The 72,089-nt window shown below is 37.1% G+C and overlaps 1 protein-coding gene and 1 long non-coding RNA gene across 2 annotated transcripts; one reads left to right on the forward strand and one right to left on the reverse strand.

The window, feature by feature from the left end:
• Positions 1-28,405: 28,405 nt before the first annotated feature.
• Positions 28,406-41,580, reverse strand: LOC127083539 (uncharacterized). Its single transcript, XR_007788461.1, has 2 exons — positions 41,000-41,580; positions 28,406-28,773 (listed from the first exon to the last, which is right to left on the reverse strand). It is a non-coding gene; the product is annotated as an uncharacterized LOC127083539 (long non-coding RNA).
• Positions 41,581-50,186: 8,606 nt separating this feature from the next.
• LOC127087096 (uncharacterized protein YKR070W) lies at positions 50,187-54,668 on the forward strand. Its single transcript, XM_051027950.1, has 12 exons — positions 50,187-50,427; positions 50,518-50,621; positions 50,702-50,737; positions 50,938-51,011; positions 51,501-51,541; positions 51,651-51,722; positions 51,832-52,033; positions 53,259-53,354; positions 53,459-53,526; positions 53,820-54,021; positions 54,094-54,177; positions 54,255-54,668. The coding sequence occupies exons 1-12, from the start codon at positions 50,315-50,317 to the stop codon at positions 54,309-54,311; spliced, it is 1,149 nt and encodes a 382-aa protein (XP_050883907.1). The 5' UTR covers positions 50,187-50,314; the 3' UTR covers positions 54,312-54,668.
• Positions 54,669-72,089: the final 17,421 nt, after the last annotated feature.

Below are 72,089 nucleotides of genomic sequence, written 5' to 3' on the forward strand. Positions count from 1 at the left end.
TGTCCATCCTTTAACCAGTTTGTGTTTTGGATGATGAGTGTTTTGGAAGTGAAAACCAATTCACGTTTTCGGTAGATCACCTATTATATACCCAGTAACCGGTATCTCTGGTGTTTCTTACCATGCGAGTTTATTATCTACGTTCTGACGGTAATAGATAATATATCTCATGCGAGTATTCTTATCCACGGTCTGCCGGTAATGGATATTATATCTCATGCACTCTTTGGGTTTGTGTCCCCAGTTGAGTAAGATTCGTTTTCCCGTTGTGGATTCGAATGTCCATCCAGTAAGTTGTTTTGCTTTTTCAAGCCCTCCTTTCGGATGATGAGTGTTTTGGAAGTGAAAACCAATTCACGTCTTCGGATTTTATCCTATAAACAACCCAGTAACCGGTTCAGGATAATTTTCCTTTCGAGTATATTATTCACGGTCTGCCGGTAATGAATAATATGTCTCATCTGAGTATTCTATCCACGTTCTGACGGTAATGGATATTATATCTCGTTCACTCTTGAGTCAATCTTTTGATTGTTTTCCCCTCAGAGTAAGATTCATTTTCCTTGTGGAATTGAATGTCCATCCTATAAACAAGTTTGCTTTTCTAGCTCTCTTCAGGGTGATGAGTGTTTTGGAAGTGAAAACCAATTCACGCTTTGGTCGGTCACCTGTGGAATTGAAGCACAAGTAATCGGTATCCTTGGTGTTCCCTCCTTTCTGCTCCCTATTATGACCTCGGTCCCCCTGTGGAGTCAGATTTTCCTGTTTTTTGTTACCCTTGCGCCTGGTAACATCTCATTTTGCGTGTTACTTCCCCAGTGGAATTTTCTTGTGCTTCTCCCCAGGAGTCAGCTTGTGTCTCTCCAATGGATTTATTTTCCTTTGGAATTCTTTTCCCCAGTGTGAGTCCTTCACTCCCCAGTGAGTTCTCCAGGCTGTCTTCTATTATTTCCCTAATCAGAGTCGTGTCTTGTTCACGTTATGTCAGTTTTATCTTCCCCAGTTTAGAGTCGTGTATTGTCCACATATTTCTTTTTCTTTTATTATCCCCATAGAGTCTTGTTAGAGTCTCTGTTCCTGGTGAGTGTACTACTCCGATGGATCGTCTTTTCTTCTGTGTGAATCATATTCCCCACAGAATTTGTGTCTTTTGCATACATACATCTGCATCATGAGGTCTCTTAGGGACCAAAATTTGTCTCATTACTGTTATTTAAGTCCATTCTACCGCGTCGAGATGAAGATTTCTAAACTTCACTTCTCCGGCTAGAATGACCTTAAATAGGGGCATCTGTAAGACCCCAATTTTGGGCCCTAAGATCCCTCATGGCCCATATCATTCATATCATAACCTCAAGGATCATTGCATGCCTTTGTCCCCTCTTAGTGGGTAGATTGCCTTGTAGGTTTGTTTCTTGATCACCAAGCATACTTTGCATTTGTATATCTTTGCTTTCATATGTTTATCATTCAAAAAGTACAAAAATATTGTCAGTCTAACCTTGTTGCTTGCAGTTGAAGCAACTATCAGAAATTAGGTCAAAGTCAGTCATTGATCAGTCAAAGCAATGGATGATGGCCATTCTTGTGGAATTTGGGCATCATGGTCAATAATCAAAAGTTCATACAACTTGAGACATCATTTGAAGACAAGTTCTCAAGGAATTAGGGTTTGGAATTCATCAGAAATGCTCCAGTCATCCAAAACCCTAGAAAAGTCAAACTTGGTCAACTGTGGATTTAATCAGAGATTTGATGGATGGATTTGATTTGAAGGAGTTCATTCATGCTTGTATAAGCCTCATCTATCATGTCAAACCTCATCATGGAAGAAAATCAAGCCAATCAGAAAATTTTCCAGAAATAGAAAGTGGACCTGTAATTTCAACTGCCAAAAATGGAAACTTCTTGATCTTAAACTTACATCATGATACAAGCTTCAAATGAATTTTTGCCCAACATGAAAGTTGAAGATCTTGTCTTCCCATTTTCAAAAAGTCCAAGAACTCTCAAATCCCATGTGTGGTTGTCAAGATATGATCAAATCATTTTCACCAATTTTTGAACTTCAACAAGCCATATCTCCCAAACCATAAGGCCAAATTTGGTGGGGTTTTTTCCTACAAACCACATTTTTCATCCTCTTTCCAAAAATATAAATTTCATGACCTAAAACCTTGCCAATCAAAATGGCATTTTTGGACCTTTTGCATTTAAATTCAAAGTTTGACCAAACTTTGACTTTTTGAGTTTTTGACTTTTTCTTGATTTTGCCAATTGGGAAATGTTCCATATCACATTTGTGACTTGTTCCAATCCCAAACCATCATCATACCACCATTTTCTCATCATTTTGAATTAAAATGCAAATTTGGCAATTTGGCAAAAGAAGCTTCACAAAAGACAAAACCAGTACAGCATTTCATTTGTACAACCAAAACAGCAATTAGAATGTGGTCTGTACAGCCTGTAGCAGGCCCAAATTTGTGCCAATTCACACCTCCACTTCATTTGTACAAGCTTGGCCAAATATGCAAATGGTTTTCATGAGTGGGAGGCAAGTTAGCAATTCATGAACAAGTAAAAGACAGCAGAGTATTTGGTCTTTAGCAGCCTGTCAAAGCCCAAATCATGGCAGACTTGCACCCTCCATTTCACTTTGGTACAAATTAGCAAAGTTGCAAATCATGTGATAAAACAAAAACCAGCTTAACACATCATTAGTAGACCTTAAACAGCTGATATTTAAGCCTTCATTTTCTGATTCACAACCCTAGAAAACACACTGCAGCCACACGACCCAAAATTCTCCTTTGCTCTCAATTGATATTTTCACAAAACAGCAAAATTCTGCTAAAACACTCAAAACCCTTGAGTCACCTTCATTGTTCCTCCATCTAAACATCTTGGTGAGCTCCCTTGAACCACCAAATCTTAACTGCAAAGCCATCTTCATGTTCTGTCATTACCAAGTCCAACAATGGCAGTTAGAGCTGTGAGGTTTTCTATGCACCATTGAGCCAAAAGACTTCAAGCCTTCATCATTTTAAGGCATTGTGGACATCTGTATCGGGCTGCAACATCAAAACCAGCACTGCATCTCACTTTGCTTCAAAATCAAGTAAGTAATTGACCCTTTCCTTTCACCAAATCATGCTAGGTTTAGGATAGAACATGGTATGCTAGTGTTATTACGACTGGAATCGTGGCAAACGGTTGTGTATTTCTTGAGATATGCTGATCTGAAGTAGGGTTCATATGGGTTTTTTTTTTTGCTCAATGCTTGGATGTTTATTTTGTTCTGATGAATTTCCTTGCTGGATTTATGATGTATATTGTTTGATGATGCCATTGATGTATTTGACTTGCTGTTCTGGGCATATGGAAATTTTAAGTTGATTTGAAAATGATGAAGTTGGATGCCAAAACCCTGCTGCAGTTTAAAATCTCATAAACATGCTCAGAAACTCCTTTGCATTTTGTCTGTCGTGTTTGGTGGTGTTTGTTCAAAGTCACATGATGCTGTTTGCCAATGCCGTGCTGTCTACTTGATATTGTTTGTCCATGATCAATGCTTGAAATGCCATGAATGCTGCAGTTTTGGAATCCCATAAACATTGTCCTGAAATCCATGAGACATGTTGTTGCTGTTGTTTTGTTTTGTTTGATTACATGATGAACACGAATGCATGCTGCAAATACTCTGCTTGCTGTTATGATGAATTCACCAGAATTATTCATGTTTACTTTTGGTTGGTTGTTTATGATGAGCTTGCATGAAGAGCCTACCAATACCATGCTGCTATACCCTGCTAGTTAAATCCTGCTGTTGTGATTTTTTGCTCGAATGTTGTTTTATGATGATGTATGCATAAAGACAGTAAACACTTGTTGTTCATGATTAATACCTTAAGCTTTGCTCAGTTTTTTTTTCCAGAATCATGTCTAAATTGGCTGTTATTGTTACATGTTGCACATGATATCCGTATGATGATGAATTTGGCTTGAGGATAAATTTTGAATGTTGCTTAACCATGTTGCTGTTGTTTAAACCAGATACTTTGTCCCTAATAATGCTATGCTGTTGCAATTGTTGGTTGAATTTCTGTACTGCTATTGTTGTCTGCTATGTTGTTGTTGGCTGATGATGCATGATACTTGGTGTGCATGAGTCGTGCCCTGTTAATTTGTTAATGCTATGCTGTTTCTGGTTTGGTCGAAATTTTGCATGAAGCTGCAATGCCAATGCCCTGTTAAACCCTAAACTCATGTCAAAAATTCCCACGATTCTGCTTGTCTTGTTGATAGCTGATGATGATGATGTTGTTGTTTCATAGTTGAGTTCATTTAAGTGATCATGGCATGCTTGTTTGTTTGGTTGATATTTGAACATTGTTGATGAGCTTGGTTGTATAAGCATGAAAACACGATGCCCTGCTGTTTGAAAAACCTTTAAGCTTGCCTGTAAAGTCCACATGAGTGATGTTTGGTTGTGTTGGTTGTGGATGCTGTTTGTTCATTTTTTGTGGTTGATGCACGATGATGAATGTTGCTGTGAACCTACTGTGCTATACCATGCTGCTAACCATGCTGATAAACCCTGTTACTTTCTCCCAGAAATCCATCTTATGTCAGTTGTTTGCTGTTGTTTGTTTTGGTGTGGATGATGATAACGAATGTATACATCCTGCTGCTGTTAAACATAACCACGCCCATAATTCTCTCATGAATATGCTTATGCTGTGTTGGTTGATAATGCATGAGGTTGGTATGTCATGGTCCTGTTCGATTAGTGCTGTTGTTGTTTTGATAGTTTGATGATGATGAACTTTGAATGGTGAATGAATACTGCTGCTGTTTTGAACTTGTATGAAATGCCTTTGCCATGCTGTTGGTCTTTTTTGCTTGGTTTGATTTTAATGTTGTTGTTTTTTGAACATGATAACATGATGTTGAGCCATGCTGTTAGGAAACCCTAAGGGTTTATGTAAAAAACCAAAACATGAAGCCCCATTGGTCGTGTACTATTCCATTAGCAGCTGGCCAATCACAACATTTCGTTGTGTAGGCCAAAGCTGTGTCGTTTCATTAAGTTGGTCACGTATTTACCACTTTGCCACGGTTGACTTATGTTTGACCATCATGCCATGCCTTGTGTTCATACTTCACCCATAATTTCACCCAACTTCACAAATTTATTTCTCATTCGATTTTCATCAAAAAATTATGAAATTTTTTCCACATGTTCACAAATGAGTCTAATATTTAATTGTGAATTTTAATTAATTTTTCATGTTCTGGATTTTAAATGATAAATGATTTTCCAACATGTGTGCATAAATGGTACCTTGTGCCATTTCATTTGTGAAATACTCATGTCATATCCTTTGAGCCTGAAATTTTTTGTGGTTAATCTACACACATTGACCTTCATTTCCATATAAAATTTGTGCATTTATCATTTGTGGATTGAGAGTTATGAATTTTTGAAGTCATGTGTTGCATTTGGTGTCACAACATGAACATGCATTTTCCCTAATTTTGTTCACATGCTCCCTCTTATCCAATTGACCCCAAATTTTGCATGAATCATCTATCACATGTCTAGTTTGTGTATGATTTTTCTTGGAATTAATCTTGCTGTTTTCCATTTGATTGAGAATTTTCTTCCATATGTGGTCATTTGTTGACTTTTTGTGCTATGCCTTGCCAAATCCTTTGTGAAATTCTCAAATCTTATTGTATGACCATGAAATTTCATATATGATAACTATACATCTCAAGCTTTGCATTGGTGTTAACCTCATTCATTTCTTTTCTTTTTTCAAATTGATATGATTTTTTGAAGTTGACCCATGTTTGTTGACTTTCACCATGCTTACTTAAACTTGGTTTGACTTCATGATTTTATTTGACTGCCTTCCTCTCATCCAAATGCAATGAAATTTTACATGTATACCATGTTAGATGTTAGGATTGAGTGTGTTATTTATTTCATAATTTTTGGAATTGTTTGAGTTGACTTTTGATGCAAGTCATTCTGTTGACTTTTGTATGCTTTCCTTTGCCATGTTTTGACTTCAAATATCCATGAAATGACAATGATGCATGATTTGAATGTGGGCCCAATTGTGATTGTTTTCTAATTGGTTGACTTTGACTTTGAGTTGACTTTTCCTTGCTGCCTTGACTTTTTCTTTCATCTTTGACCCTAGGCTAGCCCTAGTGGTCCTTTGGACTTATGTTGAGTTCATTTGTTTCAGGTTGAGCACCAAGGCCCCAAAGACCTTTCAATTTTGATTGAGTTGGTTTGTTTTTCATGTGCTAACATTTTGTTTTGTAGGTGACTCATATGCTTGAGTCTTTGTGCCTTGCACAATTGGTCCCTCTGTGGTTGACTTTTGGTTTATTTCCTTTGATTTTGACTGTTGAACTGTTTGCTAATAAGTTTGACTTTTTCAGGTACTTTAGTTGCCTAAGTTCTTTGAACTTACTTGCTTGCTTTGCTATTTAGCATTCGCTTTGAGGTATAATTACTTCTTCTTCATGTAGTCTGGAGACCCGGTCTGTTATTTGACCGGGCAAACTGTCTGAAGTCCTCCTTAAGAGGCAATGCCTGTGTGTGTTTAATTTTGTCCTAAGCAGGAAAAGTCCTTCAAGTAAGGCAATTGGTGGAAGGTAGGGATAAGCAATCTATCCCCCACTATTCAGTGTGTCCTCTCTTTGCTCCCATTACATGGTTGAAGCAATGAGATAAATACCCAAGATCCAATCGAGTCAATAATGTGGAGAGAGTCCCTACCTTCTGAACTCCCACACTTTCTTTGATGCTCTCTCTGATTTGAGATAGAAGCAATGAGGCACACCCCTCATCTCCTTTTCATCTGCTTCACCTGAGCCCCTCAATGGCCAGGTTAAGAGCGACCTTTACCCATTACAGTGGACTTTTAAAGTCAAACCCTCTTGTGTGAGCCCCATTGTTTGGCTATAGAGTGTGCTGTTTGATATTTATTGATTGATTGATTGCTTCATGTGCACTTGCTTGCCTGTATGCTATGCATTTATCATCATATCAATTGCCATTAATGCATGATCATCTCATTTGTTTTGTGATGCTATCATTGTTGTTTGCCCATTGAGGACAACTGTAAGTCCATTGCTTTGGCATTTGCTCCTGTGATATGGAAGGATAGAGTGTAAGACCTCATTGGTCACTCATATCTTCTGTTTATCTGTGTGTATGTGAGGATGCAGTTATAAGTCCCTGTAAGTTGGCATCTGCTTTCCTGTGATCATAGTTTGTTTTATCTGTTTGTATGAGAGGTTGCAATTATAAGTCCCTGTAAGTTGGCATTTGCATTCCTGTGATCATATTGTTGCTTTTGTTCTTGTATGTGAGGATCCATTGTAAGTCCCTGTAATGTGGCATTGGATTTCCTAGGACCATACTGTGGAGTTAACCTAAGTCCAGACAGATTGGCAGTTGACTTCCATTTCTCATTCTTGTTTTCTTTTGAGGAGATTAGTGTAAGACCATTGAGTGGCGTCTGACATCCAGTTTTGTTTTAGGAGATTGGTATAAGACCATTGATTGGCATCCGATATCCGCCTTTTCTTTGTTTTGTTTGTTTGTTATTATCCATTGCTATTCCAAAGGACACACTTGAATCATCTGCTATATGATTTCAAGAAGTGAACCTTCTAAGAAGTTTTACTTTCCATCCTCATCCATTCATCATTCATTATGTCCTAGACTTTTTCACACTTTATCTTTCAAACTTGACATAAGTGTTGTGCAAACATCTTCATGTTTTTCTAACTAAAAACCTGGACTCAAGTCCTTGACCTTTTTTTCAAACTTCATTTCATAATACTTATTTGAATTGATCTTAATCATACTTTGACTCCATTTTCATAATCATAATCAATAACTCCACTCATTCACTTGTTTTGGCTTCGTCCATTAATGTTTTCATACATGAGCTATAGGTTTGATTTATCTTAGTGGTTGATGTTAATCTCACCTTCTGTCTTTAGTGATTGAATTGTAAGTCTTCCTCGCCTATTATAGGGTTAACCCCTCCCTGGCCAGTTGAAGCTGTTCTCACATGGTGGACGTTGTTGTCTGTATAAGGTTGAGTTTTCTCCCGTGGATAACGTAAGACCTAGGGTTTGTGTTTAAAATTGAACCTAACCCACTTTTGGAAATCTTTTAGCCGAACTACGGCGTTCTGATCCTTACCTTTGATGGAAGGTACGTAGGCAACGGGTTCATCCGTTCGAACCCAATAATAATAAAACTTGTATATTCTTTTCTCACCATCCCAATCATGTTTGCACAATATTTTTGTCATAACAAATAACAATATTTTACAACAAGTGTGAAAAGGGCTCCCTAGGAGTACCTAGGACGTAGTGGGTGCCTAACACCTTCCCATTGCGTAATTTACCCCTTACCCAGACTCTCTGATCTTTTTATTAGTTTTCTACGTGTAAAACTTCTTAGGCTTTTGTTCGCTTTTTAGCCAGTCCTTTGGATAAATAAAAGTGCGGTGGCGACTCGAAAATTTTCAATGTATCTCATAGCTTATGATTTAACCGATAGATCATATAGCGACGAATACACCGCTACAATACTGACAAACCCAATGCAGGATCATCGTAAATTAAGCTCTCAGCTAATATGCGATGAAATATTGTCTGTCATTGGCGACAATCCATCGTTAAAGGTGAGTACAATAATCTCGCATATTAGGGAAGAGTACGAGTACACTCCATCATATAGGAAGGCATGGATAGCTAGAACAAAAGTTGTTGAAAAAGTGTTTGGCAATTGGGAGGAGTCTTACAAACAACTTCCAAAATACCTGTTGGCTCTAAAACAATATGCTCCCGGGACAATTGTCAAGATGGAAACATTGTCCGCCTATACACCAGATGGTACGTGTGCTGTTGGAAATATAATATTTCACCGTCTATTCTGGGCGTATCAACCATGTATCATGGGTTTTTCTTTCTGTAAACCAATTATACAAATTGATGGTACATGGTTGTATAGAAAATACAAAGGAACGTTACTGATGGTAGTGACACAAGATGGGAACAACAATATTTTTCCAATCGCCTTTTCCCTATTTGAAGGGGAGACTGCTGAGGGATGGAGTTTTTTCCTAAGAAATCTCCGATTGCACGTTGCACCTTAGCCTAACTTGTGTTTGATCTCCGACAGACACCCCTCAATCATGAGTGCATATAATAACATTGACAATGGCTGACAAAATCCTCCTTCGACGCATGTGTTCTGTATTAGACATATTGCTCATAATTTCATGCGGGAAATCAAAGATAAGACGTTGCTGAAGAAAGTTGTCAATGCAGGTTACGCATTATCAGAACCTTCTTTCAAACACGATCGTGAGGAAATAAGATTGTCAAACGAAGATGCGGTACGGTGGATAGATAGTATTTTGTTGGAGAAGTGGACTAGGGCATACGACAACGGTCAGCGTTGGAGCCACATGACAACAAATCTTGTGGAATCAATGAACTCTGTCTTCAAAGGCATCCGTAACCTACCAATAACCGCTTTGGTGCAGGCTACATATTTCAGGCTAGGGGCGTTGTTTGAAACCAGACGCTCAAAATGGAGTTCAGTGTTGCAATCTAGACAGTTGTTCAGTGATGCTTCAATGAAATTCATCAGACATGAAGTTGCCAAAGCAAACATACACGTGAAGTTGATATCCTCGTTAAGAGAGAGGAGAGGGAAAATAGTCGATTAAACCCTCGAAATAATGCACACGGGAAGTGCAAGGATAAAGAACGATCTCGCAACCGAGATTGTGTTTAGAAGTCGGTTATGCAAGGGGAATGTATTAGCACCCCTCACGTCCATGGTACTTCATGGGAACCATTTGGTTTGTCTGTGTATGTGGGTATTTATCTCGTTTATTCTTATTTCGTTTTCTAAAAGAGTATGAAATAATGGGACTCTGGGGTTTTTTATTATTGTGCTCGCCAAGGATTGTGGCCCTTGTGCCTACGTATCACTCATCGGGTGATGAGGAATTAGAGCTCCGTAGTTTGGAGTAGAAAATGTTTCTGTGTTGGTTGATTTTACCTTTGAGAAAAAAGTTTTAGGAGTGATGCCCTAAGGCACAAAAAATTAAGTTTGATTAGTTATGTTTGTTTTACCTTGAATAAGGGTTTATGAAAAAAGTTTGTGATTAGATTGCACTAAAGTCTATGGGAGGAGGTTAAAATTCTAGATAAGAATCCAAGCGTCTTGCATCCAAAATAATCAGAGTAAGGGTAGGAAAGCTCCATTCTTACTCATTCTCCACCACTTAAGGCTCTTGGCGCACAATATTAATAATAGCTTTAGTGTATTTTGAATTTGATTATAAAAATTCCGCTTGACGTTGAATCAAGGGTTTGTTTATTTGATTATGAAATTTGGATAATGTAATGTATAGATAAAGTAACCAAACAAGAAAGTAAAGGGTCTCATTGTAAGGTAGACTAGGAGAAAGCCTTGTGTGTGCAAAAGTGACCTAAGCTAATAAAGGGTAATGGTCTTATAAATATGGCTCCCTAGGGTAGTGCCTTGATGTCATTCTTACAATCGGTATGTAAGTTATATATGAAATCCAAAGTTAAAAACCAAGTACCACAAAGTATGGAAAGGTCCTCCAAGCAAAGGTCCTAGGATGAGATCCTCTAAGTCCAAGTTGATTACAAGTGGAATGAATATTTTTTGGTCTTATCATTTTATCATATTTTTGTTATTTTTAATGTATGATGACAATAAAGATAAATGAAAATAATAAACATGCATGATGAGTTTATACAATTAATATGATGATGAGTACTTGAATGTAAATTATAAAGTAATTACATAAAAGTAAATAAAAAAAGTAATAGTGTTAAAGTCACAATAATAATGGTTAGTGAGAAACAAAGTAAAGTTAGTAAGGTGAAGTATGATAAGTAGTATGTACAAGTCCAAAACTTGAGGATTATCTATCCTTAGGTCAAAAGATTCAAAATATGGAGCATCAGGGGATAAATTATCACTGATACAAAGTATTGAAGGTGATTAATGATCAACTTACAATAGATTTGTAACAATGAAAGTTATGCAAACCCCAAGTTCATTTATCAATATCTTGACAAAAAGAAGACTATACCAACTCAAGGTTTAAAGTTTAATGATTTGATTAGTGATTAGGTTAGACAAGTTTACAATAGTCAAGGTATAACATAAACAAGTTAGTGTAATGGTTAGAGGGTTAGTATAACAATAGAAGCAAATTTAACCAAATGAAATCACAAGTTAAGATGTGTATGCAAACAAAGCTTCATCTATATGCCAAATGGTCCAAGTTGGGTTGATATAGAGGCAACCTATCTATGCCTCAAAGTATCACGAATGATGCATTGATCATTCATTGATATATTTGGAGCATAGAAGGTTCAAGCATCCCTAATAAAACCATAATCATGACTTAATAGACTTCATTAGTTACCTATGTTCAAGACCTCATAAGTCCATAAAAAATTGTTCAAATGAAATTAAATAAAACAAAATAAAATAGTAGAGACAAAAATAATATGAGTTTATGTTGGGAATATTTTCAGCAAAATAAAAACAAGTGGTGAAAAAAACCAAGTGAAATAGAAAATAAATGAGGTAAAAAAATAATAAAAGTAAGAAAAAAAAGAAACAAAATGGGACAAATGAACATGTTGGGGGTTGAACCCTTGACCTTGGGGTCATGAGGGGTCAACCCCCTCATCCATTGGGCCAAGCGCCCTTTGGCGATTCATAAGCGCTTCCACATACTAAAATAAAATAACAAAAAATGAAATGAAGCACGCGCATAAACTGGACAATCAGGACACGACAACGGGTACTTTCAAATTTGAAAACACGCGAAGGTATCATTTTCAACCTTTAACCAACTCAGAATCAAAACTCAAAAACACGATTTTTTTTTTCAATGTATTCAAGCATGGAATCAACACCTAAACTCAATAATGAACTAACCTTCACACTCATGAGCCATTCATTGGCTCTGAGTGAGGAGTATTTTCCAGAAGCTCGGAAGAACAAACTTGATCTAAATCAAAAATTAAATACTTGATATTGGATAATCAAAACTCAAATCATAGGGTTAATGATCACTGGATGATTTCGATTTGATTTGTAATTTAATTGAATAAAGGGTGAGTGTGTAGCTAACTGATCAGAATCAGTTTCAGAAGTGAACTCCGATGAGTTGGTGCAGCTCGGGTGAGGTGTTGGGAAGGTGAGTTAAGGTTTGGAAAAGCTCAAGTGATGTTTGTGGAAGGATTTTGGGTGGTTGTTTTGAGTTGAAATGCTTCAGAACTCAGAAATGGAATCCATATTTTTGAAGGTTTGAGTTGGTTTTATAGCAGGGTGTTTTTGGTTTTTCAAGCTTGGTTCTGGAGTGGAACATCTTCCCCTATTTATAGGGAAGGTGATGGAGTGGTTTGGAGGGATAAAATGGGTGGTTTGCTCAGAAATCACATGTGATTTGAAGCATGCTTGGAAATGGATTTTGGGGAACATGAAATGGGATGTTCTGACCTGGTTTGCTTCACCAACCAACTGGTTTTGGTCGTTAGCATCAAACAGGAACAACCAAGGGCAACCAAATGGTTTGCTATGCATTTGGACTTTAGCCAAATTGGGAAAATCTAAACTTTTCACATGACACATGTTTTCTGGTTTGTGAGCTTTCCATGCCAAAGTTGACTTCCAATTGGGCTTTGGCATGTTATGTGACATGTTACAAGTCAAAATGAAACATATTAGGATGAATTGGAAGCTTGATGAATCAATTTGCAAATTCTGACTTGTTGTGGTCTGGCCTATGCATCGTGATAATTTCCAATTTTTGAACCAAGGCCAAATGAAATTGGCTCGTGAATTTTGTATGAAATTTGTGCCAAAGGTTCCTTACCATATCCTTAATTAGATTCAAAAAGAAACAGTTAAAAAGAAGTTATGGTTTGGAAATGCAAATGTGGTAAAGTGGTGGTCTTGGTCATGTTTCTAGTGCATGCTAGGCACATTGGACTAGCTTGGCCAATACAAAAATTGAGGTCCTTTCTCAATGAATTAGGTCTTGAACCTTTAAACAAAGTTGAAGAGGGATTCAATTAGGGAATTTGGCACAAAGAAGATCTTGAAAAGCTTGCAATATGAAAAAGTTATGGACTTTGGACCAAATCATAAGTCATTCTTGCCAAAATGTGACCAACCAACTTGACCTAAAAATGTCACTTGGTGATTTCTTAATTTTTAAGGCACGATGGTGGATTTTTGGACCTCATGTGATCATATAGTGATGTAAAATAAGGCTTGGAGATTTGTGGGGTGATTTTAGGACATGTTCAAAGGTGGGTTCAATGCCTTGAAAGTTCAAAAACCATGACCAAACCAATGACTTGTAACATGAATGAAATGGTTGTTTGATTGGTGAATTATGGTTTAATATGACTTGATGGTGAATGAACGGTGGTATGATTGGATGAACAAATTGAGCAAGGCCATGAACCAAAAGATGCACAACTAAGGTTTCTTGATTCACAAGTTTCATCAAGAACCATGGCCAGACAAATTAGGGTTTTGAAATGTAAGGGATGTCTTGAGATGATTCAAAGGGTTAGGGTGTGAACAAATTTGGATATTAGGGGTCCTCTATGGTATGATCAAGGATCAAGGTGAACCATGACTTGTACAAGCCAATGGGGGTCAAAAACTAGGGTTGAGGTCCTTGGGTGACCAGATGAATCTTCATGTGTCCTCAATGGGGACTCACCATTTAATTAGGGTTTTGTAGAGTAAGTGAGATGATTTGAATGATCCTCAAAGCTTATAGGATGTTTGAGGATAAATATAAGTTTGAGGTGGCTTGGGCACACCTCAACATGATCAGAGGGTCTTGAGGCTTCATGATTGAACCACATGCCTTAAGTTTATGAATATTATGGATCATTTAAGTATGAATGCTTATGAAATGAAGTGTGATAGATGACATGATTATGTATTAGGGTTATAGAGGATGATATGAAGGTAGGGTAAATTTGAGGGTGTGACATCAGCCAAGAGGCATGAAGATCCTTAGTTGGAACTTTTGAGGGTCAGGAAACCTTTGTATAGTTAGAGCACTGAATGTGCTCATCAATAAGCATCACCATAATATCCTATTTCTTTATGAAGTTAAGTCCATAAACAACTCTTTTCATAAAATTTTCCATAATTTTGCTAATCACATGGCTCACTTTGTGGTTGTTGACTACACAACCTCGGGTGGTGGTAAGGCGGGAAAGCTTATCTTAATGTGGCCTAATCATGTAAATTTGAACATTGTTAATACTAATAAACATTTCATTGATACATATATCCTATCTAATGATAAAATTCTTGATTTTATGATAACTGGGTTATATGGCCATTATAAAGCATGTTGATAAACATAGGACTTGTGTTATAATAGTTGATCTTATCATAGTATTAACATGGACAATTGGATCCTTTTTGGAGGCTTTAACATGGTTAAGTTTTCCTATGAAAAACAAGGGGAAACCCTATAAATGTTAAAATGGATAACATGTTTACTAAAACTATAACTAAATGTAATCTCTATGATGCTTGCTACATAGGGGATCCCTATACCTAGGTTAATAATCAACTGGGTAAAATTTTATTCAAGTCAGATTTGATAGAGTTCTTGTTTCTAATAAGTGGCTTTAATTCTTTCAAAATTATCCAAACTACCATTTGCTTAGATATTCTTCTGACCATAATCATCTATTGTTTAGTTTTTCTCATAATAATACTTGCAGGATAAAGAAGTATAAAAGAAACAAAGGATTTAAATTTGAAAGGATACGGATGAGTGATGAAGAAAGCCTTGAGATAGTGAGAAACTCTTGGAATATCTTGGGGGATAATCTTTTGTTTAAGCTAGCCACTACCCTCAAAGACCTAAACACATGAGGGACTAAGAAGTTTAGAAACTTGTAGAGAAATGGCAAAGAGGCTTTCACCAGACTTACTCAATTAAGGAAAACTCCCTCAAATGCTAATAATATTTAGGACATCCTAAACGTTGAAAAAGAGCTCGACAACACCCTTAATCTGGAGGAAATCTGGTGGAGCCAAAGAGCCAAAAGCTCTTGGCTGATGTAAGGTGATAGAAACCCTAAATACTTCCATCAAAAAGCCAGTCAACGAAAGAGAAAAAATTTAATTCAAAAAATCAAGGGAGAATATGGCATTATGTACACTAAGGAGGAATATATTTTAAATGTATTCATAGACTATTTCACCAAAATCTTCGCTTCCAATTATTAAAATGGCCAAAAGGACATCTTCATAGTGGTGACCAATATAGTCATTTCTAATATGAGGGAAGAGCTTAAAGCAGACTTCACTGCTATAGAGGTTAAACAAACTATATTCTAGATGAAAGGTAATGTGTCTCCTAACCCTGATGGAATGTCAACTTCCTTTTATCAATAGTATTGGGAGATTATAGGTAAGGATATGGTAGACAAGACTCAAAACATCTTAAATAATATTGGTAATGTCTCTAACCTTAAATACACTTTTATTTGTCTCATTCCTAAGAATAATAATCCCTACATCCCTGCTGAATTTTTCCATATATCTCTATGCAATGTAACTATCATGATAATCACTAAAACCATAGATAACATGTTAAAACCTATATTGAATATCATTATAAATCTTTCCCATATTTATTTTATCTTTGGGAGACTTATTATTGACAATGACATCTTTGCGCATGAAGCCTTTCACTATCTTCATAAGAAGAATAATACTAAGAAAGGATATGTGGGGATGAAGTTGTACATGGCCAAAGCCTATGACAAACTTTAATGGCCTTTCCTTGAAGGGATCGTTAAGGTTATGTGATTCCCTAATAAGTTGGCTCAACTCATCAGGAATTGTGTTATATCTGTGACTTTTTTCTATCCTTATAAACGGAACTCAGTCTGATATTTTTAATCCCTCTAGAGGCATAAGACAAGGGGATCCCATATCTCCTATCTTTCCATCATATGTGCTAAGGTTTTTTTTGGGCTTATAAATGCTAGTGAACAAGCAAGGCTCTTAAATGGTATCAATATAGCTAAGAATACTCATGTTATCTCTCACCTATTCTTTGTTGATGATAGTCTTCTTTCCTATAGGGCCTAGGAAGAGAAGGCCTAAGAGCTTAGTAAAATATTCACCAACTATCAACAGTGTTTGGGTCAAATGATCAACTTCAATAAATCCAGCATAGTATTTAGCAATAAAGTTACTAGTGACATCAGAGACAAGTTCAAACAATGAATGCTTATAACCACTATTAATCAAATGGGGTTCTATCTTGGGGTTCCTATCAAACTAGGGAGATCTAAAAAAGTTGATTTTAACTAGATCATTGATAAGATCAGAAATAAAATAAGTGGGTGTAAAGAAAAAAAACATTTCTTATGTTGGGAAAGTCATTATCATTAAAGTGGTTGCCCAAGCAATCTCTACTTACGCTATGAGCATATACAAATTTCCTGAAAATATGTGCAAGGAGATTGATGGTCTTCTTATAAATTATTGGTGGGGAGCTAATCAAGATAGGAATAAAATCTGATGGACTAAGTGGGATAGCATGTGTCAGATGAAGACTAAATGTGGCATATGATTTGTAAATATAAAGGTTTTCAATGAGGCCTTATTAGCCAAACAAATATGGAAGCTATATAATCAACATGATTCTCTTATCTTTAAGTGCCTAAAGGCGAAATACTTCCCTAATAATACTGTCATGGAAGCTACTAGCAATCCTAAGGATATATATGCCTGGAAAAACATTATGCATAGAAAAGATATAAAAAAAATCAAGGGTGTTGTTGGAAGGTGGGTAATGTAAAAACTATTAAAGTATGGGATGATCCAGGATTCCTTATTAAAGTTGGCTTAAAGTCCTAACTTGGATGCCTTGGGATTCCCATGTGCTTTAGGTTAGGGACCTAATTTATCATGAATCCAAAAAAAGGAATCAAAACGTGCTTGACAAAACATTCCTTTCCTATGTCAAAGAGAGAATAAACTAGATTTCTATAGGAAATGATGAGGATGAAGACACTACTATGTGGATGGCTACGGTTGATGCTAACTACATTGTTAAATCAGGGTACCATCATTTCAATACTTTGATTAATACCAATAAACATGGCCCATCTAACTACAATGATAAGGAAAAGGTCTGGAAGAAGTTCTAGTCTATAAAGACTCAACCTAGAGTGGTGATGCTAACTTGGTGAATCCTCAACAACACAGTGTGGTCAGGAGTGCTCTAAATAAAAAGGGGGTGTATTTCCCTCTTTTCTTCCCTAACTTTAAGACTCACGAGGAAATAACTAATCATATATTCCTTAATTGCGAGTGGCTAAGAAAATTTGGTTTGGATCCAGGCTTAGCCTAAACCTCAACTATGAGAAGGAAGAGAATATAAATTATTGGTTTTCGCAAAACCTAAAGGACAAAGATGAGGATACCTTACATTATGTTATAGATATTCTCTACTGGATATGGTAGGCTAGGAATAAGAATATCTTTGAGGAAACATATCTCTCTATAGATAATATTATCAAATATGCTGACAATCTATTCAATCAATAAGGGAGAAAATGCGAGCAATCACAGACTCAACAAGATAATAAAAATAAAAAGGCTGATAACTATAATTCTAAGAGAAGAAAGAGTAAGGGGAAGATAAAACTTACAGCCTGCAAAAGAGATCCAATAACAATAGCATTATTAAGGCTCAACAACATGAAAGGGAATGGACCACATCATGGATGACCTTGGTGGATGATCACACTGAATTACACCGTGTTTTTGACTCGGATTTCACATGTTTATTAGGACTTTATTATCATTTTGTTTGTATTATGCTCTCTTTTATCTTGTTTTCAGATATTTAGCACTTTCAGACTCTTTTGGAAGAAACGAAGCAAAAAGACCTAAAATTAGGGTTTTTCGGTGAAATTACACACATGGCGTTGCACATGGTGGCCGCTATAGGAGAAGCCATGAGTCATCAACCCTCAACTAGAAGGTAACCGCCATGTTCCCATGATCTTCCCCATTTACACACACGGAGGGTGCCATGAAGGGATGGATGACGCCACCTTAGGAAATCATGTTCCCACTAAAGAGAAGTTGGAGGGCACCATGGTCTTTGCAAGCTACTGAAATCCTCTATAAATAGTTCGTTCCATTTCATTTTCAAATCATCCAACTTAGTTTACAACACTAAGCCTATATTTATCATTTGTAATAGAGGTAATCCATCACATCGGGGGGTTATCGCACCTTAGTGAGATTGAGTTAGGTCACTTCGAGTTGCTGTCGTCTTTAGCTTCAGGAGTCGGAGGTTTATTTTTGCACCAGAATCAAAGCCTCCATTTGGAGCAGGTTCTTATTTATCGCTTTTATTTATTTATTTGTCATCACTTTACTTTATTTATTTTCCGCACTCGTTTTACTTTATTTATTTTCCTCACCCGCTTTACTTTATTTATTTTCCGCACTCGCTTTACTTTATTTATTTTCCGCACTCGCTTTACTTTATTTATTTCCCGCACTCGCTTTACTTTATTTATTTTCCACACTCGCTTTACTTTATTTATTTTACGCACTTTACTCGCTCTTTACGCCTCACATTCTAAAACAAACTTTTCATCATAATCAATACCGTTGTGTTTGTTTGTGTTACCATGTCTGGCTAAATCTTTTAAAGGTTAGAATGTAAGGATCGCGGTTAAAGTAATTTTTCACATATTGAATCTGTAGAAATGCTTTAAAGGTTGTTTTGATTTTTAACTTGAGTTTTCTAAAACAAACTTGGTTAGTTTTAATTATTCAAGGAGAACGAAAGCACCCTGGCTTAGTTAACTAGGAATTTTTATCACTTTAAGAAAAAACTATTTTTGAAACTATTTTCGGACGCGTTGATAGATCTTAAATCAGGAAACTCCTCGGGTAAAACTTTCCAAATCAAAATCACTTTTCAACTAAGTCTATGAGTCTTATTTCTTAAAAATAAGTTTACTACTTTAGCGTTCTGCACACCTTTTATAAGTGACAATAAAATGCCTTAATTTAAGGGTAAACTCGGTTCTGAATACGCAAAAGCAACAGTTCCTGTTATATGGATTCTTTTCAAGAGTAGAAAATATTGCCTCATAAGTAGTTCTATTTAGACAATCGAAACATCACTTAACTGACGTGAAATACATTCAACGTGTCTTTACCTGCATTTATTATTTACCGTTGTTTTTCAACCCAATATCTCTTTTATACCGCCTTAGATAAACACCGTAACGATAGTAATTGATAGATTGACGACTTGGTCTCTGTGGGATCGATATTCTTTTATATTACTTTGACGCAATTCGTGCACTTGCGAATTTACACGATCAGTGGAAAAAGAAGAATTAATAAGAATTACACTACTAGTTAGGCGAAGAAAGAAAGGGGTTATGAGAGTGACAATAATAAGAGACCTACCTCCAGCATAAAGAACCCAAATCATAAAGGCAATGGAGCTACGTATAATGAGCAGCCTCAATAGAACATGCAAAAACCGGACAATGATATTAGACCCGAGAGCATAAATAACAATTATGGCACTGAAAGTAAAATTGAAGACTAATTAATTACCTTAATGAATAGGCGTGTTGGGTACAAGGGCAACAATATTGTGGGAAATTCCATCCACCATATAGATGACCAACCTTCATGCAAAAAAAGAAAAGGAAATCAAAGATATTACCATAAAAAAGAGTGGAACACCAACAAGATGATCAACATGTATGAGAACATAGACAAAATTCAGAAGAGAAACAAAGGTATTACCATAAAGAAGAGGTTCAATGGCTATCCCAAAAACAGGATCAAGAAGCGCAACAAAGACAAGCTGAAAGAAAACAAGAGACTTAGAAAACATCCAAAAGAAAAAGATAATACTGACACTAAGGATAAGCAAAGGAAGGGAGGAAGCAATCTAAGAGAAACAAAAGGAACGATAACATCAACAACAATGACCTGCACCAAGAAAGTCATCCACAAGAAAAAGAGAAGCTGATTAGAACTAAGAAAGATCACATGCAGATGAAAACAATGAGAATAATAGCAAAGAGAAACATATATCGATGTAATAGATTCGCCATAGAGGCAACTACAAAAAAGACAAGGTGAAAGAGGATCACCCCAGTTCAGAGGAAGTGAAATTGTTTGTCAATAGCGGGGGAAACCCTAAAATAAAGCATAAAAAGAAAGAGTATTAAGGCATCGAAAAAAGGGAGAACATGTATGAGGATTCTACGAAGAAATATGAGAATAGAAACATATCAAGAACAAGAACGAGGAACAATGATAAGGATACATGCAACATCACTACTAATACAAATCTTACGGTAAAGGGTGAATGGAATCTGGGTGTGATCTATCAAAATGACGAGGGAGATGTTGAAGTTGAGGTCACTTGGAATCAACAAGGCTACCACAATCCCATTGACACGCTGCAAGTGCACTGATGTGCAAAGTAGTAAAAAGATATCGAACCATAGAGACTAATGGGTTAAGTATCGAATTCCTTCCTATCAATGTATATATAGAGAAATCAAAAAAATATGAGTTTTGGTAAAATAACTTAAATGAAAAAGCACTTATCTAAAAAAATTCATCTACTTCCGGACGACCAGATTATTCGTCAATGATTCGTTACTTTTCTCTCCTATATAATTTTTTCAAATTTGTCCAAGCGCTTTTGTTGTATTGGACTCAATTGTTTAAAAACCTGTGCCTCGGTATCGACACATATTCTTTCAGACTATTGTTGATACATGAGAACACCTTACTTTTGTAAAGGAGTTGGAATGCATGAACTCGGATTATAAAATAAGTTTAGGCAAAATTCTCGTAATCAATATGTGAAGAATCATACAAAAGGTTATAAGATGATTCCCATAACCCCTAGTCCCTAATGTATTACTCACTCATGGTGAGGGCAAGCAAAATCAAATCAATATTCATCATCGAATTCATAATAAACAATTGTAATGGACACACAATTGAATAGAAACGAATAAGAAAACCTGCTTTTAATTAAGCTTTGATCCAATCTTGTTCCCTTGGAGACTTGATTACAGAGGAAAAATAAAAACAATATAGAAACCTTATAGAATAAAACTTGGATCCAAAACTCATAACAGGCTATGAGATTTATGGATAAACTAAAAATATCATAATATCTTTGGTCCAATACATATTACATCAGAATTAGATCAAATCAAATAATGCATAAGAGCCAAAATCTTTGAGGATCAATATAAAAAGGGATAGTAAAGAATTTGGCCTCGCCCTCCTGCTACGACCTGTAGCAGCTGCTACGGGTGGCCGTAGATGTCCCCTGATTTTACTATGAGGAAAACTTGAATTTTGACCTTTTTTTACCTTGCTTTGCTTGTTTTTTTATCCCTTTATGTATTTGATGCTCATTAGGCCCTGAAAATAGCAAGAACACACAACCAAAGCGTAAAACATGGTAAATGGAAGTAAAACAATCAAAATGTGATGAAATACTAAGTGAAAATGATTAGAAATAATGATACTAAAACCACTTATCATACTCTCCCATCCTTAGACCGTTGTTTTTCCTCAAGCAGCAAAGCTTGCATTTACAAGTTTTTGGATCAAGTGGTTTACTGCATGAGAAAGCATATGAAAACAAAGTCAACGGTACTCATATGTGAATTTCTATTCCGATCGGATAGGCCAAGTTCTCTTTGTAATAACTTAACAACAAAGGTATTCACAAGAACACTAACCGCGGTAGAGCCACGAACCTAAGTCTCCCTTTTAGACACCTCTCTAACTATGCTTTGGGCTTAAGTCTTTTTTCCGATTTTTCCCTTCCCCTTTCATTCGGATAATCAAGTTAAGGAAATTTATTTATTTTTGTCATCGCATACACATGACCGATCGAGAATTTTTATTTAGGCACATTTTTTTCTTTTTCTGATGAATTTAAACACTTTGTGCATTTATTGGTCCACTTTGGGACGAGTTTGGGGTTCAACCACCGTCAGGCTAAATTATCGAGTGAGGGTTACCCAACTTAGAAGGTGTAGTTGCCTTTTCCGTCTTTTCATCAATTTGGTGCCCAAAACTATTCATTTCTCAACCAATCATACATGTATGCGATTCTAAATTATGTCTGACTCTCATTTTATAGTAATCAGGGGGTACTTTTCAGAAGCCGGGTACTATAGCACAAATCTATACGTTGGACTCGCGTCCTACTTCGGGGGACCTAACATGTTCGGGTAATACCTAAGTTGTCAAACTTTTCCAATGTTCCTAGCCATAGCCTTTCATCCCTCAAACTCTATATACTTTCCAGTTTTCCCTATAACCAAAGCTTTTCATGAAAAAAAATTGCACGATCCTAGTTTGGGAAAAACTATGAAAAAGTGGTATTTTGAAGAAGATAAAATAGAAATAGCTAAAAATAAGAAATAAAACATGCACATAAAAATGCACAAAAATAAAAAAGCAAGAAAAGTAAAGAAGTACCCCCAAACTTGAACCAAACATTGTCCTTAATGTTTTGGTGGAAGCAAGAGGGAGCAAACTCATAAGAACCTCACTCGGGAGGTGGGAACCGCAACATGATTTGTTGCATCATCACTTGGACATCATCCAAGACCACTCATTTCCTAGTTTGTTCAACCTTCATCCCATGAATTTCCTATTGAGCCCACTCCCACCTACCTATTTTCATTTGAAGCGCTTGTTTCGTATTGGGTGGGAAGTGTGGGTGGAGGAACCATGTCCTCTTCCATTATGGTACATGCATGATGGTTATAATTATCAGGCTCACCCTATTCCTTGGATAAGTTACCCCAAGAGGGGACACCAGCTCGGTTGAGCCAATTACTAGGAACATCAATTCTTACCTTTCTAGGATTAGTCAAGTCGAGAATGACCTTGTTATGGATCATCACCATATAGGTGTTACTATTCATGGATATCATACCTTGATGCACAAGGGCGTCAATATCAATCTTACTCCTCCCCTCAAAAATATGGTCCTTAGCCAAATTAAACTCAAAACTAAGGTGCTCAGATATTTGGGTAGTTATAGCCCCCACCGAAAGGCCTCTGATGGTCGCACGACCAACCTTACCCAAATAATTTGCCGCAAAGGAGGAGACGTTGAGAATATGATTATTGGTCATGCAATATAAGAAGAAAAACTCCCTTTGGGTAGCGTCACCAGTGTTATCACCTCATCCGGATAAGGTGAAGGTAATCGTCTTTTACGTGTATCAGAAGCATGGGTTTTTGTGGTGGAGGATTTCGACCCCGCGGTGGTATAAAAGAGGTTGTCGGAAATAGCATAACAAAATATTTTAGCATCAAAATCCTTTTGGGTCATCTCCTGACCCATAGATGGGCCATTGGAGGATATGCCCCAACTCTTCTACACTCAATTCTTTGTTTTGGTTAAAGAGACGAAACTTGAGAGTATCATAGTAGTATCTCATTCAGTCAATCCACTTATTTCGCAACTTAAAGTCTAAAGTTCTCAAGAATTCAAGGGTGATATGATTGTCAAGAGGCATTTGACAAAATAACATGGTACTTGCAAGAACCACCGATCTTGAAACCACTTGTTCTTGGTTATTCATGTATCTTACTGTGTTAGATTAATCAATGGACTGTGTATTGGGTCAACATGATGACACGGGCCGAAAAGAGCATCCAATCTATTACTTGAGCAAGAAGTTCACCGAATGTGAGACCAGATACTCGCTATTGGAGAAAACTTGTTGTGCTTTAGCTTAGACAGCTCGACGCCTAACACAATATATGATTTGTCATATAACTTTGTTGATATCCAAAATGGATCCAATAAAGTACATTTTTGAAAAGCCCACTGTAAGTGGAAGAATTTCTTGGTGACAAATGTTGTTAACCGAGTACGACATCCAATATGTAACACAAAAAGATATCAAGGGAGCGTCTTGTCTGACTACCTTGCCTATCAACCCGTGGAAGGTTATCAATCGATGAAATTTGACTTTCCTGATGAGGATATAAGGTTCATTTGATATTGCAATATCCTAGGCTTTGAGGAAGGACCTGAACCAGGACCGTAATGGACGCTTGTGTTCGACGGTGCCTCTAATTCAAAAGGTCATGCGATAGGGGTAATTATCACATCTCTGACTGGTTTGTACATCCCATTCACCTCTAGATTATGCTTTGACTGCACTAACAACATGATAGAATATGAGGCATGTATCTACGATATTGAAGCAGTTGTTGACTTGAGAATCAAGATTATTGAGGTGTATGGAGACTCTGCTTTAGTGATCAGTCAAGTTTGAGGAGATTGGGAAACTTAGGATAAGAAGTTGATTCCATACCGAGAACACATGGTGAAGTTGATTACGTATTTTGATGAAATCACTTTTCATTATATCTCAAGGTAAGAGAATCAGTTAGCTGATGCTCTAGCTACTTCGACATTCATGTTTAAAGTCAAGTGGAAGAACGAATCACTTGTCATCCGCATTGACCGCTTGGATAAACCAGCGCAATGTCTAGCAATGGAGGTCGAATCTGACGATAAGCCTTGGTTCAATGACATCAAGATATATCTGGAAAAATAAGAGTATCCCGATAAAGCATCCATCACTAATAAGAAGGCTTTGAGAAGATTTTCTGCTAAGTTCTTCCTGAATAAGGATGTGTTGTACAAGAGAAATTATGATTCTGTGTTGCTTATATGCGTGGATAGACATGAAGCAAGCACGGTCATAAGTTCCATCCATGAGGGTTGTGAAGGTGTACATGCTTAGGGCCCACCTGGCCAAAACGATCCTTCAGAATGGTTATTATTGGACAACCATGGAGGTCGATTGTTACAACTTTGTCAAGAGATGTCAAAAATGTTAGATATTTGGTGACAAGATCCATGTTCCTCTGACTCTATTGAATGTTTTGACTTCTCCTTGGTCCTTCTCCATGTGGGGTATTGACATGATTGGTATGATCAAACTGAAGGCTTCTAATGGTCATTGTTTCATCCTAGTTGTCGTTGACTACTTTGTAAAGTGGGTTGAAGTTGCTTCCTATGCGAATTTACAAGACAGGTGGTTACACGATTCATAAAGAAATAAATAATGTATCACTACGGTGTTCCTAGCAAGATTATTATTGAAAATTCCAGTAACCTCAACAACAAAAGAAGGAGTGAATTGTGCCAAGAATTCAAAATAGAGCATCACAACTCTTTACGATACTGGACCAAGATGAATGGCGTCGTCGAAGCAGCAAACAAGAACATCGAGAGAATTGTCCAGAAGATGGTTAAGACGTATAAGGACTGACATGAGATGCTTCCTTTTTATTTGCATAGTGTCGCACCTAGAAAAAATGTGATCCCTCCCGATGGACGCGGAAAAAATTGTTAGTTCGAACAGAGTTGCCACCGAACTTTATTCATTCCAATGAAAGAATAGGAAAATATCGATAAAACCTTTAAGAGAAATAGAATAATGGTCGTCGTAACCATATTCGGGTTTGGTAGTCGATTACGCAAGGGGAAGGTATTAGCACTCCCCACGTCCGTTGTACTCAACGGGAACCTTTTAGTCCAATTTGCTATTTGAATGTTAGTTGACTGTTATTCGCTTTCTTCGAGTAATTTGAAATATTGAAAAGAGATGGATGAGAACCTCAGAAGGGGGAAAAGGGAGGTTTATTATTAGTGTGCTCGCGAAGATACAACAATCTCCTGCCTACGTATCCTTATGGTACAATAAGGAAATCAGAGCATTCATAGTTCGGGGACTACGATTTGGTTGGTGTTTTTTAATGAACGACTGTGTAGATCGCGTTCTAAAGGCTAAACGTTGGCTTATCTACTCTCGGTTGAGGCTTAAGCACTGGTTTGTCGTTTGCATTAGAAAGGATTTACAGTGTTCTTTTTTGAAAAGGGTTTTGGTCACGCAGGGGTGACAAGTTGAATTAATATGTTAGATGTTTTGCTTGACTGGTTTCGATCGCACGGGGCGAGAATTTAGGTTTAATGTATTTGGTATTTTAAAAGAACGATAAAATATTGAGCAATGTGGTGCACACCAATCGTTCAAATATTTCGAGGAATAACAAGGCGAACGCCTTCTACTCCCTTTTCGTTCGAATTATTTTTTAAAGTTTATTTGCGGATGTCGAATATGCACGGTAGTGAGGCGTGCGCCTCTCACTCGCTTATTCTAGAAATAATGAGGCGTGCGCCACTTATTCCCTTATCCAAATTTATTTAGCGTGTTTTAAATCGGAAGTCGATAAGTTGAGCAATGTGGCGAGCGCCAGTTATTCAAATAATCGAGAGATGGTGAGGCGAACGCCTCCCATCTTTTATCATCCGATATTTAATTTATAAAAACGTGTTTTTAGATGTTGTATTAATTTTAAACTTGTATGATTAAGATTTTGATCGGAAGTCGAGAATTCGATCAATATGGCGTACGCCAATTATTCGAACAATCGAGAGATAATGAGGCGAACACCACCCATCCTCTTATTATCTGAAATTTAGAATTAAAAGGTTTTAGAATTTATGGTTGTTTTAGAAGAAATGATTTGATTATTGTGGTTGAAGTGTTAATCGAGAGTCGGTGACTTGAGCAATATGGCGAGCGCCAATCATTCAATCATCCGAGAGATAGTGAGGCGAATGCCTCCCATCCTTTTATCATCCGGAACTTAATTTATAAACTAAATGTCTTTAGAGGTTATACTAATTGGCTTAAAAAATTAATTTTAAGTTCATAAGATTGCGGCTTTAATCGGAAATCGATACTTTGAGCAATATGGCGAGCGCCAATCATTCAAGTACTTGAGAAATAGTGAAGCGAACGCTTATTATACTCTTCTTCATCCAAAGTTTAATTTTTAAAAAAATAAAGTATTTAGAAATCTTAATTTGGGAAAGTGATTTGAATTTGTAAGTTTTTTAGGGTCTTAATTGAATGACTAAAATTTGAGCAATGTGGCGAATGCCAATTATTCGAATAATCGAGAGATAGTGAAGCGGACGCTTACGATTCTCCTTTTCATCCAAAAATTGATTTAAAGAATAAAGTCCTTTAGAATTGTATTGATTTAAAAAGAAAATGATTTGAATTTTGTATGATTAATTAGAAATACTCGGCATTGGACCAAGATATTCGCTTATGAGTGAGATGAAGTGAGTTTTAGTTTAGAAATAAATGCGAAAAGGTGATACTGGAAGAAATCGAGTTTAAAATGAACCACTTGGCACTGAACCACGGTTTTGTTTATGAACAAGATTGGAAGAATTTAGTTTGAAAATGATTGTGAAATTGTCATAGTAATCAATATTTAATTAATCAAAAATTATTAATTAGAACTTAACTAAACCACTTAATTAATATAACCAAAATTAATTATCAAAATTTATTTGATTAAATCAAACACTTGATGTAATTAAAATCGATTATCAAAATTAACTAATCTAAATAAATTTTAATTGACAATTTAGATTAATTAAAAAAGATTGAAATGAATAAATCACAATGTGCTCCAAACCGGTTTGTTCATAGCGACAATGAGGTCGATGTGTCGTATGTAAGCATCCAAACACAGTGAAATATCGTGTTGATGTATTGAAGTTTTTGGGTGGCATAACGACATGTAAAAGTCGAATCCATATATTTATCCTAACTTTATCGTAATGAAAGTCAAGCAAACAACATAGATTTATTTATAATGACTTTTACATATTATTCTCCATATTAACATAACAAATTGGAGGTGCAAGTGGTTAATGGGCCTAACGGAATATCAACTGACTACTTCATACAAATCTAACTTCTATAATGCTATAAAAAATGAATTAAAAGATTAATACAGTAAATAATACTAAAACAATCTAAACTTCATCAAATTAAAAAATAAACAATAAATTGAAAAGAGAAAAGAAAAGAGTTAATTGGTGTCTCTCTCTAAGACATTGTTTCTGCATTTTTCATACTCCCTTTTCCTAATAATCAACATCAACAGCAAATCACAACATAATCTTCACAATATTTACCTAGTTCAAATACAAGGTGAAGCCAGCAGGACACAATGCAATCGATATCAAATTCATGATGGCTACATAGTGTGATAAAAAATAAAACAGAGTAGCAACCATTCTATACACTATTTATTGATCAAAGTATGACATAAAGCCAACAAATATGCAACACAGTGACAGTAAAATCAAAGAGAAACAACTCAATACAATTATTTAGATAAATTATCTACAAGAATTTACAAGGCAATCAATCATGACACAGTATAATTGAATCGTAAACGTATAATCTCGATCATGTATGATGTGGTATCATGGAAACTTCATATCAATTGCACACATACCAAACAGAAATTGTAACAACACAACTTTATACAATGTCGAATACCAAAAGCAGAGCTAAAATTGAGACATTACCGCAATCAAGGAGACGATGTTATTATTGTGCCGAGTGTACCGTAAACGAGGATATCAGCTTTGTCGGAAAGTTGTCGTAGAGATCGTGACGAGTGTTATGTTGTTGGGTTATTGTTAATCATGACGTGACCTTCGCCTTGTGTATCTCTTTACCATTGTCGGAGGAATAAGCCAGATAAATAAGGTGAAAATCGCTTTATGAGCGCAGCTGCTACAACGGGTCGTGTCGCGGTTTTCTCGATGGAAATTTGTTGTCAGTCCGGTGACGTTACATTCAGATCCTTTGAGTTTGTTGTTTTTTTTACTCTCTCTTTTTACTCGATAAAAGGTTCTGTCATGGATCAGAAGCGAGGTGATGAGGGTTCATCGGTTGGAAATCGTGGCGATGGCGCAGATGAAACAGATGGAGTGTAGGTTGGATACGGTGGGTCACGGACGAAATGGCGTGGTCGGATGTTGTGAGTGACGGTGGTAGTTTCGGTAGTTTCCGACGGATTGAGGGTTGTGTCGACGTCGAAAACTAGATCGTGGAGGTACGGGAATGAAAGGGTGTTGAGGGTGAGGAGGAAACGGTTGGTTTCGATTTCGACGGCAGATTGTTGGTGGTGGTTGACACGCTGGCGCGTAGGTTCTTTAGGGAGAAGAAGAGGTCTTGGTTATTTCTTATTTTTTCTCTTTTTTATTTTTGTTGAGAGAGAGACCAGAGGATTAAAAAGAGTCTCCTTCCCCTTTTCTTCTTTTCTTTTTTTATTTTTCTTTATAACCGTTAGAAAGAGGAGATAAGTTTTTTCTTCTTTCTCCCCAAGGCTCCTCTTTTTTGTCCTTTTCCAAAAGGAATCCTCCCCAAATCTAGTGTGGTCCGCCTGGGTATGACCAAATGGAAGGATGATCATGACCATGTGGTTACGAGACATTGGAGGACGAAATATTTTTGTTAAAATTGTTAGTTGTCCATGAGGATGACGCGTGCCATAGTTTTAATGGAGTTTGATTCTTTTTATTTTGTTATTTAATTATTTACATTAGGATTATTTGATTGGTTGAATTTAAAATTGACAAAGATTGCTAATGAGAACCGTTGATTAATTTGAATTAATGGTTCAGATTAAATCAAAGATGCACAAACAATTTCAAATGACAAAGTTACCCCTTTTAGATGTTTTAATAGATTTAAAATAATTTAAACCAATTAAATCAAATAAAATTCACAACCTCGGAAATAAAATGTGATAAAATTAAAATAAAAACATGGAAAACTCTATTTACTTAATCCGACTATTTTGGCGAAAGAATAAAAATAAAACGACTAAAAATGAATAAAACTCGGGCGAAAATTTGCTCGAAAAATTAAACCGGACGCACTAAAATGATCAGCATGAAATAAACTTATTGAAAAAATACAGCGTTTCTTTTAATTTTGAAATAAATTTTCACCTGTTAAAAGGCTCAGACGGGTCAGAATGCGACCGAAACTATCGCTGAAAAATATAACGAGCACACCAGGTCAAACTACGTGATCCGTAGATTAATAATATTGGCTTCTGCAAGTTTAATTTTGAAACTTTTTACCCGATGATTTTGCACGTTCTTGAGAAATGATTTAACCAATTTGTCTGTATTTTCAATAAGTTTATTCCGACTGATATTTCATGCATTATTCATGATGAAATGCATGTCATGCTGTGTATATGATGCAAATAAAAAATGAAATCAAATTTACGGAAATTTAAAAATGTCTGGACAAAATTGGGGTACGACAGCTGCCCCTATTTAATTATCTTGAACTAGAAGGTAAGAATGACAACGGTCTTCATACATTCGTGGTGGGAGGTAATTAAATACGAAAGGACCCAAATTTTGTCCTTTGAGATGCAATGGAGAAATGCAGAAAGAAAATGCAACGAGTTCTAACAGCACCAAGGTAATAGGGGGTAGAACGTCAGATCAATGCCAACCTTTAAGTCGACACTCAAATCTTTGCAAAGGTCGCTACCGATGTGAGGGCAAAAACTGAACGGGTTTTCTGGCACCAAAAGGATGACATTAGAATTAATTTCCATCACCAAAAGGATGATAGTAATTCATCACAAGTTCCAGGATTGTCATCACCAAAAGGATGATGGAATACCAAGCTTCAAAGGTAGTCATCACCAACAGGATGATGGTAAGATTAATAACCAAACTTGCTGTCACCAAAAGGATGAAAGTCAGACGCAATAAAATTCAAATATTTCCATCACCAAAAGGATGATGATTATTCTGATAAAGCTTTCCGCTACCGAAAGGATAGTAGCAAGACTACCAGCGAAAGGATGATAGTTAACTCATCAAGTTCGAAGATCACCGTCACCAAAAGGATGAGGGTAAGATCCAACAACAAAACTTGTTATCACCAAAAGGATGATAATAAGTCAACGATCACCAATGATCACCATCACCAAAAGGGTGAAGGTACGACCAAACGAAAAAACTCGTTATCACCAAAAGGATGATAATAAGTCAATAACTTTAATGATCACCATCACCAAAAGGATAAAGGTAAGATCGAATAACAGAACTTGTTACCACCAAAAGGATGATAATAAGTCAATGATCACCATCACCAAAAGGATGAAGGTAAAATCGAACAACCAAACTCGTTACCACCAAAAGGATGATAATAAGTCAACAATCCCAATGATCACCATCACCAAAAGGATGAAGGTAAGAACAAAACTAAAACTTGTTACCACCAAAAGGATGATAATAAGTCGGCAGTCACCATCACCAAAAGGATTAAGGTACTATAAACAACAGAACTCGTTATCACCAACAGGATGATAATAAGTCTTAATGACTTAAATGATCATCATCACCAAAAGGATGAAGGTACTATAATCACAGAACTCGTTATCGCCAAAAGGATGATAATAAGTTTTAAAGACTTAAATGATCACCATCACCAAAAGGATGAACGTACTATAAACACAAAACTCGATATCACCAAAAGGATGATAATAAGTTACAATAACTTAAACGATCACCATCACCAAAAGGATGAAGGTAAAAATTAAAACAAAACTTGTTACCACCAAAATGATGATAATGAGTCAACAATCACCATCACCAAAAGGGTGAAGATGAAACTAATAACAAAACTTATTATCATCAAAAGGATGATAATAAGTCATAACAACTCAGATGATCATCGTCACCAAAAGGATGAAGGTGAGAACAAAACTTCAAAACTTGTTACCACCAAAAGGATGATAATAAGTCAACGATCACTATCACCAAAATGATGAAGGTATTATCAAGCAACAAAACTTATTACCACCAAAAGGATGATAAAAAGTCAACAGCCACCATCACCAAAAGGATGAAGGTAAGATTTAAACAACAAAACTTGTTACCACCAAAAGGATGATAATAAGTCAATAACTTTAAATATCATTGACACCAAAAAGATGACAGTAAGATAAAACAAACAGAACTTGTTATCACCAAAAGGATGATAATAAGTCACAACATTCTGATGACCACCATTACCAAAAGGATGAAGGTAATATCAACCGCAAAAATTACTGATACCAAAAGGCTGACCGTAGAGCTAAACTTTCCAAACGTTGCAATCACCGAAAGGATGATAGCTTAAAGCAAACTCCATAATTTCTATCACCAAAAGGATGATGTTTAGATCGAACTGGACGCCATCACCAAAAGGATGATGATTAAACATAATAACAAAGATCACCATCAACAAAAGGATGATGGTTGAACCAAAATGACAAGGATCCCTATCACCACAAGGATCGCCGACACCAAAAGGATGACGGTAAGCTGTAATAATTGCAGAGGTCGCCATTCACCAAAATGATGAAGGTTGGGTCAAAACTTCAAGGATCGCCGACACCAAAAGGATGAAGGTAAGATCACAAATGTCAAGGACTTACCATTACCAAAACTATAACGTTTATTGTAAACAGGACGATGATCATTATTCATCAAGGGACTTTCACCAAAAGGATGATATTAGGAAAAACCTGTTGGAAAATCAGACTACCAACAAAGGTTCAAATAGGATGGACTTGTCGGGTAGTATTGGAGCATTACTGGATGAGACTTGCTTGGGGGTATCAACAACAAAAGGTTGCATAAGAATATTCTCTGGGGAGATGTAATTTTCATTAACAAAAGGTTACAGGAAACAACTCGTTGAGGGACGTTCAACGCGAAACAAGGTAGGTGTTTAAAGAAACAATGTTTGACTTAGTTAAGGATAACATCTTATCAACAAAAGGTTAAAGAATGTGACTAAATGGGGAACGCTCGATAATAGGGGACATGACCTTGCTTAGGGAAGATAACAATGACTCAACTGAAGGTTGACTTGGATGCCTACGACTAAACCTTGGATCTTGATTCGTGCTATATGCATGAATGATATGTGTGCAATGATGCATGGTATACTTTTATTTTGGAAATGTTATGCATGAAATGACGCATGTGATGCATGAGATGCATGTTTGAATGCGAAGGATGATTAGTTTGTTTGGGATTGCCCCCCCCCCCCCCCTTTCAAAGGCGATATATTTTCTGGAGACCAATGCTGGTTGTATTTGTTTTTGTATGGATACCAGAAAGGTGGACTTTGGTTTTTCTGGTAACTGTCAATGTGGGTTGGACTATTGATTGGTGGGGGATCTGACTTCCCGACACTCGGTAGTCGATGATGTGATAATCGAACAAATGGGTGTGGATACTCTCGGTGCCCCGAGTTTGTTCTCTTGTTGATATATTGTGTATTTGTCTTTGAGACGATCTCGATTCTTCTTCTGAGATGTCTGGCCAGCCTATAACTGAGCATAGCGTCATGATCAACGCATGATGATTATGGCTTTGAGGTTCCCCAAGGATTCTTGTCAACATATGATGTTGTACTAGCGTGAACTTTTGACATTTTGGTTGCAAGCTCAGACACTCTCCAGTGTCCGACACAGTCTGCTAGGCCGACTTGAAGATATGGAGGGAACTTGCCCCTTGCAACTTGCCTTGCCCCAGTCTGTAGGGTATTCAAAGGAATTCTCCTTGAAAGGAAACCCTTAGGAGTAATTATCCCATGACATGGTCTGAGTCTGTTTCCTCCAACGTCTGACTCTTGCAATGGTCTTCCCCTGATTAGCCTTTGAGGGACTTGCCCCAGACGGGCTGAGTATTGAAGTGTTTTTCCTCCCTGATCAACCGATGCTTGGAGATTTGTCTTGTACTGACTACTTCTTAAGTCAAACATAATTAGAAGATGCCATGCCCCTGATTCATAGGATTATGAGATGGTTTTGTCTTGTGTTGGCACCAACGATCAAGTACCTTTTGAATTGCCCCTTGTTGGAATTTCCTGATGTCAAGTACTGACTGACAGTCAAGAATTGTTATTCAAGAAATGGTGATTTTAATGCAATAGTTATGCAAGTTTTTGAAAAACAATCATTCATTTTGGGATTGTTGTGGTAGTGTGTGACGAGTGGACCCTGAGTCCAAACGCGGTGTTGATTTTATCTAGCGTATGAGTGATATAGTGAGAATAGAATATTAGCAAATCTCTAGGAGTCAGCTTACGCAACCTTGTTGTAGTATGCTTTCAGAATAAACCCTACTTCAGTTAGGTCTTTTGAAGGTTGTAACGTGGCTTGGTTCACGGTTATTGAAACGAAAAGATATAAGGCTCAAAGTTTATTTTAAACCACCCCTTCTTCATGATGATCTCCAATCCTACATCCAGTTAATTCGACACACACTTCACTTTTACAAGAGTTCAACAGTGTAAGATCTCTTGAAATGACAATCATCCTATTTTGTTCTTCATGGCTATTGGTGACCCTTTGATTTTGGTATGGTGGTCACTGATTCTTGTTTTGTTTTGTTGAGGACTTTCATTATCTCTTTTGATTTTTGTTTTGATCCCTAACTTTTGCATGGACCGCTTGTTGAAGGTTTAATCCATCGGGATTGCCCCAGTTTTTGCCTAAGTCACCTTTTAAGGTGTTTGACTTAGCGGGCTCTTTCTTTGATTTTTTTGGAAATTATGACTGCCAAGTCATTGGTCATTGAAGAACAACTGACATAAAATTTGGATTGGTATGGTTCCTTCGACACTTCGGGATGTGTGCGAAGAATATCATGTGATTGATCCTTGTATCGGATATTTCATCTTGTAATTCATATGTGAAGTCAGATTAACTGAACACTACCCTGGCCCAGGTTAAGTGTAAGGGTTTTGTAGATCCAAAAGAAATTCCTACTTCTAGGCTAGAAGTGGTTGACTAGGGATTAACTCCTTATCTCTCCAGTGTTTGGGGTTTTGAAACAATGCTTGTACATCATTAGCAGGATCTTATCTGAAATCATACAATCAACAATTATGAGTATTTCGTTTTCGTCATCCTCCTTCCAACATTTACTAACAATAGTGTGATAAAGAAGGTGACGTGGAAAAGTATGTGTGTTGTGCTTTGCAAAATGCAATAATATGAGTGAATATGAAAGATTGATTCAGAACAAATACAAATAAGACCAAATACAAATAACAATGTTTAAAGCATACAGTACTTAGACAAACAAGAACAAATTACAAGAGTGCGAAATAGTAAAATTGGCATAATGATTGCCTTCATTGAATGAAACAAACCTTTATCTCTTGATGCTTCATTTGGGAATTGTTCTACTCATTTAGGCCGGTGTAAAGCTTTATCTTCGAGCTTCACTCTGCCCCGCATGCGCCGACATGGGGTTTGTTGCAACATTTGGCCTAACTGGCGTGAAACAAACTGCCTTACTATCAATCAAGTCTTGAACCTTATAATTAAAGGACGTGCAATTCTCCATTGTGTGCCCTGGGGCACCCATATGATACTCGCAATGAGCATTGGTGTCATAGCCTGGTGGATAGGATGGAGTTGCAGGCGTTAGCTCCTCCAAAACAATTGATCCATCCTTTAGCAGGTAGGGAAGGATCTTGCTGTACGATATTGGCAGAGGATCAAAATGTCTTTCTGGCCTCCTTACCCTCTGCTGGTTAGGTTGACGTTATTGTGAAGCACGTTGCTGTTGATTATGATGTGGCTGCTGGTAAGCTGGTTGTTGATACGGATGTTGATATTGTTGTTGATATGATTGCTGATATGGTGGCTGATATGGTGTTGGGATGATAGCTGCAGTCTGATGGTAAGGCATAGGAACATATGGAGGTGCCTTATATCCTCCTCCTCCCATTATGGCATTGGCCTAACCCTCTGGCTTCTTTGGGAGATTGGGATAAGGTTTCTTTATCCCACCTGAAGCATTGGCGGCGCAAGGTAGCTTTCCTTTCCTGATCTAGCTCTCAATTTGTTCCCCCACAGAAACAACCTCAGCAAAAGTTGGGAAGCTGGATCCTACCATTTTCTCCATGTATTGGGTATGCAGAGTTCCCATAAACATATCAATCAGTTCCTTATCGAGGAGAGGAGGTTGGACACGAGCTGCAAGCTCTCTCCACCGTTATGCGTATTCCTTGAATGATTCGTTGTTGCGTTGAGTCATGTCTTGCAGCTGGGTGCGATTGGGTGCTAGATCAGTATTGTACTGATAATGCCTAAGGAAGGCTTCAGCGAGATCTCTCCATGATTGGACCTGTCCTCTTTCTAGCTGCATATACCACTCCAAGGATGCCCCACTGAGACTATCTTGGAAGTAATGAATCAGGAGTTGATCATTACTAATATGGGCAGTAAGCTATGAGGTGAGTTCTAGGACAGCTAATCCCTTTGTACTTGTCAAAGTCTGGGACTTTGAATTTCTGCGGAATCACCAGACCTGGCACCAAGCACATATCGACGGCGTCCAAACTGGGAGTAGTGTGGACTTCCAAAGACTTGAATTTCTCTTCCAAAGCATAGAGTCTCTCAGCAGTTGGGTCTAGGAGACCTCCAACAACGGGCTTGACGGGTTGTGGCATGAAGAAAGAATCATACAGATCTTCATCACCCATCACGGATCCGTGTCGATTAGATGTAGAAGAATGCCCATGAGGGTTCTCATTGTCCATTGGAATAGGAATAGCGATCGGTCCTCCTCTAGGCTGGACAGGGTTACCGTCAAGGTTAGTCACTCCAGGGATGCTAAGCGATGGCGATCCAAACTGAGCAACAAATTTTCTAGTTTCGGCGCTAGTCTCAGCATCTTTTTCCTTCTAAGCTAAGAGCGACATGGTCTCAAGCAAGCGATCCATCTTTTCCTGCATGGAGTCAATGTTTGTCCTCATCAAAACCTGGTTTGCTTCAAGTTGTTCGAGTGTCATATTATAGTTGCGACGTGTCTCGTACCGGTGTCGAGTAGTCAGCGTTACTGAACAAAGAGTGGAATATGGTGTAAGTTTTTGTTTTTGGACAATGATATGTAATGCATGTTGATGATATGCAAATGCATGAAATTTTGCCATGTTTTTCCCAAAGGAATACAAATACTCAAGATCATTCATATGTTGGGTACATCAGGATAACAGGAAGAAGCACGGGTTTCTCTGATTACTAGAAATTCACAAAGGTATGTTATAAAGTTATGTTTTCAAGGAAGGAACTTAGACTCATGGATCATGTTCAAAACTTCCTCGCAATAATGGGCTAGCCACATCGTGATGGGAGTTATGAACTGATCTAATATAAGTGGGATTCTTGTATTGTTTGAACAGGGTGTAGACCCTTCGGTTCAATACTACACAATCGCCAATCACGAAAACAAAACTTGGGTTTAAGGCGAGGTCCCTAGAGTCACGGATCGTATTTAGAATTTCCCCACAATAATGGGCTAGCCATATTATGATGGAAACTCCAAACAGATCTACTCTAGGTGGAGTCTTCATATTGTTTCAACGAGGTGTATACCTCTCGGTTCAATACTACACAACTCCGGGTTCTAGGTTCTTCTCAAAGCTCGGGTACGGAGCTTATCTCACAACATATATCAAGTCCCATATCAAAGTATCAGAACAAATTACATACAACACAAGCAACCAGAATAAGATACAGAGAAACAACATGGAAGAAAAGAATATCTTTTAACAGTCATAGCAAAATCAGACTAAGTTAGGCTAGACTCTCTCTTGCTTGGAGCAACGTCCCCAGCAGAGTCGCCATCTGTCGCACCTCGAAAAAAATGTGATCCCTCGCGATGGAAGTAGAAAAAATTGTTAGTTCAAACAGAGTCACCACCGAACTTTATTCATTCCAATTAAAGAATATGAAAATATCAATAAAACCTTTAATAAAAATAGAATAATGGTCGTCGCAACCATATTCGGGTTCGGGAGTCGATTACGCAAGGGGAAGGTATTAGCACCCCTCACGTTCGTTGTACTCAACGGGAACCTTTTAGTCCAATTTGCTATTTGACTGTTAGTTGACTGTTATTCGCTTTCTTCGAGTAATTTGAAATATTGAAAAGAGATGGATGGGAACCTCAGAAGAGGGAAAAGGGAGGTTTATTATTAGTGTGCTCGTGAAGATACAACAATCTCCTGTCTACGTATCCTTATGGTGCAATAAGGAAATCAGAGCATTCGTAGTTCGGGGACTACGATTTGGTTGGTGTTTTTTAATGAACGACTGTGTAGATCACGTTCTAAAGGCTAAACGTTGGCTTGTCTACTCTCGGTGGAGGCTTAAGCATTGGTTTGTCGTTTGCATTAGAAAGGATTTACAGTGTTATTTTTTGAAAAGGGTTTTGGTCACGCGGGGGTGACACGTTGAATTAATATGTTAGATGTTTTGCTTGACTGGTTTCGATCGCACGGGGAGAGAATTTAGGTTTAATGTATTTGGTATTTTAGAAGAACGACAAAAGATTGAGCAATGTGGTGCACACCAATCGTTCAAATCTTTCGAGGAATAACAAGGCGAACGCCTTCTACTCCCTTTTCGTTCGAATTATTTTTGAAAGTTTGTTTGCGGATGTCGAATATGCACGGTAGTGAGGCGTGCGCCTCTCACTCGCTTATTCTAGAAATAATGAGGCGTGGGCCACTTATTCCCCTATCCAAATTTATTTAGCGTGTTTTAAATCGGAAGTCGATAATTTGAGCAATGTGGCGAGCACCAATTATTCAAATAATCGAGAGATGGTGAGGCGAACGCCTCCCATCTTTTATCATCCGATATTTAATTTATAAAAACGTGTTTTTAGATGTTGTATTAATTTTAAGCTTGTACGATTAAGGTTTCGATCGGAAGTCGAGAATTCGATTAATATGGCGTACGCCAATTATTCGAACAATCGAGAGATAATGAGGCGAACGCCACACATCCTCTTAATATCTGAAATTTAGAATTAAAAGGTTTTAGAATTTATGGTTGTTTTAGAAGAAATGATTTGATTATTGTGGTTGAAGTTTTAATCGAGAGTCGGTGACTTGAGCAATATGGCGAGCGCCAATCATTCAATCATCCGAGAGATAGTGAGGCGAACGTCTCCCATCCTTTTATCATCCGGAACTTAATTTATAAACTATATGTCTTTAGTGGTTATACTGATTGGCTTAAAAAATTAGCTTTAAGTTCGTAAGATTACGGCTTTAATCGAAAATCGATACTTTGAGCAATATGACGAGCGTGAATCATTCAAGAACTTGAGAAATAGTGAAGCGAACGCTTACTATACTCTTCTTCATCCAAAGTTTAATTTTTAAAAAAATAAAGTCTTTAGAAATCTTAATTAGGGAAAGTGATTTGAATTTGTAAGTTTTTTAGGGTCTTAATTGAATGACAAAAATTCGAGCAATGTGGCAAACACCAATTATTCGAATAATCGAGAGATAGTGAAGCGGACGTTTACTATTCTCCTTTTCATCCAAAAATTAATTTAAAGAATAAAGTCCTTTAGAATTGTATTGATTTAAAAAGAAAATGATTTGAATTTTGTGTGATTAATTAGAAATACTCGGCATTGGACCAAGATATTCGCTTATGAGTGAGATGGAGTGAGTTTTGGTTTAGAAATAAATGCGAAAAGGTGATACTAAAAGAAATCGAGTTTAAAATGAACCACTTGGCACTAAACCACGGTTTTGTTTATGAACAAGATTGGAAGAATTTAGTTTGAAAATTATTGTGAAATTGTCATAGTAATCAATATTTAATTAATCAAAAATTATTAATTAGAACTTAACTAAACCACTTAATTAATATAACCAAAATTAATTATTAAAAATTATTTGATTAAATCAAACACTTGATGTAATTAAAATCAATTATCAAAATTAACTAATCTAAATAAATTTTAATTGACAATTTAGCTTAATTAAAAAAGATTGAAATGAATAAATCACAATATGCTCCAAACCGGTTTGTTCATAGCGGCAATGAGGTCGATGTGTCATATGTAAGGATCCAAACGCGGTGAAATATCGTGTTGATGTATTGAAGTTTTTGGGTGGCATAACGACATGTAAAAGTCGAATCCATATATTTATCCTAACTTTATCATAATGAAAGCCAAGCAAACAACATAGATTTATTTATAATGACTTTTACATATTATTCTCCATATTAACATAACAAATGGGAGGTGCAAGTGGTTAATGGGCCTAACGGAATATCAACCGACTACTTCATCCAAATCTAACTTCCATAATGCTAGAAAAAAATGAATTAAAAGATTAATATAGTAAATAATACTAAAACAATCTAAACTTCATCAAATTAAAAAATAAACAATAAATTGAAAAGAGAAAAGAAAAGAGTTAATTGGTGTCTCTCTCCAAGACATTGTTTCTGCATTTTTCATACTCCCTTTTTCCTAATAATCAACATCAACAGCAAATCACAACATAATCTTCACAATATTTACCTAACTCAAATACAAGGTGAAGCCAGCAGGACACAATGCAATCGATATCAAATTCATGTTGGCTACATAGTATGATGAAAAAGAAACGGAGTAGAAACCATTCTATATACTATTTATTGATCAAAGTATGACATAAAGCCAACAAATATGCAACACAGTGACAGTAAAATCAAAGAGAAACAACTCAATACAATTATTTAGATAGTTTATAAATTATCTACAAGAATTTACAAGGCAATCAATCGTGACCATGTATGATGTGGTATCGTGAAAACTTCATATCAATTGCACACACACCAAACAGAAATTATAACAACACAACTTTATACAATGTTGAATACCAAAAATAGAGCTAAAATTGAGACATTACCCTAATCAAGGAGATGATGTTATTGTTGTGCCGAGTGTACCGTAAACGAGGATATCGGCTTTGTCGGAAAGTTATCATAGAGATCGCGACAAGTGTTGTGTTGTTGGGTTATTGTTAATCATGATGTGACCTTCGCCTTGTGCATCACTTTACCATTGTCGGAGGAATAAGCCAGATAAATGAGGTGAAAATCGCTTTATGAGCGCAACTGCTACAACAGGTCGTGTCGCGGTTTTCTCGATGGAAATTTGTTATCAGTCCGGTGACGTTACGTTCAGATCCTTTGAGTTTTTTTTTTACTCTCTCTTTTTACTCCACAAAAGGTTCTGTCATGGATCGGAAGCGAGGTGATGGGGGTTCATTGGTTGGAAATCATGGCGATGGCGCAGATGAAGCGGATAGAGTATGGGTCGGATATAGTAGGTCACGGACGAAACGACATGGTCAGATATTGTGAGTGACGGTGGTAGTTTTGGTAGTTTCCGGCGGATTGAGGGTTGTGTCGGCGTAGAAAACTAGATCTTGGAGGTAGGGGAATGGAAGGGTGTTACGGGTGAGGAGGAAACTGTTGGTTTCGATTTCGATGGCGGATTGTTGGTGGTGGTTGAGACGCCGACGCGTAGGTTCTTTAGGGAGAAGAAGAGGTCTTGGTTATTTCTTTTTTTTTTCTCTTTTTAATTTTCATTGAGAGAGAGACCAGATGATTAAAAAGAGTCTCCTTCCCCTTTTCTTCTTTTCCTTTTTTATTTTTCTTTATAACCGTTAGAAAGAGGAGAGAAGTTTTTTCTTCTTTCTCCTTAAGGCTCCTCTTTTTTGTCCTTTCCCAAAAGGAATCCTCTCCAAATCTAGTGTGGTCCGCCCGGGTATCACCAAATGGAAGGATGATCATGACCACGTGGCTACTAGACATTGGAGGAAGAAAGATTTTTTTTTAAATTGCTAGCTGTCCATGAGGGTGACGCGTGCCACAGTTTTAATGGAGTTTGATTCTTTTGATTTTGTTATTTAACTATTTACATTAGGATTATTTGATTGGTTGAATTTAAAATTGACAAAGATTGCTAATGAGAACCGTTGATTAATTTGAATTAATGGTTCAGATTAAATCAAAGAAGCACAAACAATTTCAAATGACAAAGTTACCCCTTTTAGATGTTTTAATAGGTTTAAAATAATTTAAACCAATTAAATGAAATAAAATTCACAACCTCGGAAATAAAATGTGATAAAATTAAAATAAGAATATGGAAAATTCTATTTACTTAATCTAACTATTTTGGCGAAAGAATAAAAATACAATGACTAAAAATGAATAAAACTCGGGCGAAAATTTGCTCGAAAAATTAAACCGGACGCATTAAAATGATCAGTATGAAATAAACTTATTGAAAAAATACAGTGTTTCTTTTAATTTTGAAATAAATTTTCACCGGTTAAAAGGCTCATACGGGTCAGAATGCGACCGAAACAGTCGCTGAAAAATATAACGAGCACACCAGGTCAAACTACGTGATCCGTAGATTAATAATACTGGATTCTGCAAGTTTAATTTCGAAACTTTTTACCCGCTAATTTTGCACGTTCTTGAGAAATGATTTAACCAATTTGTCTGTATTTTCAATAAGTTTATTCCGACTGATATTTCAGGCATTATTCATGATGAAATGCATGTCATGCTGTGCATATGATGCAAATAAAAAATGAAATCAAATTTACGAAAATTTAAAAATGTCTGGACAAAATTGGGGTACGACACATGGCTATATAACTTTAGTGTGCACTTCTACTAGGGAAACCCCTTATTCTCTTGTATATGGAATGGAGGTTGTTTTGCCTGTTGAAGTTGAAATTCCCTCTCTAAGAGTCATCATGGAAATATATCTCGATGAAGCTGAATGGGTGAAATACAGATATGATCAGTTGAATCTCATTGAAGAGAAGTGTTTGATGTCCGTCTACCATGGTCAATTGTACCAAAGATGCCTCAAAAGAGCTTTTGATAAGAAGGTTCTCCCACACTTGTACCAAGCAGATGAACTCGTACTCAAGAGATACTCTCATATACACTCGGATCCTCGAGGAAAGTGAACTCCCAACTTTGAAGGAACATTTGTTGTCAAAAAGGCCTTCTCAGGACGGGATCTCAGTCTCACCATAATGGATGGGGATGACCTACCGACGCTAGTGAATTCAGATACAGTCAAAAAATATTATGCCTAGAAAAAAAAGGCGAATACAAAACCCGCTAGATTGGAATTTGCAGGAACCAATCTAGGAAGAGATGGTTATCCCTATGGATCTAAAAAAAAGAAATGTCCATGCAAAAGTTAGGGATAAAACAAAAAAATATATATACAAGCCCACTAAGTTAAAAACCCGAAAGGCCGACTTAGGCAAAAATGGGTATCCGAGTGGACAAAAGAATAAAAATTTCATGCAAAAGTTAGGGATAAAGGCATTTGACTGTGTCTCTTGAGCTTATCTCATCATCATCTTGACTTCAAATAGTATCAGATTAATCCAATCATCGTCAACCAAAGCAAAGTGTTAGAGCCCAGTGCTACAGTGAATAACAACCAATGTTGTAATCATTGGAAAATCAAACAAATTTGCCATTTCCATTTACCTTGTTTTTAAAAAAAATTCAAACTGCTCTTTAAGGATTTTTGCATCTTTGTACACACCTCATATGTACAAAATTTTCACAATCAATGAAATTCAGTCAATATTTAGTTAGTTCTTTTATTTTTTTGTATTTTGTTTACAAAATAACTGCCAATCTTGATTACATAATACTATAAAACTTTAAGAATAATAAAAGCTAAATCAAGAGAAACAATTTATGCATTGATTTGACTATTGAAAGTTCCCCAATGGACGATCTGTAGGCTACAGTAAGCACTTGCCGCACGAACAGAACTACTCAGTTAGACCAAACATTTGTTTTCCCCAAGCAAAGTCAGATGGAAGTCCTTAGCCAGTTGGAATGTACCAGCAACAGTAATAATAAAAAGCTCTACATTGCATGTTCTCTAGTGTGTATACTGACGAGTCAAAGTCTACCTTTCACCATAGAAAAGCCTCACCTTGCTGCCCAATAATTCGTATTGCATGTGCATCATGAAAACAATCATACATTGCATACATCATGCATATCAAGCATTTCTCTTTGCATCTGATCTATCTCTCCGGCGGAATATTTTAGTCAATCCCCAACAGACCAAACTAGCAAGTTTAATTGCTTCTCATTACACTTACCTTTCAACACAACTCCTTTTCAACGGATAAATTTTCGGTTATTTATGTATTTAATCCTCTTCTACCTTGAACACCCGAAACACTAACACAATTTGCACCTTCAGGTTTAAGATGATTAAATAGGGGCAATTGTCATACCCCAAAATTTACCCTCCATTTTCCTAACTTTTTATTAGTTTCATTTGCATACATGAAATCATATCATGCATCATCATAACTTTAGCATAACCTTTTCGTTTGGTCATGTATTCACAAGCATGGCCACATTCTTTGTTTAATCTTAACATTATGGTTGTTTCACTTTGATTCACTTATCAAGTAACCAAAGCATCAATAAGAGATGATACTTGTTTGTTAATTTGTTCATGCATGTGTTCATGCCTCAATTCAAGACAAAACAAGAGGTCATTTTGGTCAAGAAAGATGCAAGTGTAGTTCATTGATTCAAGAGTGGTTCATGTGTTTATTTCCATGCCATTTCATCCAATCTTCAAGCCCTCCTCAAATATCATTCAATCCTTAATCAAGTTCTCTTTAAGGGATACTTGTTCCATCATCATTTTGGCTTGGGATGCAAGAAAACTTCAAGTTTGCACAAGTTGACACAAGTTTGGTTGACCTAATTTGCAAGTATGGCTTACTTTTGGTCCAAACCCCATAACTTCTTCATTTTTCAACCAATTGATAAGATTCTTTGACCCAAATGTTACTAATGAGTTCCTCTACAGATTTGCTTCAAGACTCAAGCATTAGTTTAACCCTTAAGGACCTCAATTTTGGAAATGGATAAGTTGCCAAAATGGGCCAAAACCTTTTCATGACCCCCACTTGACAGCCATGCCATTTTCAGCTCAAGCACTATTTTGGTCTCATTACTTTTGAACTTTGTCAAGGTCATAGCAAAGTTCGATTGACTCAAAATGCACGAGGGAATCAAAAGTTATGGTGTCATAAACTTGGGGCCTCAAGATGTCTAAAATGTGCCAAGACTGCTTGACCAAATGCCTGACCTAAAAGGCATGTCATGACCTCAACTTTCAACACTTGCCATTTTTAGCTCAAGCCTCCTCTTGATGTGATTCTTTTGCATTCAATTAATGACACTGAGATGAACAAAAGTCACAAAGAAAACCATAAAATGCACGAGTGGATTCCATTTGGCCTAGCTTCAAACAGGGCATGTTGAACTCTGTTTTGCATGACGCCCAAAATTTGCAATTGCAGATCATTTCTAATCTTGGGACCATTTGCACATGTGAAACTTGTTTCTACTTCTAAAACGCGTGTAAAGCAACACAAAACAACCATGTTTCATCATTAATTCCCACATTCCATGCCTCACTTCACACGAGCATCATTTGCCAAATTTTCAACCCTAATTCACATGAATTCCGATCTGTTTGGCATGTGTGAGCTTCCCATTTCATTTGTTATATGTAGAGGATCATTTTTCCTTGATTTCCAATCTTGAATAGCCAAAAAAACAGCCTCACTTGAACCCGATATCACTCTAAAACTAGTTTGTGGTTTCTTTAATTCAAGCTCTTTCAACCTTAAATATTTTCCCAGAAAGCTTCATCAGCATCATCTTAAACTAACCACATTATCACTTTGCCTTGAAACCTCTCACATCGTGCTCCCTATTTCTGCCATTGTTGACCTTCGAAGCTTCAATTAGAAAGGTAGTTATGAGTTAAATCCTTGAGCAAACAAGTTACCACTCTTTTCACACTATTCTGCTGATCAAAAGCCATCTTCTACCGTTAATTTATCTTTTGTATTAGTCATTTAATTTTACTTTAAACACTTAGGGTTCTTCGTGTTCTTGAGCAAAATTCTCCTTGCTCAGAGCCAATCAATAGCTCTGATGCAGGGAGACATGAACGATGATATGTTGGGAAGCTAACTTCATGCTTGGGCGTTGCTAAAAATACGAGTTCATGATTTGAAGAAATTGAGCAAATGTTGAAGATGGAGTCTGGTCCGCGCCCCTTGGTGCCAAATGTTTGATTCCAACCAATCTGATCCTTCCACGTGCCTTTTTTGAATCTAGTAGTCGTTGGCGCCCTAATTTCTTTTTCTGTAATTTTTTCATTTCTTTTATTTCCAAATTAATTTCTCTCTCATTTTTAAATATTTTTTATCCAAATTTTTTACATAGAGTCTCTAAAAATATTTTGCATCGCATACTTTTTTCCATAATTTTTAAAATCATTTTTTCATTTATTAATATTTTTAATTCATTTTATTTTTAATTTCTTTTTACAAATTATTTTTCAATTATTTAAAAACCTTTTTGCATCCAACTTTTGAGATCTATTCATGTGCAATATTTGAGACTTTGTGTAATTTTTTTAGTCATTTATTCATTGTTTTGCTTATGGTTTGGAATTTTCCTTTTAATTTATTTTTTAATCAAGTTTAAATCATTTTATTTCATTTTAATTTGATTTTTAATTCAATTTTTTTGATATCTTCTTGACTTGGCTCATGATCTTGCTTGGTTGATCAAATCTTCAACATTTGAAATCACTGATAGATTGTCCCTTGGTTGATTCAATCTTCTTTAATCTAATATGTTGATAGATGGCCATTTGACCATATTTTGGGCACTTTGAGTTAGTGATAGATCATCCCTTGGTGTAACATATGTTTGAGTCCCTTGACTTGTTGATAGATGATCCCAATATAATGACTTGAATTTTCCCTCTTACATCTAACACCTAACATCTAACTGATAAACCTCTAACATTTTACAATTCTTGCAATTTCTATTCTTGCTATTTACTTTATGAAATTTACTCTTGTGCCTTTACTTTATGAAATTTACTTTTATGTCTCATTATTCATCATCTCACTTCATACATTATTCATCTTATCTATTCATCTTATGCTTCTTATCTTGTGTTTGGTTTGCTTGACAATCTCAATGAATCAAAACATGATAAAATGAATAGACTTGATCCTTAAGACATATGCTTGACTTGAAGTGATAGTTTGGACTTTGGACCTTGGACTTTGTACTTTGGACTTAAGACTTAGACCTATGCTTAATTTGGAGTGACCATGGACTCATTGAACTCTTAATCACTTCCACCTTGTTCACCTGTTGAACTTTTGAACTTGTGATCTTGTCATCTTATTTATTATGCATTACCTTATGCCTCTGCCTATCACATTCATCTTGTTAGGTTAGCATACATTAGAATCTACATGGCTTACTCTTGGGCTACCTAACAATGAGACCTAGGCTAAGTACACTCCTGCACCCATATGGCATTCTCTTGGGCTACCTAACAATGAGTCCCTAGGTTAGTCCTTGTATGATCATGCATTGCGTTTTATGCCATAAGCCTTAAGCAATAGGGAATGATGAGAGGGAATATTTCCTACCCTTTTCTAGAAAACCTTTGTGTACAGGGTGTAGACCATAGTTGCCTAGAGTATTCACATTTATTCATAGAATTTAGTGCAATTCAGTGTCAAGTCTGCAGCTAGCTCTGTGGCTCTCCATCTCAACTATCTTTTGGTTTAAACACCACTTTCTTTTTCCCTTGGTTTAAACACCACAATTTGGGTTGACACTTTCATGGTTATACACCTCTTTCTTGGTTTAAACACCACTTTCCTTTTCCCTTTGGTTTAAACACCACAATTTTGGTTGACACATTTATAGTTATACACCCCTTTCTTGATTTAAACACCATTTTCCTTTCTCTTTGGTTTAAAAACCACAGTTTGGGTTGACACCTTCATGGTTATACACCTCTTTCTTGGTTTAAACACCATTTTCCTTTTCCCTTTGGTTTAAACACCAAAATTTAGGTTGACACCTTCATAGTTATACACCTCTTTCTTGGTTTAAGCACCACTTTCCCTTTTCCTTGGTTTAAACACCACAATTTGGATAGACACCTTTATGGTTATACATTCATTTCTTGGTTTTGACACCACTTCCTTTTTCTCTTTGGTTTAAACACCACAATTTGGGTTGACACCTTCATGGTTATACACCCCTTTCTTGGTTTAAACACCACTTTCCTTTTCCATTTGGTTTAAACACCATAATTTGGGTTGACAGCTTCATGGTTATACACCCCTTTCTTGTTTTAAACACCATTTTCCTTTCCCCTTTGGTTTAAACACCACAATTTGGGTTGACACCTTCATGGTTATACATCTCTTTCTTGGTTTTGACACCACTTTCCTTTTCCCCTTGGTTTAAACACCACAATTTGGGTTGGCACCTTCATGGTTATACACCCCTTTCTTGGTTTTGACACCACTTTCTTTTTCTCTTTGGTTTAAATACCACAATTTGGGTTGACATCTTCATGGTTAACACCCATTTCTTGGTTTTAACACCACTTTTATTTTTCTGTTCTTGGTTATGACACCACAATTTGGGTTAATCACCTTCATGGTTAACACCCATTTCTCTACTTCTTTTTCCTTTGGTTTAAACATCACTTTAGTCAGTTTCTAGCCTTTTTCCGGTTTAAACACCACATGCAATCTATCTTTCTTTCAGACTTAATTCTCCGAACTACGAAGCTCTGACTTCCTTATTGCACTACGAGGATACATAGGCACGAGGACGCGAAGCCTTGGTGATCATTTTCTTTCTTTTTCCCATTTCTCTCTTTGGTTCCACGAACTAAGAGGCTCTGACTTTCTCATTGCACTATGAGAATACGTAGGCATGAGGATCCCAATCTTCCCTGAGCACTGTTTTCCTAACTCATTTTCTATTTTGTAGGTACATGAAGATATTAACACCCATCTGATGAGTGTCAAATTGGGCTATAATTGATATATAAAAACTTGACACTTTTTGAACTATTTTGCGGTTTCATTGACTAATTCCCCATGTTTGCCACAAATGTTATATAAATTACAATTGACTTTGGTATCCTTGATTTGTGTGTTAGTGTGCAGGAAATGGTGCAAGAAACCAAAGGAAAAGACACAAAACAAAGAACAAGGAACAAAACTAAGATATGAAGTTTCAACATGCTCGCCAGGTGAGAGTTAGCGAAGGAAAAGCGAGCTCGCCAGGCGAGTGTTGGCGAGCTCGGGGCGAGACAAAACAGAAACATTCTAGGGGAAACCTTGCCTTGGTCGCCCGACGAGGGCTTGTGGTTTTGGGTTCGCCGGGCGAGGTCTTGATCGTCGGGAGAGTGAAGATATTTTTTTGAAGACAGTTTTATGTGTTTATGTCATATGGAAGGCTCTTAAAGTGACTTTCGCCGAGCGAGTCCCCACTCGCCGGGTGAGACAGTAAAAATCCAATTTGTATAATAGGACCAAATCAAATTTTTAGGTTATGGTTTTGGGAACTTTTAACCCCATTTTCATCAACCCCATTTTTTGTGGAGAGTAGCTTAGAAACAACATTAGGGGTTGCAATCTTGAAGATTCAGAATAGTATTTGCATCAATCTACTTGACACGTGGAAAGATTCTTGTTCATCTTCATTCTTCTATTTGTACCTTTCTTGTTGGAATTGTATGTAAGTTTACTTTGATAGTATGTATATTTATTAATCATGGCGTTGTATACGATCTATTTTATGAATCTATATCAATGTATCCTTGTTTACTTATTTATATATTGATTTGAACCGTTATTGAGAAATACTCTTCGAGTCTAGATCTCAGATAATCACTTGTTAGACACTAAATTCTAGACATAGATTTAAGTTTAACATTCGCGTGAGTATCGAATCTTAATGCTCTACATTGTTTGATAGGATGATAGATCATCAATTAGACAATACGGTAGAACTCTCATCAGTGATTCATACATGAACACTGATGTGAGTGATACGTGATGATATTGATAAGTCTTTTAGGTTGTGTACAACTGATTGATGAATTTGCGTATTAGATATGTGGATGAAATTCATTCCTGACGAGTTCTCTCTGTTAATTTAATTGTGCATATGTTTTACTTTTCGCATCTGTACGCTTTCAAACCTTGCAAACCCAAGCTTAAAATCACAGAGATCGTTGAATCACATTGATATAGCACTAATCCTTACTTTTGCTTGCTACTTAAGACATAAAAAGAATTCTAAACTGTTTCTTGAACCGGCCCGTTTAAGACATCTGGCCTGTCCACCATTGAACAGAGCAACAAACTCTTTGCTATCGACAGTTAGCAATCAGTTGATTCCGAACAAACCATGAGCTTCCGTCTCTTAACCAAAGCATGGCGACGACAACAGACCCAATCCAAAAACCACACCGCCGCGTTTTCTCACATTCTCCCCCGCTCTTTTTCTCGCAAATCCCAACGGTTCGTCATTCCTCAAACAAACCTCATCTCTCTTTTTTTCCTTTCTTACATTTATCTACTAACTATAACCGATTTCGTACTGTTAAACAGGCCATCATTCGGCATTGCTTTCGACATCGACGGCGTCATTCTCCTCGGTAACACTCCCGTCGGCGGATCTCCGGCAGCGTTGAGAAAATTATACGACGCAGAAGGTAAACAAGAAAAATTAATTTACAGATTTCTTACTTACAATCGTTAACTCGTTAATTTATTCATCTGTTTATTTTCTTAGGTAGATTGAAAATCCCATACGTTTTCCTTACCAATGGTTAGTACTTCTTACTCTTATTTCATTTTTTCTGAAACTCGCATTTGGTGCAATTAGGTTTAGATAGATACAAATATTTATGAAATTTCCAATTTGCATGAATTAGGTTCAATCAGTGATTCATTGGCCAGCAATAGGTTTAGGTGAATATTTTGTTTGGAAATGATGCATTGCTTATTTTGATTTTATCTTTTACAAAGGTGGTGGCATTCCTGAACCTAAAAGAGCCTCTGAGCTTAGCGAATTGCTGGGTTTAAGCGTCTCGCCTTCTCAGGTTTGTTGCAAGAGTTATGCTTTATTTATCCCATTTTATTGATTAAAAAAGAACACATTCAGGAAAGCATGAAATTTCAACTTTTATAAAATGAATTGCTTAAAGATTGTTTAGAAATTAAACTATTGGAACAGGATATGGATGAGTTGTTTAGGTAAGATGTGGCATATTAGGGGCTTATTGTATCGGGTGACTATGCAGTCCAAAATGAATTTCTTTAAATTTTTCCGTTGAAGATGCTCTTAGTATAATTTAAAATTATTGATTTTCAAAATGTGCTATATAGTAAGTGATGATTCTTTCTCTTCCCGTGTGTGATAACAGTAATGTATATAGTATATACAATACATGTGGTTTAGTTTTTTGTTTCCTGCAGGCGTTTTATCTAAAACGTCGCAACTAGGGACTACTTTTTGACATTGTTGTCCTAAATTCTTTTTTGTGATATTACTGAGGTTATGCCCTTAATTGAGTGTGATCATTATGCAGGTTTTGCAGGGCCATTCACCATTTAGACAATTGGTCGATAGGTATATGTGTGCTTCTTATCTGAACTGGCTGTATATGGTTATATGCTGAAACTGAAACCAGCAATTATTCCATTGCATTATATTTATCATATAGAACTTTAGTTTACAGATTTGAGCATAAACTCGTTGTTGCTGTGGGAAAAGGGGAACCAGCTTCGGTGATGTCTGAATATGGTTTTAAGTAAGATTTTAAGATAATTGTCTTGTCTGATATTTCATGACTTTATTTAGCTATCAATCTAATGTCATTTTCAACGTCTTATTACTTTGTTCTTGTTTTTTATGTTCAGAAATGTTATCTCAATTGATGAATATGCATCGTCCTTTGAAAACATTGATCCATTGGCACCATACAAGAAATGGACAACCAAGCTGGCTGCTACTCAGAATCCAAAGTTTGATGAGAGTCGTTCACAAATTGATGTCTTCTCTGAAAGGGTTCAAGCAGCATTCATAGTTAGTGATCCTGTTGATTGGAGCAGGGACATACAGGTAACAGATTACAACAATCTTATATGATTGTTCCACATCAATTGACTTTCCTTTTCCTCTCCTGCATATTTTGAGGGACATTCAGGATCATAGTTTCTATGGCTTTTTTGTATGCATTGTTGTCAAACTTTCATAAAACTGAGTTTACGAACAACTTTAGGTATCAAAATTAAGCTAACTCACTCAGAAAATTGTTTCTGCGCAAACTCAGGTAGATTCATATTGAGTTATGATTTAGAGGACAGTTTTTTTGTTTGTTTTTTGATAAGCAATTTTTAGAGGACAGTTGATCAAGTCTACAACATAATGGTCATTTTTCACTAGACTTGCCTAACATATAAGCTATTTAGTGTTTTTATAAAATCCAAAAGACTCCAACTGAATGACAAGACTCCATAGTGCACAAAATATTGGCCTCGTGGATGTAGCACTTAAACATGAACAAATTCATTGTGGTTTGTCAAATTTTCCTTTGATTTTAAACTTATTAATTTTATGCTCTTTCTGATCTGGTCTGGTCTGCATAGAGTATTATCATGTTTGACAATCTTGATCACAGGTTCGAAAGTAATGGTATGATCAAACAGATTTTAAAATAAGCATTGAAAAGTTAATGGAAAATTAAATCATTGTGCAGCTATTTCTTTCTCACAACATGATTTGTACCTAAAATGAAACAAAACAATTAGATTATTAATTCACCTGGTCTCTCTCTTGAAAAGGAACATAACTGCTTATGGCTTTTTTTGTTACCTACTGGATGGCTTTAGGGCTCAAAGCCATCATCCCCTTGGAATGTTTAATAGTGCAAAATGAACCTGTGTTGGACTAAATTATGTTGAAGTTTTTGTATATTAGACATCGTGTCTTGTGCAAAAGGAATTTCCTTGTGAAAGTAATTAAGTAGTTTGTGTTTCGGCTATTATTGGTCCATGACTTTGTCTTCACTCATAGCCTGATCAAAAGAAATGACAATATTCTACAAGGGAACCAAAATGGAGAAGAATAACATCTAACTTATTTTGACAGTTGACACTTTCAAGCTGCTATTCACTTTACTAGATTAAGTTTAATCACATTTGAATTTTAATTTGGCTTCTGTTTCTAAGAGCTGAGAACAAATAACAAAATTCTCTACTTCTTTCTGGTTTCTAAAAGTTCTTATATTTTTTGTTTTATGAATGAAATCGATGGATCTATGAACTGACCAAGACTTCTTATTCAGGTTCTATGCGACATCTTGAAAACGGGAGGGCTTCCTGGAAGAAATGTTGGAATGCAACCACAATTATATTTTGCAAATGATGACCTTGAATACCAGGTTGGTTGATGTTTGCTATAGATAAGACTTATGATGCAGATTATATAAATCCCATTTAAAATATTATATTACTATACTCACTAACAAGGTTCTGCAAAAGGTAGACTAAATTTCCTTCTGAACGTCTGGGCATGGGAGCTTTCAGGATTGCATTAGAATCCATCTTCAATAGGTAAGGCTTATCATCTTATTATCATCTTATTGTTAATGGGTGTTCTCTACTTTAGTTTCATTAACTTGGATACTTCAGAACATACACATATGCAATAACAGATCTACGTGGGGACATTGTAGTTAGCGGCTACAACATATTATATATTATTCGAATATTATGTCCCGACAACTTCATATATGAGTATTGCCTCTACAATCCAATATCTAGATATGTCACCACATATGCGCTAATTTAATTCATATTTAGTCTCAAAAACATTCACCTGTGACTGAGAAACCCTCTATCTGCAGGACTCATCCTCATTCCCTGGAGTACACATGTTTTGGCAAACCAAATCCATCTGTATTCAAGAATGCAGCAACTGTGTTACAGCAACATGTGCCCCGAGTCTATGAAGATTTCAATGGCATAAATCATAAAAACACTCAACATTTTCAAACACTTTACATGATTGGAGATAATCCTGCAGTGGACATCAGAGGGGCACGACAGGTATATCTATTGAATTTGGAATTCACAATTATTTGCTTACAAAATGCTTCTGATGAAAATACTGCATTTCAGACTGGGCATCCTTGGTTTTCTATTCTCACGAGAACTGGTGTCTTCAAGGGGAAGGAAAATCATGACAAATTTCCAGCAGATCTGGTAAAATCATGACAAAGTGTTGCAGTGTTTACGGATGGTGGTTATTATAAATTTATAATACAACTTCTCTTCTGCAGGTTGTTGACACTGTGGAAGAAGCTGTGGACTACATCCTGACAAAGGAATACGCTTAGTTTACCTTGCAAAGGCTCTGATTTTTAGTAGAAAGGGTTAATGATAAAAAAAAAATCTATGCAATAATTTATGGCTTAATTCTGCCATAATCCATTCATTTGATCAACGTGTAATTGATTATTTTCCCATTCCCACTTGTTTGTTGTTTTTCCTGATGGAAAGCTTTATGTTGGCAGCTTAATTTAACTACACTTAAGTTGTAAATTTATTTCAACATTGGATGGGAGTTACACTATTTAATCCCTCAACCGTACTTTGAGGGAGAAAACAATTAGAAAGAGGGCATTCTTCACAAATAAACTTGGAAAATTGTAATTCGGGAGTTACACTATTTAAGTGGATTTCTTATGCATCTATATATTTTTTAGACATCATGGGAAAAAATTTCAGTTTTTGGAGATGTATTTCCGGACGTATTCCAACATACATTTAACAAAGGTCATTTTGAGGTATGCCATTTTTTTTGTTTTTATTTGGGAGATGCATTTTTATAATTTTTTCGTAATAACATTTTTGTAACACACACATCAGTAGTAGAGTCAAAATCATGTAATTTTTCATAATGAAATTAAAATTTATAACATAAAATTAGAATTACATATATCATTTTTTTCCGTTGTCAATCGATGGGGAACGATATTCGAGTTTCACAATTCTTCGATTATCTCTATAAGATAAGAGATGGTGGAATTTGTATTTAATATCTTTGAGTGAGAAGAAGTTGTTGAGCTTCAACGTTCGTCTGAATGTAGAGCTGGAGAAGGAGACATTTGCGACATACCAGTCAATGTTTATTTGTGACATTTTCAGTCTGTGTAAAATATAACATAAGATCACCTTAATTTATAGAGTGCAGGGATTAATATAGACCATTCAATTACTGACATGCTGATTTCGGAGATATATCTTTGGTTCTGCACCCTATTATCTTGTTTCTGAAATGTATCTCCGGAACTTCTCATGAACGAGTTCCATAACATAACCTTTAAAACGGAATCTTATATCTTTTTTTCTTTACAAAAAAATAAATGTTGTCATGGGGAAGAAAAATGCATTAAGACACAATATGAACTTATATTACACTTCATTTATATTGAGACACAATTATATACATTTATTTGTTTAGTTACACAAGAAATTAAAATAAATTGAAACATTTGTTGTTGGCTAAATCTATGGGTGGTACTCCCTTGGACTTTTGTGCATTTGATTCTTTTCAATGTTGTTCAATTTCTCTAATTCTTGCATCCTTTCCATAAAAGGCCCTGATCAAATCGAAACTTTTGTGGTTGAATGAGTCGTCCACTCCGGCGATGTAAGGGATATAGGACATCCCGGTTTTAAGTAAACTTGAACAAAATGAGTTGATTTTGAAAGTCATCTAATACACATGATACGCTCATTTGGATTTTGAGGTGAGACGGTGCGCAATGGCAAAAAAGTTTCTAAAAAATTGATCAATAATTAACATATTTCTTGAAATGTTCCAGAGATGTATCTCCGGAATAAAAATAACTCAAATTATAGGACGACACTCAAAATGGTTTGCATTTAGTATGTAATGGATGCATCAAGAGATGCATCTCCGAAAATTGGAGGCATTTTTAGATTTTGGATAGTGCCTAAAAAATTAATGGGGTGCATTAATAAATCCTCCTATTTAATCCCTCAACCTCAACTGTACTAAGACACGCATCATTGATAAAATGGAATATATGATTGTCTAGCTTTCTTAAAAAAAAAAAAGGAATTTTTTAACTTCAAAAATATTTGGCTTAAATGCAGTTTTAATCTTCCTATATTGATTTTGATAAATTTTTAGTTTTTTTTTAAAAAAATCATTTTTTTTAGTTTTTTTTTCTTTTCATATTTCTTGATTTTTTTTGGTTTCCTTTTAATTTTGTATAATTGACACGTGAACTTGTAATGTGAAACTGACGTGACAGAGTTTATGTGGTGCCACGTCATACAATTTTGACATGTCACATTGTTTACGGGAAAATTTGATAAACAACCGCTGGTCTCTTATTAAAGGTTACTCGCAGGACCAACTAGGGAATTCTAGGACATAGTGCTAAAATCTTTTGATTATAGTTTTGTGCAAAGATTTCGACATAGTTGAAATGGTTAAGAAAGATAGTGATTTTGACAGTGTAGAAGAAAAAAATAAATTTGTAAAGTGAATAATGCACTTAAAAGAGAAATAAAGACAAATTAATGAAGATCATAAATTGAAATGAAATACTTTGCATGTGAAAGAAAATGGTGTTTCACGATTCAGACATTTCTCAATAAAACTCCTTTCTCTTTAACGCTGGTACTTTGAGTATTTGTAAGATTTTATAGTGAAATCAAATGAACACCCTGAACTCTAACACTAGAATCCCTATTTATACAAGTGTAAAAATAACTGCTCCTAACGTTCAATTCCCCATCCTTCGCCATGTAGATCAATGCATGTGTCTTACTTCTGAATGTTTTTCACGTGTTTCTTGCATAAGACTGAGAAGTAATTTTTCATTCAAACAGAACGCTTCTTCGCGCCCAAATAATTGTCATTCGACATAGTCGAAAATCCAAATCTTCATTGTGTCAAAATGTTAGAAAAAATATTCTTTTTTCTTAAAAAAAATCCTAAGTCTCATTTGCACCTCGCTTCTTGAAACTTCGACCTTTGCACCATGACATTTAGACAACTTTGTAGCGGACCTTAACTTGCTCCAAGTGCTCTAACTGGAGTGAGATTTTTGCCCTTGTCGAAAATCCCAGCTAACAAATTCCCCCCCCCCCCCCAAAGGACTTTTTTGACGAAAAGGAGATAAGGGCGATTTTGACTTTCTCAAGCATTATTTCAGCTAGTGGACTGACGCCATGGAGATTATGAACTTTATATCAACCGTCACTTCGAAAATGTGTGTTTAACCACTAACCCATAACTCCTCATCATGATTCCGTCTTCGTAGGGTGGCGTGGCTAGGTGTTCAAAATTGTTTTGATTTTGCCTCTAAGGTGATGCCACGTGTCAAATAGTTTACACTATTTGTCAAGCAAAAAACTGAAGAGTTTTTTATTCTTTTAATATAAATACCCATTCTTTCACTCTTATTCTCTTTTTTAATTCGTTGTTCTTAAAAAAAACCTTCAACTTCAAAATTTCCTTTTCTTTCATCCCTCAAACTCAAACAGTCCACAATAATGGCTTTCAAAACGAAGAACGCCAAAGCAACCAAATAATCTCTTCCATAAGCTCACGTGCTCTCATCTGCCACTTGTATTGGAAATCAAGAATATGTACCAGAGCCTCCTAACTATGAATAAAAACTTCGCATCTATAAATCCCAAGTAATCATTCCTTACTCTATTTCTGGGCAAACCCATGCACTCATGTGTCCAATGCCTGATCCTTTTGTAGATCTTACTAAGATTCCAGAATTTCCCCCATCTTATCATAGGACTAAACCCATGGTTAGTATGAAGGAACCTTTAAACGTATAATATATGACTGTCAGCTTGCGTGTTTTTCGTTCAACGCCTCCCACAAAAAAGAATGAGGATTACATCCTTTAGTTAAACAAAATTGAGATGAAAAAGAGAGAAACCTGGAAATCGAGAGGTATCTTCGACTTAATCCAGCTGTCGAGAACTGGCCCAACTTATTGCTAAAACATTTTGGTCGCCTCTTTATACTTCTGGGATAGTACTACCAATACCTTCTAACTTCCTTGTGGAATGGTGACCCCCACCCTCTTTGATATCGCAACCATCACTGGCCTTCGCCCAACTGGCAAAAAATTTGATCCTAACGAGAGGGAGGAAAATACCATAAACTTCGACACGAACTGTGCTTGTTTTGGAAAATATATTGATGATTATCATGTTATTGATGACCCTGAAGTTTCTGACGAAGAACAAATTTCCTTCCTCGCTTTATGATTGTCGAGATGCATACTTTGCTGTAAGTCTTTAAAGGTGGCCAAAAGATATTTAACCTTAGCTAACCAACTGCATGAAGGATGCGACATCTGCCTTAGCTAGCTAATTCTATGGTTACTTTATGAATTTTCAGGAATAGCTACTTATGCTCTAAAAACCCTACAACCCGTAGACAATTTGCTTCTTTTTGGACCATTCTGGCGGTTACAACTCTGGCTTAATACTACATTTGAAATTTCCCTGGATGTCGACAAGCCCAACAATGCTAGAGACATTATTAAGAATGGGCGTGTTGAAGGGGTTCGTCTGGCCTAAATAACTCAAGCTGATAAGAATAGATCATATCGGGAAGCATTTTCGTCCTATTTTCTGATGTTCACCAAAATATATCACTTCAACCCAACAATGACTCATCTCTCCAAAAGAACTCACGGACCTGAGTGGTTTACCAGGGAGTTCCCTACTACTGACAAACAAGGGTCCGAGTCGAAGAAAATCTGGGAAGCTTTCCTCACTCTGAAGCTTCTCTCAACCAGACTTGGAACTTCCAAAGAGAATGTGAAGATCCTCTATTATCAACCTAACTTGGTGTCGCGCCAGTTTAGAGTCAGACAAACTGTACCCAAGCCCTTCTTCAATTGGAAAAGTGAGTTATGTCTTACTACCGTCGACTACTGCGAAGATGAATACCTTCGACAACTGGCTCGACATGCTACTGATCGTCATGTACTTACTTTGTTTGCTTTCAAACCATCTTTCTACTGCACCCAAGAGTTCGACACTTGGTGTAAAGCCTATCACGCCAAAGAATTTTCAAATGTTGGAACATTAACCCAATATCTAACTGATGCTTTCTCTTCTTTGCAGCAAAAATTCAACTAAGGTAGCACCAAAGATATCAAAGAGACCCAAGTTTTTCATAAACACTTTGAAATTGTGTATGATCTTAATGACCTTAGTCGGACGATTCGTGAAGCAACTGTAACCCTTAAAGATAAAATGATGGCGAAACTTCCCAACTTGAGCATTCCTACTGATATGAAGGACAAGTACACGTTTGCATTGAGTTTTTATCCTCATAAATTTCCCCATTGCTCATCAACGAGATGACCCTAGCTTTCTCCGCTCCATTTCGAAGGTGGTTTATTTGTGGGGAAGATATAAAGGTGCTAAAAACGAAAGCCTGAAACTTACTCAACGAATGACTCAGACTAAGCATGAGATATACAGTTCCAAAGGTCACCTGCATGTTGACATAAATCATGCCAGGATCGAAACCCTCATACGTGAAGGTGAGGAAATCCAAAAGTGTCTCTTCAAAAATCCACTTAATCCCCAAGTCTTATCCTCTTCGTTCACATTTGGTTTTACATATTTTCAGCTGTCGAGCATGGAAGAGGACTAGAGATGCTGCTAGTGAGAAAGCAGCGTTTAAGCGGGCTAAAGTTGAAACAACCCCAAAAAACCCACACAGATAAGTTTTATAATCTAAAATTTGACTTTAGATTGCTCACCAACCCCACCTCATTTGACTTTAACTCAGTCCAAAATTGGAGGATACCAAAGGACCTCCTTAGTTAAATCAGATTTTGGAGGGTTAACTTCCACCTATAAAAATATTTCATTCGTTATTTTTTAAGTGTCAGTTTTTAATTTTCTTATGCATAGCAAAAAAATTAATAATATATTATTATTTTCCAAACAATAATTTTTTTACTTATAACACCCTTAATTATTTATTATATTTATTATATTTTTTCTCTCTCTGTAATAGTTACTTAGGAGTAATTTTAATAAAATTATATTTAATAATATCTTAAATTTTGCAAATGACAATTAAAAAATAAAAAATAATTAAAAAATAAAAAATAATTAAAAAATAGTACTTAAAAAGGGATCGAAGTAGTAGCATGTTTAGTAGACATGACCTTTCAACAATCTTCAATGGTGCTAATTGGAGAGATAGTCTAAATTATTTGAGAACCAATGCCACAACTGGTGCACATACCTGCATTTGAAAAAACATATGGTAAAAAGTTTCCTCACTTTTGAGGTACACATTGCTTAGTATTGGTCATTGACCCTACATAGGTAATGGATTTAGAAGGATTGCAAATTTTGGCAAATTTACCGAGATAACCCACTTTTTCGAAGAAATTCCCAAAATAACCCAGTTTTCAAAAAATTTCCCAATCTACCCCACTTTTAGGAGGAGGCGCCAATTGGATTGGCGACCCCTCTTAAAAATTACAAGGAGGCGCCAATTGGATTGGCTAGGGCACCTGCCCTAGCCAATCCAATTGGTGCCTATGTGTATTTTTTAAGAGGAGGCGCCAATCCAATTGGCGACTCCCTTAAAAAAGCCTCAAATGAAAAAACCTTCAACATGAAAGTTGTAGATCTTTTCAAGACAATGAATTTGGATATAAATTTTGCATCATTTGGATTTTTTATGAGAAAGTTATGGGCAGTTGAAGTTGGACTTCTGAGTTTTTCAACTATAATCTGACCTATAATGTCTTGCATTATTTCATGTGTTTCTTTTAGAGTTATGAAATTTTGTCCAACATAACATTTGAAGTAGACATATTAAATTTTCCAATGCACTTGGTCCCACCTCAAAATAATTAAAAATGAGTGGGTTAGGTTCCTGCGAAGTTGACCTAAAATTAGGGTTTCAACTGTAATCTGACCTATAATGTCTTGCATTATTTGATGTGTTTCTTTTAGAGTTATGAAATTTTGTCCAACATAACATTTGAAGTAGACATCTTAAATTTTCTAATGCACTTGGTCCCACCTCAAAATAATTAAAAATGAGTGAGTTAGGTCCCTGCGAAGTTGACCTAAAATTAGGGTTTCTGTCAAAATGATCTATAATGTTTTGAAATGAATGATGAGCTTCCAAGTTTCAAATGGATTTTTGATGAACATGAAAGTTGTTCATATGGCGACTGTTGTTAAAACTTGAATGGAGGCGCCAATTGGATTGGTTAGGGCAGGTGCCCTAGGCTAGGGTAGGTGCCCTAGCCAATCCAATTGGCGCCTATGTGTATGTTTTAAAAGGAGGCGCCAACTCAATTGGCGAGTCCCTCATAAAATGCCTTTTTTGTCTTATAAATAGATGCATTGTGTGACCTATTGTTCCACAACTCATATAATCATTTGGCTATCATGTTTGGTGTTCGTCGCCGATACGGTAAGGTGATTTATGCGAGAGACAAACCTCAATTACTGATGCTGTTTTGGAACATCACCACGTTAGATCAACTGAAGAGGGAGCTGGTTCGATGGTTAGACGGGAAAATACCAGAAGGGGAAAAAATCAGAAGTATTGAGAGACTTGACAGTATCTTTGGTTGGGTGCGAATGAAGACTGATAAGGATGCTAGGGAAATGATGTTTGGTCGAGACGACATTAATTTGATTGTTGTAATCAGTTAGAATTATTTATGTTTTCAGATGTTTTGTACTGATGTTGGTTATGAAACTCGTTGTAACAAGAACTTAATGATATATATTGATTGATTGTTACAGAAATACAATGTTACAAAAAGCATAAGATCAAGATAAAATGTTACAAAAAGCTTAAGGTCTAGATAAAATGTTACAAAAATCTTAAGATCTAGATGATGCTCCTTGATTGGGACAGTTATTTTTGTTGTGTCCTGGTTGACGACAGATACTACATAATCTTATCATTTTATCTGTGGAATCCATCTCTGTTCTGATACGTGTGCTGTTTGGCCTTCCTTTCTTCTTTCTACGCATCTCTTCATTGTGCCAAACAATATATCCTTCATATGGAGGCCAGTAATCCTCCATTGGTAGTACTGAAAAGCTTTGACTATATACATTCATGATGGTGTTTGCCTTGTACACATCAGATAAATGGGTGTAAGCGTCTTGACGAGTATAAGCGCATGCTGCAATGACATGGGAGCAAGGTATGCGGAAGGCCTGAAATTTTCCACAATCGCACCAACTTCTGTGTAGTTTAACCGCGTAGGCTAAGTTTGGTCTCCCGTCGCTGTTGCCCATTGTTTCCTGGACGCTGAAATTTTGTCTTTGACGGTCAAACACTGTTACAGCGTGTGTCGTAGCTTTGATGCTCTCCTCTTTCATGACCTTCATGCAACACTCAATGAATACTTGTCCAGACATTAACACTGCACTCCATCTTTCACCTCTGGTTGCGAACATAGAAGCCAACCTATAATAGGTTGATCTTACCAAGGCGGTTATCGGCAGGTTTCGAATTCCTTTGAAAACCCCGTTCATGCATTCCACAATGTTTGTTGTCATGTGGCCCCATCGACGACCACCGTCAAATGCTCTTGTCCACTGCTCAACTGGGATGTTATTTATCCATCTCCCCGCGTCTTCATTAGACAGAAGAATCTCATCACGATAATATTGAAAAGACGGTTGAGTTAAAGCATACCCAGCATTCACCACCTTCTTGCGAAGATTCTTATCTTTTATAGCACGCATGAAGTTTTGTGCAATGTGTCTGATACAGTAGACATGTGTAGAAGGAGGATCATGCCATCCGTTGTCATGGTTGTTGTAGGCACTTTCGATGGCAGCATGTCTATCAGAAATCAAACATAGATTGGCTTGTGGAGCGACATGCGTTCTGAGATGTCGAAGAAAGAAACCCCATCCACCAGCCGTTTCACCTTCAACAAGAGCAAAGGCAATGGGAAATACATTGTTGTTACCGTCTTGTGCAACTGCCATGAGCAACGTACCCTTGTATTTTCCGTATAACCAAGTGCCATCAATTTGTATGAGAGGTTTGCAGAAAGCGAAACCTCTGATGCACGGGTCAAATGCCCAAAAGAGACGGTGAAATATTCTATTACCTGTAGCACAGGTTCCGTCTGGCATCATTGTTGGCACTGTCTCCAGAATTGCCACAGTTCCTGGGACATAAGTTTTTAGTGCCCATAAAAACCGTGGTAATTCCTTGAATGAGTCCTCCCAGTTTCCGAAAACCTGCTCAACAGCCTTTGTCCTCGCAATCCATGCTTTCTTGTAAGATGGAGTATAATTATATGTTGTTCGGATATGGGATATAATTATACTCACCTTCACTGATGGGTCTTTATTTACCAATGGCAGAATGTCTCGACATATCAAAGTTGTGCTCAGTTTACGGTGATCTTGTTCAACGGTTGTTGCGACGCAACTGTGTGGTGGGTCTATTGAAGCGATCTCCCAAGAGTCATTTTTCTTCTTGTAAGATGCAGCCAAACGAAATTTACAAAGCATGTTACGACATTCGATAACATACCTTCTAGAATCAGTGCGTTTCACCGTAAAGTCAGCAAAGTTGTTCATGTGGTATTTTTTGATTGCCAAGACACATTCCTCTTTGGTACGAAACATGTCTCCCACCTTTAATTCGCCTACTGGTCTCGGATACGGATTATAGAAGACACTGTCGGACATTTCATCGTCGTTAAGAGCCATATTTGTCATATGTTGAGGAGGAATATAGGCATGAGTAGGAGGTATTGGTGGTGGTTGAGCCTCATCTTCATCGTCGTTATTCAGGATGTGATCAACCTGTATCTCAGTCTCCTCTTCTTCTTCATCAATAACGTCGACCTCTACTTCTGCTTCTGGGTTGAGTTCATCTGACCATTGTGCATCATCTGCAGCATCTCCACCAGCTGGATCCTGATCTGTTAGTTGAGACTGTTGAGACGGTATACATGGCTGTAGAGTAATGTACAACTCGATACAATCCATGCCTGAATGTTCATGACTAAGAAACATGCTTTCAACATCTTCATCGTCTCGTATCTTTAGGGGGAAAAACTTGCATTGACCATTCTCAAAAAATATAGGATTCTTATATGTCATCTTTGACACATTACCTGATGCTATGAAGGATTGTATTCTTTTTTTGAAATGCAAAAAGGTTGCATTTCTCTTCATCGTGACTCTAATGGTATCAGTGTTTTTAAAACAAAAACCATGAATCTCAGACTCAAAAGTTTCACCGTTGCAGTGAACGTTGATACTGTATAATGATGAAGATGACATTTTGGAGATGAAAACTATTTTGCAAGTGCAGATGAATGTGAGCGAAGATGCTAAGTATTTTGCAGATGATAAGTATTAATGTGAGTGAAGATGAATGTGAGTGAAGATGAAAAGGATTTTGCAAGTGCAGATGAATGTGATAGTAAGACACTTAAATAGATGGTATCAGTGTCTCACATTGAAGCTAGTCTGAGATACCGTGTCAAGCATGCAAGTAATTTCAGAGATGAGGTGTCTGTCATGCAAGACAGTGTGACCTGATGTGTCAAGCATGCTAGCTAGTCAAGAGTTGATGTGTCTGTCATGCAAGACAGTGTGAGTTGATGTGTCAAGCATGCTAGCTAGTCAAGACTTGATGTGTCTGTCATGCAAGACAGAAGTGAGTATTCAGCATGCAGGATACTAGAGAGCCACGTCTCTGAGATGATGTGTCAATCCTGCAAGACAGTGTGAGTTGATGTGTCAGCCAGGCAAGCTATCAAGAAGGTAGTCATCAGCATACAGGAGACAAGACAGACACGTGTCGGACACCTAAGCATGCTAGCTAGTCAAGACTTGATGTGTCTGTCATGCAAGACAGAAGTAAGTATTCAGCATGCAGGATACTAGAGAGCCACGTCTCTGAGATGATGTGTCAATCCTGCAAGACAGTGTGAGTTGATGTGTCAGCCAGGCAAGCTATCAAGAAGGTAGTCATCAGCATACAGGAGACAAGACAGACACGTGTCGGACACCTAAGCATGCTAGCTAGTCAAGACTTGATGTGTCTGTCATGCAAGACAGAAGTAAGTATTCAGCATGCAGGATACTAGAGAGCCACGTCTCTGAGATGATGTGTCAATCCTGCAAGACAGTGTGAGTTGATGTGTCAGCCAGGCAAGCTATCAAGAAGGTAGTCATCAGCATACAGGAGACAAGACAGACACGTGTCGGACACCTAAGATGGTCAGAGATGAAGTGTCAATCATGCAAGCCATCCATAAGTGTTTTGTTCAGCATGCAGGAGACAACAATGCCACGTGTCAGACATGCAGAAGGTGGCGCCAATTGGTTTGGCGCCTACCTTTAAGGCTTGTACATGGTCGCCAATTTGAATGGCGCCCCCATGTAGTCAGTCCTCGAAACCAAGCATTCAGAACTAGCCTTGCATGCATGTTGTAACACCCTTCTAAAATACCCCAAATATTTCAATTAAAATAGCAACATATCAATCAGAGTAATTATGCCCCGAAGGGTGTCACACAATCATTTCACAACCATCATCAGAATATCCTGTCATGCTCATTTATTTAATCCAAATTATAAAGTATCTGCATAATACGCAGCGGATAAAATCAATTCAATTATTCACATCATGTAACATATTACATGCAAAATGGTTCACAACCAATCAATAAAATATTCAAACATTCCTTCCCGATGTTACATCTATCAGAGCATGACCCACTAGGAGACTACACTAGACTCCAAGCACTAGCTCCTATTCAACTCACTGCTCGTTACCTGAAAAATAGGTGTAAGGGTGAGTTCCTCAATCAATATAATAAGCATTATACAACATTATGTAATGCTAAGTAACTAACGCATCAAATCACTCTAACCAGACTACACACTCAATAACGGCAGTATCAATTCAAACATCATATTCAATACCAATACAACTCATATTCATACTCAATATCAACACAAACACACGTATAATATTGGAATACATCCATTCATATTATACGCCATACACATATTATGCAATGAGACTCCATGCATGCGGTACCGACTATTTGTGAACATATAGTTCACCTCACCGTCCAAATCCAGGCACGGCTACCAAGTCCAACTAGTCCCACTCATTTGAGACCTAGTGACTCACTCACTAATTCCTCACCACGGGAATTAGCTACCACCCCTCAAGGGCTATGCTATGCACGCTAATTCACCTAGCATGCAAACATCGACAACAATCCATAATGACTAACTCACTAATTCCTCACAATGGGAATTAGCTACCACCATAAAGGCCACAATATGCATGCTAATCACCTAGCCATGCTACATCATCAACAACAATTCAAGAATAGACATATGCTCACACTCTAAGCCATAAAACAGTCTATTCACAAGTGCACACATAACTGATACATTCACAGCATCATGCATACCATCACACATCATCAGTATATTATCACATAAGCATATCATATCATGCCACATAATCAAAAACAGTATTAGCACACTCTACTAATGCCTATACTACTCAAGACCCAACAAAACAACAACAACATTACCACGATATCACATCTGAGAGTTTAAAACGCGAAATCTGCCCTTCAAACTGATATGGCGAACGCCATTAGGCTAATGGCGAACGCCATAGCGTTACACGCTCTCATTCTGGAAAAACTGTCTGTCAAACTGATATGGCGAACGCCATTAGGCTAATGGCGAACGCCATTAGCGTTAAACGCTCTTATTCTGAAAAAAAAACCCAAACGGCGAACGCCGAAGGCATAATGGCGAACGTCATTTGGCTGTTATGTGCATAGATGTTAAATTTCTACGAATCCCTTTTCAATTATCATCTAATTTCATTCATCCACTGGCTGTTATGTGCATAGATGTTAAATTTCTACGAATTCCCTTTCAATTATCATCTAATTTCATTCATCCACTGGCTCACAATTTCATCATACAACAATCCAATCAGAGATAAAATAATGGTTATCACTACCCAGTACATATTATCATATAATACCCTTTAACCGATGATAAACCCCCCTTACCTGAGTTAATCCGGCAAATCTCAAGCTTCAAGCTCTTCTCTTCTCCAACCTTCTTCCTCTTGCTCTGCCTTTGCCCTTTTCCTCTTTCACGATCGCTTCTCTGTTTTTCACGTAAAAACCTTTTTACTCCAAAATGGGACTTTTTCCTTAATTCCAACTTATATATATTTTCCAATAAATAATTATCCCAATAATTATTATTCCAAAATAATAGTAATAATAATCCCAAATTCCAATTATTCAATTAAATTAATAAAAAAAATATTAATTTAAATTAAATAATTATCTTATTTTAATTGGGGTGTTACAACTCTCCCCCACTAAAAGAGTTTTCGTCCTCGAAAACATACCTCAAGCGAACAACTCCGGATAAGACTCCTTCATCTGACTCTCAAGTTCCCAGGTCACATTGCCACCTGCTGGTCCTCCCCAAGCTACCTTCACCAATGCAATCTCTTTACCCCGCAACTGCTTCAACTCTCGATCCTCGATCCTCATAGGTGATGCTTCAACAGTCAGGTCATCTCTCACCTGTACATCATCTATTTGGACTACATGCGACGGATCATGAATGTATCTCCTCAACTGAGACACATGAAAAACATCATGCAAATTCGCAAGCGACGGCGGTAAAGCGATACGATAGGCTACCTCTCCTATCCTTTCTAAAATCTGATAGGGACCAATAAATCGAGGTGTCAACTTCTTTGACTTCAAAGCTCGACCAACACCAGTTATCGGAGTAACACGAAGAAACACATGATCTCCCTCTTGGAACTCAAGTGCCTTCCTCCTCTTATCATGATAACTCTTCAGTCGACTCTGAGCAATTCTCATCTTCTCCTGAATCATCTTAATCTTGTCCGTAGTTTGTTGAACAATCTCCGGTCCAACCACAGCACTCTCACCGGACTCATACCAACATAAAGGTGTCCGACATCTCCTACCATACAAAGCTTCAAACGGTGCCATACCAATACTCGAATGAAAACTATTGTTGTAGGTAAACTCAATCAACGGTAAATAACAATCCCACGCACCTCTCTTTTCTAAAACACAAGCTCTCAAAAGATCCTCTAGTGACTGAATCGTCCTCTCAGTCTGACCATCAGTCTGCGGATGATATGCAGAACTCAATCTCAGCTTAGTTCCCAAAGCCTTCTGCAAACCTTCCCAAAACTTCGATGTAAATCTAGGATCTCTGTCCGAAACAATACTCGACGGAATACCATGCAAACTTACAATCTTCTCAATATACAACTCGGCTAATCTCTCTAACGGATAATCCATTCTGATCGGAATGAAATGAGCCGATTTTGTCAATCTATCAACAATCACCCAAATAGCCTCAAAATTCTTATTTGTCCTCGGCAAACCAGAAACAAAATCCATACTGATACTATCCCACTTCCACTCTGGAATAGCCAACGGTTGCATTAGCCCAGACGGCTTCTGATGCTCAATCTTCAACTTCTGACAAGTCAAACAGGAATACACAAAACTTGCAATTTCTCTTTTCATTCCCGGCCACCAAAATAACTTCTTCAAATCATGATACATCTTCGTAGCTCCAGGATGAATACTCAAACCACTACGATGTCCTTCCTCAAGAATACTCTTCTTAAGTTCTGTGACATCCGAAACGCACACCCGATTACCAAATCTCAAAACACCATTCTCATCAACTCTGAATTCACCACCTTGACCTTGCTTCACTAGGGTCAACTTATCAACCAAAAGCATATCAGATTTCTGACCCTCTCTAATCTCATCCAGAATACTACTTGTTAACTTCAACATTCCCAATTTAACACTATTGTGGGTACTCTCACACACCAAACTCAAATCTCTAAACTGCTCAATTAAATCCAACTCTTTAACCATTAACATAGACATATGCAATGATTTCCGACTCAATGCATCAGCTACTACGTTTGCTTTACCCGGATGGTAATTCAAACCAAAATCATAATCCTTCAGAAATTCTAACCATCTCCTCTGTCTCATATTCAGCTCTTTCTGATCAAACAATTACTTTAAACTTTTATGGTCACTGAAAACCTCAAATCTTGATCCATACAAATAATGCCTCCATAACTTCAGAACAAATACCACAGCTGCCAACTCTAAATCATGTGTCGGATAGTTCCTTTCATGAACCCTCAGCTGTCTCGAAGCATAAGCTATAACCTGCTTATTTTGCATCAACACACCACCCAAACCCAACAATGAAGCATCACAGTAAACCTCAAATGGTTCCGACGAACTCGGTAATATCAGAATAGGAGCAGTAGTCAACCTTCTCTTTAACTCTTGGAAACCTTCTTCACATTTTGAGTCCCAAACAAACGCTTGCCCCTTTCTAGTCAACATCGTCAACGGTAACGCCAACTTAGAAAATCCCTCAATGAACTTCCTATAATAACCAGCCAAACCAAGAAAACTCCTTATCTCAAAAACTGACTTCGGAGCTTCCCACTTAGATACCGCTTCTATCTTAGAAGGATCAACAGCAACACCGCCTCTTGAAATCACATGACCAAGAAAACTAACCTCTTCTAACCAAAATTCACACTTGGATAGTTTCGCGAATAACTTCTTTTCTCGTAGAACTCCCAAAACCACTCTCAAATGCTCAGCATGCTCTTCTTCAGATTTCGAATATACCAAAATGTCATCAATAAACACCACAACAAACTTATCTAGGCACGGATGGAAAATCCTATTCATATACTCCATAAATACTCCAGGCGCATTAGTCACACCAAAAGGCATTACAGAATACTCATAATGTCCATATCTTGTTCTGAAAGCAGTCTTCTGAATATCCTCATTCTTCACACGTATCTGATGATACCCAGATCTCAAATCTATCTTGCTGAACACACTTGCACCAACCAACTGATCCATCAAATCATCAATTCTCGGCAAAGGATACCGATTCTTGATCGTCACTTTATTCAGTTGTCTGTAGTCCACACACAACCTCATAGTACCTTCTTTCTTCTTAACCAATAACACTGGTGCACCCCACGGTGACACACTCGGACGAATAAATTTCTTATCCAACAGATCTTCCAACTGACTCTTCAACTCCGTTAACTCAACAGCAGACATACGGTACGGAGCCATCGATATCGGCCTAGTACCAGGTACCAAATCAATCGAGAACTCAACTTCACGCTCTGGCGGTAATTCATTCACTTCTTCCGGAAACACATCAGGAAAATCACACACCACCGCTAGATCGCCAATCACCAGTTTATCTTTAGCCTCCAAAGTCGCTAACAGCATAAACAACTCTGACCCATCTGCTACTTCCTCGTTCACCTGCCTAGCTGATAGAAACAAACTCTTTCCTTCCTCAATCTCAGGAAAGATCACAGTCTTATCAAAACAGTTGATGTAAACTCGGTTACACACCAACCAGTTCATACCCAGAATAACATCAATTTGCACTAGTGGAAGACACACTAGGTCCATCCCAAAGTCTCTACTAAAAATACTCAAAGGACAATTCAAACAAACCGAAGTAGTAGTCACTGAACCCTTCGTAGGAGTATCAATCACCATACTTCCAAGCATCTCAGATATCTCTAATTTAAGTTTCACAGCACAATCCAAAGATATAAAAGAATGAGTTGCACCTGTGTCAATAATAGCTACAAGAGGAAAGCCATTAATATAACACGTACCTCGGATCAAACGATCGTCTGCAAAAGTCTCAGAACCCGATAGAGCAAACACCTTGCCTCCTGACTGATTCTCTTTCTTCGGCTTAGGACACTGTGGGCTGATATGACCCACCTCTCCACAGTTGAAACAAGTCACAGTCTTCAACCGGCAATCTGCAGCCAAGTGACCACCTTTTCCACACTTGAAACACTTCTTCTCATTACTGGTACACTCATGGATACGATGTCCAGCCTGACCACATCTGTAACACTTAGCAGGGGCACTAGAATCTCCCCCACTAGGCCTTTTCATCCCACTCTGCCTCTGAAAACCTTTGCCAGCTGCATACGGTTTTCCACGATCAATCTGATTCTTGCCTTTCCTATCAACCCTCTGCTGATAGCTCTCAGCTCTGGCCTTGGAATCCTGTTCAAAAATCCTGCAACAGTCAACCAGATCAGAAAACACTCTGATCCGCTGATATCCAATAGCCTGTTTGATCTCGGGACGCAACCCGTTCTCAAACTTCATACATTTGGAAAATTCCCCCGTAGCCTCACTATAGGGAGTATAATACTTTGACAGCTCTGTGAACTTAGCAGCATACTCCGTACCAGACCGGTTACCCTGCTTCAATTCCAAGAACTCTATCTCTTTCTTCCCTCTGACATCCTCTGGAAAATACTCCCTCAGAAATCTCTCCCTGAACACAGCCCAAGAAATCTCAGCATCTCCAGCAGCTTCCAACTCAGTGCGGGTAGCAACCCACCAATCATCTGCTTCTTCTGAGAGCATATGCGTACCGAACCTGACCTTCTGGTTATCAGCACACTCAGTTACTCGGAAGATCCTCTCGATCTCCTTCAACCACTTCTGAGCGCCATCTGGATCGTATGCTCCCTTGAACATTGGAGGATTGTTCTTCTGGAACTCACTCAGTTGACGAGCAGCTCCCATCCCCACAACATTTGGATTTCCTCCAAGTACTCCAGCTAGCATACCCAGAGCCTCAGCAATTGCAGCATCATCTCTACCTCTTCCAGCCATCTCTATTCCGAAAACCCAAACAAACTAAAATAATAAGTACTGATAGGGTTACACAACACCTATCCCGTACAGGGGAAACAGAATAATTATGACTCGACTCGACCGACGATGCTCTGATACCACTAATGTAACACCCTTCTAAAATACCCCAAATATTTCAATTAAAATAGCAACATATCAATCAGAGTAATTATGCCCCGAAGGGTGTCACACAATCATTTCACAACCATCATCAGAATATCCTGTCATGCTCATTTATTTAATCCAAATTATAAAGTATCTGCATAA

Source organism: Lathyrus oleraceus, chromosome 5, assembly GCF_024323335.1.
Source record: "Lathyrus oleraceus cultivar Zhongwan6 chromosome 5, CAAS_Psat_ZW6_1.0, whole genome shotgun sequence".
Classification (NCBI taxonomy): Eukaryota; Viridiplantae; Streptophyta; class Magnoliopsida; order Fabales; family Fabaceae; genus Lathyrus; species Lathyrus oleraceus.

Coding starts and splice junctions, on each gene's coding strand:
- LOC127087096 (XM_051027950.1), top strand. CDS start 50,315: ATGAGCTTCCGTCTCTTAACCAAAGCATGGCGACGACAACAGACCCAA. Junction 51,012..51,500: donor TAAGCGTCTCGCCTTCTCAG/GTTTGTTGCAAG, acceptor ATCATTATGCAG/GTTTTGCAGGGCCATTCACC. Junction 53,355..53,458: donor ATGATGACCTTGAATACCAG/GTTGGTTGATGT, acceptor TGCAAAAGGTAG/ACTAAATTTCCTTCTGAACG.